The sequence below is a fragment of the Lacerta agilis genome, chromosome 8, assembly GCF_009819535.1.
Source record: "Lacerta agilis isolate rLacAgi1 chromosome 8, rLacAgi1.pri, whole genome shotgun sequence".
Lineage (NCBI taxonomy): Eukaryota > Metazoa > Chordata > Lepidosauria > Squamata > Lacertidae > Lacerta > Lacerta agilis.
The window spans coordinates 2,151,958-2,222,779 of NC_046319.1; the positions used below are offsets into that span (position 1 = coordinate 2,151,958).

Consider the following 70,822-nt stretch of genomic DNA (forward strand, 5'->3'; position numbering starts at 1 on the left):
CCAGGAGGTGATGAGGTCATACAGGACAAAACACTCCTGGGCACACCAGCCACCTGGGCATGCAGGAGCATCCCCCAAACTCTCTTGATAGACAGGGATGGGGAACTTTAAGATGGGGGTCCAATGTGACCCTGCAGTTTTCTCTATCTGGCCCTCAGTACCCTGTGCAGGCCATGTCCTGTACTCCTTTCAAGTGATTTTGCCTCTCTGAAAGGACTTTGAGCACAATGTCTCTTGTTGTCTGGAAAGAGGAAAGTTCTGGCTTCTGCCTGGCTGGAACATAGGCTGTGATACAAAGGAAAGAGCCCCATCCTTTGCTCTGCCCACTTTAGCCCCCCAAAAGTTGCCCACTAGGGAATGCAGCCATCAACTTGAAAAGGGTTCCCTACCCTGTTGTAAATCCTTATTGAGTATCTTTATGAAAAGGTGGTCTATAAAGGATTTAAAAATAAAATTAATGTGGGTTTTTTCAGATACGGTGGCATTCTATATGTTGTAGGGTGCAAAGCAGTGATTGATCCAGTAACATGCCAGTATAAGTTATATAAGCTTGATGACCCCACAACGCGGTGTGCCTATTAATTTCCAGAGGGTCCTGGCAGTGTCCTCCCCAGGAGTTCACTCTCTTTTGAGGTGGCCTCTGGACAGACCCACTTAGGGGACTGTTTTAAGATTCACCATCTGTGTGTCTCACCTGCCGAACAGCGAAGCAAGGGACCGGCTTGAATTTCACATTAACTCAATGCTTGCTAAATTGCTAAAACAACAGCAGCATTCTCACTCCCAGTAGAGAATATAAGTGATCTTAAGTTGTGGGGACGGGGGACGGCTTTCAGCCCAAGAGCCACAACCCCCCCCCTCCCCAGGGCCAGAGGGACAAAGCTGGTGCAGCAATAGATGTGAACTTGACTTTTGTACCACAGGCTACATTCCAGCCCCACAAATCCAGGGTGTGTCCCCCATCTTCCCCACATGTCTCTCCATCCAAACAACCAAAAGGCATGAACACAGTTCAGAATCACATTCTTGTAGATCAAAGCATTTGAGGAGGGGCCAGAGAGGGTGTGGCCTGAGAAGGAGACAGGATTAGAGGAGATCCTGACATGGGGACAGATAGTGAGGCCTCCAGGGTTGCCTGGATCCCCCAGGCCAGCAGACCCACCACCACCACCTAAGGAACACTGACGCCATTGGTTACCAGATGTAAAAGATAAAAATACTTTATCACAGAAGAACATCTTGGAAACATTTTCAGCTACAGTAGTCTGACTAGGACAAAGTGGCAGGCACATGTTAGGACACCTACAGCAAAATCCTTTGCATGTTTACTTGGAAGTAAGTCCCCCTCTGTTCCTTGCGGTGGAAGTGAAGAGAGTTTTGACCTGATTTCACAGCTCTCTGTGCAGAAAAGCACACTCCTCTGTGGCCCACGCTCACGCCTGATGCCCCCCCCCCGGTTTCTTTACTACCTGAATAAAACAACTTGATTTGTAATTCAAGGCAGCCTTCTGCAACCTCCAATCTGTGTTGTGTGCTACAACTCCCAACAGCCCTAGTCAGAATGGCCATGCTGGCTGGGGCTGATGGGAGTTGTAGTTAGCAATAAATCTGGAGGAGGGGAAGTCAGATAAAAGCCAACCTTTCTCTGTTGTTTCAGCTGTAGCAGGAGAATGAAAGCACATTCAATGCACACAGCTGCCCCCCCCCAAGAATCCTGGAAACTGTAGTTTCCCCCCTCCCAGAGCTATACAGTAGAACATTGGAAAAGAAGCAAAGAAAATAAAGGGACTGTCTGGGTGCTGTTATGTTTCTCATTTCTATAGTGAACGAATAAAAGCTAATCTTCACACGGCTCTCCATTGATATCCTTTCTTTAAAATGTTACTGTCATTTGATGGTTTCATCACTGCAGCTATTTCCCGTGCTGTTTATTCCACGAGTAATCAAGAGTCACACCAAACATATTTTAGTTGCACACAATAGATTTGTGGGTTTTAATTCATTACATTTATCTATTAATCCATTTCCTTGTCTTTCAAAATATCCAGATTGCATGCTTCAGGATGAGGAAGCAGTTTGAAACACCTGGAGGGCAATAAAACTGAGATACCTCCTTGAGTAGCTGTCCTAGCCAGGGCAAAACATCGGAGGGGAAATTGTCTCCAGGCAGCACAGCGCTAGAGTGCCCCCATTACAGAGTATTGGACTGGCTGCACATTAGGCTTGCTTTGTTTTTAAGAAAGCACACAAAATCGAAGGACCGGTGGGACTGTGTGCGTGTCAGAAGTTAACATTAGGCTCATTAACACGAACCATTCATGTGGTACTTGTTAGTGGAACGGGAGAGGGGCTGTCACTAGTACAACCGTTTGAGAGCACATTAGAAATAGTGGCATGTGAAGGGCAGAGCAATCCTCTCCTCCCCATCCTAATACCCAACCCAGTGCTTGCAGGGGTTAGGATTCAGTGGGGGTGCTCCTCCCCTTCACTGGGATCCCCTGGGCTTCAAAGAGGTGGAAGAGTGCATGCAACCTCCGGTGGGGTAGGATTGCCACTGGCAACAGCTGCTGCAAATGAGGCAGGGCAGGCAGGCCCAGACCGGTGTGTGTGTGTGTGTGTGTGTGTGTGTGTGTGTGTCATATGGGCCACTTGGCCCAGGCCTCCGATTCCAAAGGGGGCCTTGGTCAGCATATTCACAATCGCTCACCTGAGGTGAAAGTAATGGATCACATCTCAGATAGCTTAGTTTCTTTGTTTTCAGTAAAATGGAGGAAAAAACTGATACAAAAATGCACTCCAATGAGAGAAGTTTCAATATATTAAAACAAATTAAGTCTTTCTTTTGATCAACAGTGGAGATCCCCAGGATAAAAGGGGGTGGGCACATTATCTACCTGGCCCGGGCCTCTGCCTGGCTCAGCAAGGGCCTGAGGGCAGATGATGGATAAGCAGCATACAAATTGTGTCCATTTCCTGGGCAGGAGCCCAATCCAGACTGGATTAACCAAGGAACTGGTGCAGTGAAAACACCTCATTCTCATTCTCTCTCTCTCTCTCTCTCTCTCTCTCTCTCTCACACACACACACACACACACACACACACACACCTTCTGCTGTAGATTTAGTGGAGAATCCTCCACTGTTTGCCTTCCTGGTTATTCCTGGTTAGACAGGAAATGCATTGTCAATGCAAACGCACATGTCTGCAAGGTGCTACAGAAGAGCTGTATTGAAAAAAACTGAGAGGCAGTTTCTAAAACGGGGGTTGGGATTATGAAAGACCATAATCTGTGTTGTGTGCGGTAGCAGCCAAAGCAGCCTTCCAAACACTGCCCTGGGACAACTGGAATTCTACCCTGAGGAAAGTCTTGCCAAACAAAGTGAATTTGCACAACCCCCTTTCTAAAATCTTGCTTTCCAAAGACACCTTGTTGCTGGCAGATCCTTGACTAGAACAGATGGACTGGGAGTCAAAGAGCACAGGGAATGTTTCTGAAGCCCATTTTGGCAAGACCAAATATAGTTGCATCATCAGAGCAACCTTTACAGCATTTCCATGGAGAACAGATTAATGATTTGGACATCTGACCTTACTGAAACACAAAAGCATTAGTTGACTTTCTAGTTTTGCTGTGCAGATGGAAAGTCTTCATGGTGAGAAATGGCTCCTAAAGGAATGGAGAGTTCTATGGTAATGTAATGGCAGCAAGGAATCTACTATCCGCCATATTTAAAAAAGGAGGAGAAGCTGAATGAAGGAAAATGCCCTTTTAAGCAGAGGTTGGGTGGCCATCTGTCATGGATGCTTTAGTTGAGATTTGTGTGATATCATTCTTATTAGTGGATGCAGAGGCCAATAAAGAAGATGGCCTACAGAGGGAAAATGTACCCGGCTTCCGCTGCCAACTGATGGTGCCCTTCTTCCAACCCCTTCAGTTACCTGAAAGAGAGAGAGAGAAGCCATTCCTGCATGCATAGAATAGTCTTAGCAGGGGCGATAGCCAGTTTCCTGAGAATGGAAATCAGTTTCTTATTACGGCTTCACCATTGTCGCTTAAGCTTTTGAAGGCTTCAAATAATAAGAATTTGCAAGATCATAACAGGTGACTTCTCATCCTCTTAGAAAAGCAGAAGTTTCAGAAATAAGAAGCGGTTGAGATACTGTGCAATGACATGCACAAGACACGCGCTGACTGAGGTTGCTCATGCATGCCATGCAGGCCCATGGGTGGGGTCCATGTGGGGTCCATCGCTCACTGATAGAGCACCTCCTTTGGGGGGAAGGGCTGTCAGTTTCATTTCCCCCCAGGTTCTCATTTTCCCAAGCCTCAATTTCGTCTCCCACATGTTAGGGAGTTTGCTGGTTGCTTAATGGCCTAGGTAGGCTGGTCAGTTTACTGAGGACAGTCCTCTATTCTGCCCACAAGGCTCTATGCACCCTTGCAAGGGGCAGATTTAAGATCCTGTGAGGCTTTTTTACAAGCACCAGTCATCTTGAATACTGTAATAGATCTGTGGTGCTAAATGTTTAGGTGCAGTAGTACCTCGGTTTTTGAACGTAATCTGTTCCAAAAGACCATTTGAGTTCTGAAACGTTCAAAAACCCAAAACTCAATAGCTGACAGCTAGGCCTCAGGATCTTGCACCCAGCAGAAGCCGTACGGTATGTTCCACTTCTGAGGCGTGTTCAAAAACCGAAGCATTTCTTTCTGGGTTTACAGCGTTCAAAAACCAAAATGTTCGTCAATGGAGAAGTTTGAGAACTGAGGTACCTCTGTATAGTAAATATTAGGATTTAATTAGAACTTCTTTGTTATAACTGGAATATGTTATAAGGCAGCCTCAATGTGTCTTAGAAAGGAGGCTATGCAAGGGGTTTGAAGTGTTTAATTAGTGTTTATGTGTAAAGACTGTGTGTCAGACTTTGAGATCCATGGATATTGGGATGTGTGTACCTACTTCTGAGTATCAGGAATTAGCATGTGAAGAGTTAATTAATCTATGTAAATGTCCTAAGTGTGTACCAGTCTGTAATCCTACTCAATCAACAAGTGTTGATGAACTCAGGGGAACTCCTTTGTTACTTGACACCTGCGAGGATTAATCATTAGTACTGAAATCTTGGCCCTGTTGCCATATGTAAGGTGAGCATTCCAGTTCTCATTATATGTGGTACATTTATGGCACCGAAAGTGTGTCCCTGGCTCTTCAGTTTCTCATCTTGTTAAAGACACTGTAGACCTAACCTCTGCATTGTGCAGAGTTGTACCAAATATTCTGGAAGAACAAGAACCAGGGATTTTCCTTGTAGACCAATGTTTAACTCATAACTGCCCAGAAAATTTCCTGGAGAGTGCGTTGCTCAAGGTGGTTGATGTCTAGTCAAAGTCATAATTCATGTGTGCTCCTATTGAAAAAAAAAAGTAAGCCATTTACAAGGGGTATTCATTCTCTTTGGAAGAATCCCAAACTGAACTGAGCCAGTTGGGAGAGTCAGAAGCTGCCAAAAGTGAAGGGGGTTCCCCTCTGAATCGGTCTGCACTTAATTCCGGAAGGTTTACGTTCCCCAAAATTTAAGATCTATTTGCAGTTTTTTCAGATGAAAGCAACTTTCCCCTCCTATGTGAGGATGGAAAGGATGTGGTGAAGTTTTATGACAGACAACTTTAGCTTCTAATTACAGGGAATGGTTTTACCAAGACTCTCCAATCACAGTGCTTTGGAGAATGATATGGAAGCAACATATCAGAAAAGAGCAACCTTTATGATGCATGCCATTTTCATGCACATTATGCACAAAACTATGGTGTGTGTATGAAGTGAATACTTTTTTATCCTCCCACAATTCAACTTTAAAGGCACTAGGCACAACCATCCTGTCCCATCCTGCCTGGCAGGGTCGTCTTCAGCATATCCGGCGCCGTGGTGCAAAACTCCCTCCGGTGCCCACCTCGTTTCCCAGAGTTTTTTTTTATAGAGAGGATGTCGCTGGAGGAGGCAGGCAGCGGCTGGAGGGCAGATATTCCAGTGGGGAAGAGGCGGAGGCTGGACGTGGCGCCTCCCGGCTCGCTGGCCACTTTGTGCTGAGGTGGCCACAGCAGACGGAGACTCTGGGCATGGCGCTGCTTCAGCGGTAGCCAGACTGGGCACTGGGGGCGGCCGCCGAGACCATATAACACCAGTCCTGAAAGACCTACATTGGCTCCCAGTACGTTTCTGAGTACAATTCAAAGTGTTGGTGCTGACCTTTAAAGCCCTAAACAGCCTCGGTCTTGTATATCTGAAGGAGCGTCTCCACCCCCATCGTTCTGCCTGGACCTTGAGATCCAGCGCCCAGGGCCTTCTGGCAGTTCCCTCACTGCGAGAAGTAAAGGTACAGGGAACCAGGCAGAGGGCCTTCTTGATAGTGGCGCCTGCCCTGTGGAACGCCCTCCCAGCAGATATCAAAGAGATAAACAACTACCCAATGTTTAGAAGACATCTGAAGGCAGCCCTGTTTAGAGAAGTTTTTAATGACTTGTGTTTTAGTGTACTTTTAATCTCTCTTGGAGGCCCAGCCAGATGGGCGGGGTACAAATAATAAATTGTTGCTGTTGTTGTTGTTGATGTTGTTGTTAAAGCGTTTTGCATTACTTTCTACCTCAACAGCACCACCTTCTGAGTCTACAAATGAAATTGAATACACACAAAATACAACATAAAGCAGATTAAATTATATACTTTATTATAATAATTTGATAAATGAAGGACACAACAGCATATTGATAATCCACGTCAATTCCTGAAAATGAAAGAAAAACAGAAGTGTTAGTCAAGATCCTCTGGAAAGGGGATCCCTATCTCAATTTCAACAAGTCACCCGCAACCTTCCCCTCCTTTGTCCACCCCAATTAAGAACGCAGAATGAACACGGACTCTCAACTTAGAGGGTGTTCTCCCCGCTGCATGCAACTTTCCCTTCCTCTTACCTCTACTCTCTGGGTGGGGGTCTTGGCAGCAGCCGCAGCGGTGCAGCGAGATGTTCCTGCAAGAAAGAAGGAATCTTTGTCACAGACCAAACGCCAGGGACAGAGCTTCAGAAAAGCTCTTGCAGGAAGTCCGAGGTGGGCAAAGGGCTCTTGGGCTCTGGGAGAAGAGGAGGCTGGACCAGACGAGCCCTTGGCCTGATCCTGCAGGCCCTCCTTGTGTGTTTCCTTACCTCTGTGGCGAGAGGCCTTCTTCTCGGCCCCATTCCCTCCCGGGATGCGGCGGCTCCCAGCCTGATCCTTTGCCTTGCTGCAAAACAAACAAACGGAGACATCAGCAGGCGCCTGGCTCCCAGCCACGCTATAATAGCCCCAGTCTGGGCCAGGAGGGTGGGGGACCTGGCAAGGGGGCATTTCCTCCTACCTGATGTTATTAGTTGGCACAGCTTCTCCTCCACCTCCATACGGGCATCTCGCCTGTGTCCCGGCCGGCTTGGCGCAGAAGCAGCAGCCAAGGTCTCCGAAACGACTCTCGATGTACCTCTAATCGGGGGAAACCTTGGCTGCTGCTTCTGCGCCAAGTAGGGCTGGGAAGGGGCCATGCCCGTATGGAGATGGGGGAGTGGGGAAACCCTGTGAGGATCAGGAGCTGGGAACCGCCGGGATGGTCTTTCGTTCTTCACCCCGGGAGCCGGAGATGGAGCCTCATCCCTGGAGGCGTGGCCCTGTGGAGGAAGCAGGACATCTTAGGAGAAGGGGCTGGGACGGACCCAAAATGACCGCCCCATTTTTGATTCCACAAGAACCCCTCCCTCCCTCCCTCCCTTCAGTCCCAGTACCTGATGTTCGCCACGTCGCTCCAGGGATTTGGCCAGAACGAAGTACCGGTGAACGTTGGGGAAAGGCTCCCTCTCTGGAAAGAAAAACGGAGGAATCAGCAAGCGCCTGGCTCCCAGCCATGCTAGCACCAGTCTGGCGCACAAGGGAGGGGGGACATGGGAAAGAAGCATTCCTAAAATATAGGACACTCAATTGGCATTGCCACTTACTTGAAGTGGGAGCCTTTCCCCCTTCGTTCTGGCCGGCCTCTCGCCTAAGGAAGAAACAGGCTCAGTTAGTCTGGTTGGCTGGAGGAGCCGATTTTGCGCCCACCCCTCGCCTGCGCCCATGGCGGGGGCCCACCTCACCACTCCCTAGCTACGGTCCTGCCTGTAAAGGGACCCCTGACCATTAGGTCCAGTCGCGGACAACTCTGGGATTGCGGCACTCATCTCGCTTTACTGACCGAGGGAGCCGGCGTACAGCTTCCGGGTTATGTGGCCAGCATGACTAAGCCGCTTCTGGCGAAACCAGAGAAGCGCATGGAAACGTCGTTTACCTTCCTGCCAGATTTATCTACTTGCACTTTGACGTGCTTTCAAACTGCTAGTTTGGCAGGAGCAGGGACCGATCAACGGGAGCTCACCCCGTCGCAGGGATTCAAACCGCCGACCTTCTGATCGGCAAGCCCTAGGCTCTGTGGTTTAACCCACAGTGCCACCCGCGTCCCTCCATAAAAGGATAGGGATATCTAAATCAGGCCTCCCTCCTCCAGCTAGCAAGATCCCTGGAAACACTTCCCCTGCCACAGATGATCACAGCTTACCTCCGCTTGTTGGCTGCACCGCTGGGCTGCTGCTGGGGGATCTTGTTTTGGTTCAAACTACGGCCCTGCGAAGGAAGAAGGACATTTTACTCTCTAGGGGACAGGGGTCCCGTGGGGCATCCTCAATTGTTTCCTTCTGGGGCTTCAATATTATCTCTCCCCCCCCTCCTGTCTGCCTTCCAAGCTTCCTCCCTCTGCTGACATAGGGCCCCCGGGGGGAGAAGCCCCCAAACGTCTGCAGGGACAGCCTGAGCGCTGGCGAGGGTGCCTGGCCAGTTGATCCAGGGAAGGAGGGGGACAGAACAAGCACCCCTGCCAGGCTGCCCATGCCCACGTCACCACTGGCTGCCAATGGTTGCTGCTCCTGCCTGGCCTGACCCCTGGCGTGGAAGGAGGGGGGCGAGGGGCTGGGGCGAGATGGACCTACAACCCCCCCCCCAACCACTCAGGTCAGCACCATGACCTCCCTGCACATGTGGGGGACAGATTCCCCATGGAATTCACCTACCACCACTGTCAGAGGCGCTTCCTGGGGCCTTCGGAAAAATCTCTTATGCTCTAGGAGACAGAAAGGAAAAAAAAAACAGAGGAAGAGGTTAGAAGTGGGAAAACAGAGGAAGAGGTTAGAAGTGGGAGGATTCGGGATCCACCCTGGACCTCAACCTTTCTCTTTTCCCTCCCTGTGTCATACTAAAGATTGTAAGCTCCTCGGGGCAGGAACCTTTTGATCAAGGATCACGTGCAGTGATGGTGAAAAGAAATAGCAAAAAAGAAATCTCACTAGGCTCCTGCCCCGTGCAAGCTGAAGTCCGCTAGAACAGGGGTCCCAAAACTAGGGGCCGGGGGCCGGATGCGGCCCAATCGCCTTCTACACGCGGCCCATGAGCGGCCCGGGAATCAGCATGTTTTTGCATGAATAGAGTGTGTCCTTTTATTTAAAATGCATCTCTGGGTTATTTGTGGGGCATAGGAATTCGTTCATATTTTCCCCCAAAATATACTCCAATCCCCCACAAGGTCTGAGGGCCAGTGGACCGGCCCCCTGCTGAAAAAGTTTGCTGACCCCTGCGCTAGAAGCCTTTCCCTTAAAACCAAAGGCTGTGTACACACCACCCCTTGGGGGCTCCTGCATCATGAAAAGGGGCTAAGTCTGCAGAGCTGCATTGCTGAGAGGCAGGGACCTAGCAAGCTATCTACAGCTTTCAACAAGTCAAGCCAGGGAGCCAAGCCACATGCATCATCATCATAATTAAACTAAAAATAATTGATGATGATGATGCCACTCATCTCCTCTAGGCCTCCTACCTGCAGCATCCATTGTTGATACACTTTCTCTCTCTCTCTCTCTCCCCCTCGTCTCTTTCTCTCCTTTCTCTCTGTCATCTGACAGGCACCCCCCTTGCAGGGCATTATAAGGCTTGCCTGAAAAGCAGCACTTTGTGACATCAGCTGGCAAACAGGGGCCAGGCTGCTGGGTTGTCAGGCAGCTGAATTAAGAAAAATAAAATCAGGGGGGTCAAAGTGTGCTGGGATGAGGCCACCATGGGTCAGGCCAGAGGGTCTCACAGATCCCATAACCCCCAACAAACTACAATTCCCAGGATCCTATAGGGGGAAGACACCTGCTTTTTAGAACAGGGAGGAGAACCTGCAACTCTCTTGCCCCAATTTCCTAGGAACCAGGAACAGGAAGCTCAAGTGCTGCTAACAGGGTGGCTTCACAGAGCAGGGTGGACAAAACATTGCTCCAAAAGTTGGGTCCCTCCCCTGGATGTACATTTCCAAAATATCAGATGAAAAACAAAATAAAACCTACATGAAGCAAGAGTGTTTTGTGTTGTGTAGGCTCCTGTTTGCTATGAGCAAATGGCTTGAGATACCTATTAGGTCCGTCAATTACCATACAGCAACACAAAAAACAGCGGCAATTTGTTGTTGACAAAGGGCAGCTGGACATATAAAGGGCCCCGTTGCCTTCAGTTGCTTAGGGCTTCATCAAACTTAAATCCGGCTCTGGGTCAGACGTTCAGCTTCCAAAGAACGTTTGCAAACCAGAACACTCACTTCTGGGTTTGCGGCGTTTGGGAGCCAAAACATTCGAGTCGCAAGGCGTTCAAGATCCAAGGTACGACTGTATGTTCTTTTAAAGATTTTTTTTTAATGATTTCAGCATTAGTTTTTTCTGCGCTGAATGAAATTGTCTTAAATAGATGCTGTGAGCTATCTTAAGCAGTTGTGGAAAGATTTTCAGTATTTCCAATAAACAAATGGCAGTGAGTTAAGCCATCAGCAGGATCAGTCCTCAGACCAAAAGACCCTGCAACACTCCCAAATGTTTGTCAGGATAATAGTACTTGCTAGGGCTGGGCCTTCAAATCTGCTGCAGTGCTAAACACATTGGCAATGAAATGTATTTTTAATAAATTCTATACAGGAAAACCCCCAATAATGAGCCCACCCATCCCCACCACCTGGAACTAAGGACCTGGGTTTTCAGATCAGAGGATATGACTTCATGTCTGCTTTTCACTTCTGCTCCTTTCCTTTTTTTCTTGTTGAAAACAGCATCTTCAGGTGTTCCAGTTCTTGACTTTGGTCCTACCCTGTCTTTTATCTCCCCCACCCCCCCTTAGCACATACATTCTCAGCGGAGGAACCAGCTTCATGAGTCACGATTATAAGCTGATTTATTACAAAACTGATTAAGAATTTGTTTTTAAAACAAAGATCTCTGCTTGGTGCCCGGCACAGCTATCTGAAATCTGGCAGATTTTATACCCTTAGAATTCCATCCATTTGCAAATTCCATCCATTTCTGCCAAAGCATTTTAAAAAGTCATAGGCTGTTTCCCTTTTCAAACAAACTCTAACTTTAATTAATTTATATAGTTATAAAAATAGTTATATACTGCAGTTTCTTTTTTAAAAACATAAATTAGTTTACAACACACACACACAAGCACACATCCCATCAGTTTTGCCATATACAATATAGTTTTGGTAACAATTTTGTATGTTATTTTTGTAGCTGTGGCAAATAGAAGTGAGTCATCTAAATTTGTGTTTCTACAACACAAAGTTGCATTTGAAAAGGTTAATAAGTTCACATTAAAATGCAAAACAACTCAAATTTCTTCCTCATCCGCCTAAGAGGAGAGGGTTCCGCCTGTGCTCCAGTAATTCACATAGCACCTTGAATTAGCCTCTCAGACTTTTTCTGCTTATATAAATGTGGTGGGTTGTTAACTCCTTGCTGGCATTATCACAGAGAACTGCTTTAAGAGCAGTATTCCTTACTTAGTTTCACTAAGGTCTCCTTTGATGTGGTTTGCATAGAATTTTTGTAAAGGTAATGCAAATTTATTTGGTCTGGCTACAGTGGGCTTCAGAATTGCTTGAACATTGCCAGATACTTCCAGCAAAAGAACATTAGGCGTGTTTTGTTCCAATTAATGAGGCATGAAGATTGATGGGAGAGGTAATTAAGGTACAAGTCTATAAATCCTGAAGATTGCCAATCTACTGCCTGTTGAATGCTGCTTAATCAATTTGCATCCCCAAGGAACACAATCTGAACAGGAAATCTCCTTCCATGGAGAAGGCAAAAGTCCTCAACCTTCCTAGGCTGTGACGTCCATAGACAAAGATCTAAGAAAGGAGGCTTTTACTCATGTTTGCTGGAACGCATCTCAGATCTTCCGCATGATTCCCCGCCTTTGTGGATTCTCAATTGTGCAGAGAGACCTAATGAAATCTTTTGAATTTCTTCTATCTTTTTTTTTCAATAAAAGCCACACAACAAGTTTAATTCTGAAATCACCAACTAACTATTATAGAAGTTATGTTATTTGTATGCATGAGTGTTCAGCAAAAGTTTAAAAGTTACAGCAGAGAACACCTGCTGAATCTCAAGTGGAAGACTGCAGTGAAGGTGGAGTTGTGTGGACAACAGATGGGGATGGATGGTGTCAATTTCAGTTTCTCATTTATCAAAACATATGTTCAGTTTGCCACATCTCCAAATCAGCCTGCAATCCTTAGTGTCCCAGTGAAAATCTGCCACCATTTTAGGGTTCACTCAAGCTAATGTACAAGTTGGTTTGCGATTTTGCATAATAAACATTTTTCCAGGCAATTTTGCCTAACGTGTTCTTTTATTTTATTTTCAGTAAAATAATAATAATAATAATAATAATAATAATAATAATAATAATAATAATAATAATAATAATTTATTTGTACCCCGCCCATCTGGCTGGGTTTCCCCAGGCACTCTGGCGGCTTCCAACAAATATTAAAATATGTTAAAAAATCACAGATTAAAAACTTCCCTAAACAGGGCTGCCTTCAGGTATTTTCTAAATGTCAGGTAGTTGTTTATCTCCTTGACCTCTGATGGGAGGGCGTTCCACAGGGCAGGTGCCACTACCGAGAAGGCCCTCTCCTTGGTTCCCTGTAGCTTTGCTTCTCGCAGTGAAGGAACCGCCAGAAGGCCCTCAGCGCTGGACCTTAGTGTCTGGGCTGAACAATGGGGGTGGAGACCCTCCTTCAGGTATACAGGACATATGTAAGATTATGTACACTTCCCCTAAAATATGAATTTTTGTACACACCATTCAGACTGAAAAAATAAAATAAGCCCAAATTTAGAAGAAACAATTCTGCTTGCTACATTTCCACTTCAGATTGCAAATGTAAATTAGTTAGGTCCATATTAAAACATTACATTTCTTCCCCCTTTCTGTACAGGAAGAAAAGTTTTTTGGGTTGGGTTTTTCTTTGTGGGGGTGGTCACATTGATTCAAATAGAAGGAGGTGTTCTCTTTGATTTTGCCTTTCCTGATTTGGGTATATATAAATGTGATAGATTCCTTGCTTCGATTACCACAGAACACTCCTTTATTCTAGCAGCCATTTCTTAGCAAGAAGACCTTTCTGTCTACAGAGCAAAAAGTCAAGATGGTAAGTGGATTAATGCTTTTGTGCTTCAATAAGGTCAGTGATCCAAACTTTTCATCTGTTGCAAAGGCTTATGTGGCAAATGCAAATTTATTTGGCCTGACTAAAATGGGCTTCAGAATTAGGGTACTTCAAAGGCTCCCTGTCCTCTCTGACTCCTGCCGGTCAATATCAGAATCCTAGTCATTAGTCACACAGTTCAGCTTTCTCCAACTAGATGCCTGCCAGATGTTTTGGATGACACCTCCCATAAGACCTGCACAACTGTATGCCCATCAGCATCATACAACTATGGGGGCTTTGGCTCATGGGAGTTGTACAGTAGTCCAAAGCACCTGAAGGGCACTAGGCTGGAGAAGGCTGCCTTAGCAAACCTGCACCTCATGTGCTTTCATGACGCAACTCACGTGTCTCTCTCAGTCTATACATTTAAAAAAGCACATTCGCTTGAAAATTATATGCAATATATACACCTCCGAAGAGAATATAAAAAATTACTTAGGGAGAAAAAAGGAAAAGCATATCCACCATACTTGGATGGAGTTAGGCCACGCTTCCATGGAAAGGGATTCAACTAGATTCTGGGCCCTGGTGGCAAAGGGACAAGAGAGGCAAACGGCCCCAATGATTAGCAAATTACCTCTGCGCAATGGCATGCCCACCTTTCTTCTCTCTTCAATCTGTCTAACCTAGGAACCTCCTTGAATTCCCATTATAACATAGATACTCCTGTGCTATCTTCCTGCCCTGAATGGGACCCAGTAACTGATGGTGAAATAAATGTCTTGATTAACCCCCTCCCTACCAAAAAAGCTCCTGGAGAATATATATTCCCTGGATAATTATGAAATCAAATCCCAGTTGGTGGTCCCCTGTCCTTGCTTCATTGTTTACCCATATCATGGGGAAATTCCCCAAAGATGGGGAGTAAGTATAATTGTCCCCATTCACAAAAAGGTTCCAATGCTCACCCAAAGAATTTCAGACCAATTATTCTACTGAGTATTATGTCAAAATTATACTCAAAGTATCTATTGGGTAAGCTGGAAGTCATGGGCTGCTGCAAATGCAGTTATTGCTGAAGAACAATCAGGGTTTATGCAGGGTAAATCCACAACAGACCAATGTTTTGTCCTTTGCCATGTGATCCAAAAATACTCACAAAATGGCAGGAAAGAGTTGTATGCAGCTTTTGCGGATCTTATTTCTGCCTTTTTACCTGATAGACAGGGGACGTCTTTGGCAAAAGTTAGCCTCCACTAATATTGGCTGCTCTCTTTAATTCAACAGCTGCATAGCCATACTTCGCTAAGGGTTAGACTTGGAGCAAATGGGTTGCTCTCTGATAATATCTCTTCAGACAGGGGAGTCCAACAGGGATGACTCCTAGCACCCTTTCTTTTCAATTTTTATATAAATGATATTGTTCAAGAACTAAGCGGGCTAGAATATTTTCCTGTTTCTATTCAGAATGTCAAACTCTCAGTTCTTCTGTATGCCAATGATTTTGATTTCTGCTACCTTAATTGGGATGCAGAGATGAGGAAGTTTAATGTCTTTTGAGCAAAAGAGCAGTTAACTGTCAACTACCGGTATTCTAAAACAAAGTGCTGATTTTTGGGAAGAAGAGAAAACCTCACAGGTGGAGTTTATTATAAGTACCTGGGCTTGGGTTTTAATTCAAATATGTCCTGGAAGCAACACCTAAAGGTAAAGGGTAAAGGGACCCCTGACCATTAGGTCCAGTTGTGTCCGACTCTGGGGTTGCGGCGCTCATCTCGCGTTACTGGCCGAGGGAGTCGGTGTACAGCTTCCAGGTCATGTGGCCAGCATGACAAAGGCGCTTCTGGCAGACCAGAGCAGCGCACGGAAACGCCGTTTACCTACTCACAGCTAAATTGAAACCTTCTCACTCTATTCACTCTTTATTACGGTTTTCCAGAGTTCGGGGGGGGGGGGAGCTCAATTGCCCCCACAGTTGAGGTATTTCAAAAGAAGATTGTGCCAGTACAGTGCAGAGATTTTAGAATATAGTAATGTGCTCCCCTTAGAAGTGGTGCAGAACTCTATCCTGAAATCACTGTTGATTGTCCCCAAAGGTACACCTGCCCCCCTTTTAAGAGCTGAAAGAGGGCTAACCTCATTACAAACCAGTGTGCATGTAGCGCTAGCCCTATACTGGCTGAAGCTGGCTAGCATGAGTAATACTAGGCTCCCTAAAAATGCTTCCGAGAGCAATTGCATTTTATACCCTGAAGCTCTTGGGCAAACTCAGTCAGTAAGATTCTCCATTCTTATGGGATTAATGTGTACTACCTACCAAATCTTGCCTCTAACAAACAACTCATCAAAGAAAAAAAAAATTATTTGGACTCTAAATGGCAGGACCTTCATTTACTTTCCCAGATGGCATACTCATCTTGGTATCCAATATATAAAACATATTTGGGCTGGAGCAGTACTTCCTTAATCTCACACTGGCACCACTTAGAAAAGCATTTACAGCTTTGCGTCTTCAGTGTATGCCCTCTGCATATCTAATGGGAAGATTCAATAACACCCTTGCGTACCAAAGACTCTGCATCTGTGAGTCAGGAGACATGGAGGACATTCAACACTATTTGTTACTGTGTCCTTTATAGACAAAAATTCCTTGATTGCATCCTTCCCTCTCTTTCCAACCGACCTCTCCTTGAGCAAATCTCTATTTTGCTGGCTGGCAATAACATATTTATTTCTGCACTGGTTGCAAAATTTGCCTTGGCTGCAAGCAAGTTGAGAGTTAGTCCCCAAGACAAGTATCATAAGGGAGAGTGTGAGATGTGGGGTGCTTAATGTATGCAGGTGTAATTTTTGAATTTTTGTATGTTTGCTTTGCTGTTGTTGTTTAGTTTTAAACCAGTTATTTGTATTCTATGCATTGTGACCAATTGTGACGGCTTATAGTTTTTAGCAATAAATATTTCATTCATTTATTAAAATGTAAAAAACCACAACGTTCTAGTGGAATCAAAGCTTAGTGTAAACTCTCAAAGCAATTGAAAGCCTGTTTTGCTGAATTCATCTCCCTTCCCATTCCTCTTTTTCAGAAAGTTGCTCTCATCCTGATCATGTTGTGCGTCACCTGGCTGGGCAAGTGCCAAGGTCACTGTGTCCGAACCGTAAATAAAGTAGAGGTTAAAGATGGTAAAGTTATTGAAAAGCCTACTGATTTGTGTAATTGATTATTTCATGCTTGGTTTTAAAAAAAAATGATCCTGACTCAGGATTAGGGATGCAAGAGAAATTCTATTCAGTTTGCATTTGAAGGTGAATCTATCAAATTATCAAGTTCTAGAACAACATGAGAAACAAAACAAAGTCTTCCTTTGCAACCTGCAGTTATCTGAACTTTGCAATGCAGTTCTCCAAGCAAATAGTGTTTACAGAAATGCACATGCTGGGTAAAAGTGTGTGTAAGAATGAACATATTAGCAAAAATATATAAAAATAAATGCAATATATTGGGAGAAATCACTTGCAAAAATGGGTACATTAGTCAAAACAGCATACAAAATGTGCTTATTATATTTGCACAAACAATTTTCAAGAAAGAGCAGGGCCTGTACACTCAAGCAATGTTTCCATCCCTACTTGCTGGGACAAGGCACCAGATGGCCAAATTCATGGAGATCCAGGCTTGGGCTGAGTCAGGTTGAGAAAGCCCTAAATTGCCCTGGGTTGAATCAGGCCTCCAGAGCAATGCAAAGTTGTCAGGAGACAGGATGTCCAGAAGGAAGACTGCAGAGGTCAGCTTCACCAACAGCTAAACATTAACTCCCCACCCAAATTGATTCAGGGCTGGTTCATGGGTGGGAGGGTTGACCCCTAGATTGTCCTGGATCAGGTGGAGGGTGTTTTGCCAAATTCAAGCATTCTTTTGGATTCAATGGCAACAGCAACAGTAGTGGAGAGGAGTTCGCTGCCTTTATAGCGTCAGGCTCGAATACAGCATAAAAAGCAGTGCCACATTCTTTAAGCAGAATAGCATAGCATAAGCAAGATAAAATACTTTCCCCTTCAGTTAGCAGGAGCACCAGAACAGTGGCGGGGCGCGCGTCCTGGGGGCATGGCATGCTGCCTGCGGGGGCGTGGCGGCCCGCGCAGGTATGGGAGGCACAGCGGTGGAGGAAGCCTCCTCACTGCCCGGGGCGGAGGCACCCCCTGGGGGGTGGGGTCATGACATGTGTCGTGACGTCATGGTGCACGTCAGATGCACTGCGCATGCCCGGAAACTCCGGGCATGCGTAGTACATCCGGACCCAAAAAAGCCACTGAAGGGGGGGGAAGGAGAGCAAAGCAGGGGCTTGAAAGCGCCTGCTTCACTCTCCCTCCCCCCCTTTCAGCTTTCTCCGCTGCTCAGCTGGCCTTTGGAAAGTCAGCTGAGCGGCGGAGAAAGGGCTGAAGGGGGGGAAGGAGAGTGAAGCGGGCAAAGCGCCTGCTTTGCTTTGCTTTCCCCACCCCCTTTCAGCGGCTTTTTTCGCTGCTGGGCTCCCTGGGCGGAGCCCGACATGGAGGCAAGAGGCGGGGCAGCTGGCCCTGGGGGGGGGTGACACTTGCTGGCCCGTCCCTTGCCTCCATGCCGCATCTCCAAAGGCCAGCTGAGTGGTGGGAAAAGCCGCTGAAAGGTTTTTTCCGCCGCTCAGCTCCCTGGGCGGAGCCGGCGCGGCATGGAGGCAAGTGGCAGGCCAGCAAGTGTCACACACACCCAGGGCGGTACCCGGGGTTGACTGGCCCCCGCCCCCTTGCTCCGCCCCTGGGGAGGCAGCTGCAATGGCACCCCACCGGGATCACGCTGCCGGGGGTGGTGCGCTCCCCCCCCACACTCCTCTTCCTCCGCCAGTGCACCAGAGAACAATAACAGAGAGATTTTAGCTGGCCAGTACACAGCACGGAACAGATCAGCGCCTAGGTCAAAGCTCCAAGGTCAGACCAGCCTATCAGGAAGATTTACATCCCTGAGAAGCTACATGGTGGCTGGACTGATATCCAAAGGTCCTCCCACACCCTACCAGCACTTATCCCTGAAGCACATTAGCAAATCAGGGCAATAAGGCAATCCTTGAGAGTCCTAAAGGGTGTAACCTTTTAGGATGGGCCAATAAGGAAGCAGGAAGACTTGTATAAACCAAGAAACCTATCTCCTTGGTATACAAAATTCTTCCGCGATAGGTTTTCCCTATGGAGGGGAGTGTGTGCACAGCCTTACTATGTACCAGGAACTGTTCTTATTTCCTGATCCATGCCCTTGATCAGTTACCATCCATATCTTGGTCCTTTGGTTTTCCTTCTGGGCATACCTTCTCAAACTGTGTTTTGCAGGATTGCCAGAGTTGTCCTCCTTCGGTATCCAGTCCCCCTCTCCAGGTTCCCTAAAAATTAAAGATTTGAGTGGGCAACGGAGTGTATCTTCTCTTTCCCACAGGAGTGGGGAATCTGTGGGCCATCACTCTCACCATCACGATGGCGGGGTGGAGTCTAAAATGCAAGTTGGAGTCTAAAAACATCTGGAAAGTTGCAGCTTGTCCACCCCTGGCCTAATATACAACTTGGTGAATGCACATACATGCACCCAAAGGCACCACAACCTGTCATTTCATCAACCACTGCAGCTGCAGAGGTGCATTTTGAAACCATTGGCCGTGGTCATGGGCCCTGGAACCACTGCCCTCTCTCCCAGATGCCTTGTAATTTCCAGGTCCCCAGTTTTATTTTTTAAAAAGTAAGAAAAGTGGGAGAAGAGTGCATTTCTAGCATTTGTATAATTTGAACTTTCAGGCAAGGTGCTATTCTTCTCAATCTTGGGAGATAAACTAGTCTGCGCCCCCTTTCCTAAAGACACCCATGCGCGTGATTTCCCATCCTTTGCCCTCCTAATGCTTTGGACTATAGCACCAGCAGTCTAAATGGGACAAATGGGGGCTGCAGTCCGAAACACTAGGCACAGCTTCTAAAAACAGGCACCATAAGGACATCACGGTAGCTCTGCTGGATCTACGCCAATGGCCCATGTAGTCCAGCCCCTTATTCTCATAGTGGCCAGTCAGATGCCCCAGTGGGAAGCCCACAAGTGGAGAACTAAAGCAACCGGGGCTCAGAAACAGGCTGTCTCCAACAGTGGGAAGTCCTAAGCCCAGGAGCCAGACTGGAGAAATAAGCTGTGGATGCTGATAGAGGCTGGGCAACCATGAGAGTGCGGTGCGAAGTGGTGATAATTTCCCCAGGTTATCTTCTGATTTGAACAACTGCTTTTTGTTGCATTTTGGAAGTGTGGGCACTGATGTCAATGAAACTGACCATGTTCTCCCTGCCATCTCTAGGAAGTATCGTTCCTCCAGATGGATGCGAATCTCCTTTGGATGGGGCAAAACATGGAATGGGGTCTGAGTGGAATGGAGCTAACGGCATGAAGTGCACATGCAGTAGAAGCGGAGCAGAATGCTGTTCCACCAGGTAGGAAAAAGTAAAACATTGGCACTGGGCCTATTCATCCAGTGGTCAGTTATGCATCACACACACACACACACACACACACACACACACACACACACACCCCAAAAAGAGGACACAGATTTACATGTGCTACTTTATATTTATAGGTACAAATTTAGAAACAATTAGAAATAAAAGGCATCATCATCATCATCATCCTCCCCAAGGAGCCCTTGGCAGCATACAGAAGTAGAATTTAATAGAGAAACAATGCAAACATTTTAAAACAGATTAAAACCTTCTAAAAAGATCTAAAATAAATTGCAGCTTTTAAAAAACATCGTAAAAACAACTTTAAACATTATTTCATCCAAAGCTCTTAGGACTGCCTGGAATAGTATTTTGAAGCTACCAAATCGCTCTCCCTTCTGACAATTCTTAATCTTTAAACCAATGCAGCTTTTTCAACAGAGGACACCTTCAAAGAGAGGACTGTCCTCTGTACAGTGGGACCCGTAGAGGCTGGTGCCCACGGAGACGGGCAGGGCAGGCGTCAGGGAGGCCAACGGGAGGCGGCCCCAGAGCAAATGGCTGGCAGAACTGGAGCTGATGGTAGAGCCAACTAATTGCAGTTTTATTCCCCTACTCTTCCCTGCTAAGTTATAGAAAGGCAGCACTGGGGGCTTATCCACGTGTACCTTTTGCCCTGCTCTTTCCAGGCATGCTCCATGGTTGAAAGCACCACTTTTTTTTTTGCCTTGGAGCTTCCCCTCTTTAAAGCTCAAGCGCAAGCAAATGGTGATTCGGGTTTTTGTGGGGGAAGCTCCAGAGCAAAAGAAAGGGGCACTTGGAGACAGAGCTTTAAAGCAGGGGTCGGCAAGGTTTACCGCCTGGGCCGGTTCACTCCAGCGGAGATCCCTCCGTGGGCTGGATTGCGTGAGCAAGCGCACCCGCAATTTCCAGCCTCTGCGCAGATGTGATTTCTGGCATCTGCGCATGCACAGACGTGATTTCCAGTGCCGCGGAACTGAGTTCCTGCACCGCGCTGTGCCGGTTTAGCACAGCACGCAGGGACTCGCCAAGCGGGCGGCTCGTGGGCTGGTTAAATGACCCCCCTGGCCCACTTGTGGACCATGGGTCTTAGGTTGCCGACCCCTGCTTTAAAGTATGGACTGTGCCTAGGAAGTGCAGAGGAAAGTAAGTGTGGAGAAGCCCTGAGACGAAGGAGAAGAGTGACAGGCAGTGCCATTGCCTGGAGTGGGTGTCAGCAAGGAGGTCGGCAGGTGGGCGCTGCCTGAGGGCCTCCTGAACTTGCTTTAATGGACTGCCCACCACTGAGCAGGACACACAGAGTAGTAGCCCCTCTTGTTGGTGTTAAGATTGCAATCCTGTATAGTGGTGCGCTTATTGAATTGACTCCCATGATCTATCAAGCAGAACCAGGGGCGAAGGACATGCAGTTAGAAGGAAATGGCAGGGTGTCCCTCAGCACACCGTGAGCAGAGGGATTTCTTTTCAGGACCAGAACTGAGCAGAGCTCACACATCCCTTCCACACAGAAGTCCACTCCTGGTTAGCCTTCTCCATTTCAGCCACATGATTTAGGACCTTGGCTTTCTTGTTGCTGTTGGTATGCAGCTGGGAGGCAGAAGCAGCTGTGTTTGAAGAACTGATGCAAATCACACGGGGAATCAATCTGCCAGTAGACCCCTGGCCATACACCAGGGGAAGCCACGCTGCTGAACTCCACGTTCAGCTCTAACTTTCACCAGTCCTGACCAGCAAGGCTACTGGTCAGGGGTGATGATAGCCCTGTTGGCTACTCCCGGTATGGCTCCCACTTAGGGCCATTTAAATGAAAAATCCTGACTTTCTTTGCTTGGTGCACTTTCTACTTCTGTCCTGGAACCCTCTCCAGGAAACCAGGTTTCTTTGTGCACTCTTGGGTTGTGCATAGTCAGATTTTTCTGAGTATTATCTGCCTCTGGGGGGTCAGAGTAGCTGTTGCTAAAAGGTAAAATTAATACTCTAAGCTTCCAGGACTCATTGCTCCAAATGTGTTATGGAGAGGGCTTTCTAAAGCAGTGTTTTTCAACCACTGTTCCGCGGCACACTAGTGTGCCACGAGATGTTGCCTGGTGTGCCGTGGAAAAATTACTTTATATATAGTCAATATAGGCACAGAGTTAAATTTTTTAACATTTTCTAATGGTGGTGTGCCTCGTGATTTTTTTCATGAAACAAGTGTGCCTTTGCCCAAAAAAGGTTGAAAAACACTGTTCTAAAGGCTTCTGGCCTTCTTGCTCCAAACTTATCACCTCTGCATTCTCTAGAACGGCCTTTCAAATTTTTAAGAGGGAAGGTTTTGCAATTATGCAGGAAGATGTGACACAATCAGAACATGAGTGTTTTATTGCAGAACAGGGTCATCTGGAAAATGAGGGGGAAATCCCAGGTCCCAGGCAGGCAATAACTGGGAGTGTGCAGTTCAATGGTTGAAAACTCTAATGAAAAACTGACTATTGCCAGGGAGGGGGCATGGAAAGAAAGGGAGGAGGTGGGAGGAGACGGCCCCTGCCGGCAGATCTGCAGAAACTTCAAAGAAAGCTATTCACAAGCCCTTCCAAAATCAGTTTATCAAGTGGGCCAAATCTCTCTTCAGGTTTTCTGGCAAGATGAGATTTTCTCAAGAAACTTATGGCACAGCTACAGAACAGCATGAAAAGATCTAGCACCCAGAATAATTAGTTCGTACACAATACGAGTTGAGTGAATGTGTACTTATGAGTAGACAGGCAGAGACTGCACTGAAAGATGTTAGCGATACCTAACTGGTGTGTCATTTTAGAGCTTCTTTAAAGGCTGTTGCAATTTTAGACAAATCTTGTTTGATACTTAATGTTTCTTCTTTTATTAGCATACCCACGGGAAAATGATGGTGCTTCACAGATGAATTTTGAAGCTATAAAAATGAAAGGGGACCCATCACAACTGTGTTTTGAAGCTATACAAACCTATTCCGTTCCCTTCATGTTAGAAAACCTGAATAAACCAGTCAATGTCTTCACCTCTGCCTCTTTTCTTCCATGAGTGTCAGAAGGATGAGTGTATCTTTATTGAATGAAACGGTTGGGGCCTCGTCAGGTGGAGGGTCTATCCTAGGGCAGGAGGCCTGGGTCAATTTTGCATGTGTCCATTCCTACAATCTTTCTAGTTCCAGATTTAACTGTGGATTCTGTTTTCTAAATCTCTTAGAAAATCCATACTTAAATAATATTTAAATGTGTGTTTTTCCACAAAATACATGTTTAAATGTTGTATCTCAGCTCCTAAACACCTTTTATCAAAGATTAACAAATCTAAAAATGCATTTTACATAGGTTTTTGAGCCAAGAACTGAATCTCAGGTTTGGCGAGAGGAACAAAATTTGAAGTGTAATTAAGATCCATGTATTAGTTTGGGGGGGGGGGAGAAAATAAAAAATAAGAAATTCCTTCAAGTAGCACCTTAGAGACCAACTAAGTTTGTTCTTGGTATGAGCTTTCGTGTTCATGCACACTTCTTCAGATACCAAACAAACTTAGGTGCTACTTGAAGGAATTTCTTATTTCTTATTTTGTTTTGACTATGGCAGACCAGCACGGCTACCTACCTGTAACTTAGTTTGGGAAGTAAGCCAAGTATTCTGTCCTGTGGGGTGTTGCTTTGCAGGGGCTTTCCTTGCAGCAAAGGCACTGGCAAAGCAGACAATGCCCTGTAGCTTTCTCTTTCCTTTTTCCCAACTGACATTCCTTTCCACCCTTCTTCCTACCCTGAACTTCTTCCCATTCACCTCTCCTTCTCGTCTCATGCTCTGCTCCCTGGCAGCCTAAGATCACTCTGGGCAGCCTGGGGTGACCCCCCTAGATTGGTCTGTTTCCACGGTCAGACTCTGGTAATCTTTGGTAATATGGCGCCAAGTGAGCCCAAAACGTGGCACCCCAAATGGATCTTCTCAAATTTGCACCCCCTTGGCTCAGTGCCCTGTATAGGGGAACAGCTCGCACTTCGCTAAATCTGGCACTGGTTCTTGAATCAGGATTTGGTGGAGCTGGACAGACAGCCACAATCCCTTCCTTGACCAATTCACTTTATTTCAGTTTGGTTCCTCTGCCAAGGGATATTGAGGTCTCCCAAATCTTGGCCGGTGAGGGAATTAAGACTCCACCAGCCTCAGAATCCAGTCCTTCCCTGGAGCTTCTTGCCTTCCAAAAGTGGGTGACATTTAATCTACAGGTTCAGAATCACTGGGAGGTGGGTACCACATTTATGAGCGTCTTTGTCCTATGCACAAACTCAAATGCATGCAATTACTCATGCATTATAAGCAACCACTCAGCGACAATGCACAACGTAACATACACACCAAGTATCTGTTATTTTTGTAAGCCACTTAAGAGACTGTTTTAGTATTAAGCTGTATATAAAGATATGAAATAAAGAAAGGATAAATAAATAATATAAGGAAAATGCAATTGCATACCCTGCCACTGTCTTCTCTTTAGCCTTTCCTCACAGGACTAGTTTCTATATTGCTGCTGACTATATATCCCCCACCCCACCCCCCACGATATCATGAGGAAAGGTGGTCAGATATACTCATTCAAAGAACAGAAAAGAAGGAGACATCCACCATTTCTTACCAATAAATCGTTCGCAAAATCACACAGATCAACTTTTCAGATTACATGCCTTTTGTTTATGGGTCAGAAGATGTGTAACAGGTGATTTTGGGACCACAGGGGATAAAGTATGTCACATCACTAGGTTTTCTAGGGCAACCTGGCAGCGGTACCTGTCTGTCCTGTGACTCTAGTTCCAAATTCCTACAGTAAACACTCCTAGATGCCTATCAAGCAGCTGACCTAAGGTCAGCTGGAGAAAACACCAGGCTAACATGCTGGAGGTAAACAAGTCTCTGCTTGTTTGACAGGCTTTTTCATTTAATAAATTTATAAAGAGCACAAAGGGTACAATTTTGAACCAATAACACAGTAAAACAAAACTTAACAATACATAATTCCAGGGTGGCAGTAAAGTTGGTAAAATTTATAAAAGCAATGAAAACACTATAAAAACATACTGGAATGCCTGGGCAAATAAAATAAAAGCAAGTCTTTGCCATCAAAAAGATACAAAGGTTGGTGTCAACAGAAGACATCCTATATGAGAAGAGCTATGGCTGAGAAGCATACAAGGTTGCTATTTAACAGAGATCCCCATATTTATTTTATTTTATTCCACTTGTATCCCACCATTTTCTCCAAGGAGCTCAAGGTGGCAGGCATGGCTCTCCTCTTCTTCATTTACTCCCCACAACAACCCTAAGAGGTAGGATGGACTGAGGGGCAGAGAGATGGGCCCAAGGTCCTAGTCTGGCACTCTAACCCAGGGGTAGGCAAACCAAGGCCCGGGGGCCGGATCCAGCCCAATCGCCTTCTAAATCCGGCCCGCGGATGGTTGTGTTTTTACATGAGTAGAATGTGTGCTTTTATTTAAAATGCATCTCTGGGTTATTTGTGGGGCATAGGAGTTGATTCATTCCCCCCCAAAAAATATAGTCCAGCCCCCCACAAGGTCTGAGGGACAGCACACCGGCCCCCTGCTGAAAAGGTTTGCTGACCCCTGCTCTAACCACTACACCACACTGGCTCTGATGGGACATGCACTGCTATGGTGCTCAGGTCCTCCTTGCGGGCATGTCATAAGCATCTGGTTGGCTTATGTGGGAAAAAGTGAGCTCTACAATTCTATTAAACAGGCAAATCCCATGCTAGGGATGATTAGGGAAGGCACTGGAAATTAAGCTGTCGATATCATGAAGCTGTTATGCAAATGTATGATGCAATGGCATTTGGAGTACTGTGCACAGTTATGGTCACCTCACCTCCAAAAGGATGTTGTAGAGTTGGAAGAGGGTGACCAAAATAATGAAGCAGATTGAGCAACTCCTCTGCGAGGAAAGGTGGGTGGGTGGGTGTTTAGAGAACAGGTGGGCCAGAGGCAGTGGCGGAGCTTCAAGCTCCAGTGGGGGTGGGGGTGTGTGGAGAGTAGGCAGGGGCATGGCTGGTGCGTGTCCTGGGGGCGTGGTGCCCAGCATGGGGGGCAACTGCGATGGCACCCCGCCGGGATTGTGCCCCCGGGGGCTTCCCCCGCACCCCTGTTCCTCCGCCAGTGGCCAGAGGTAGCATCAGGGAGGTCTATGCATTTATGCAGAGCATGGAGAAACCTCATAACAATAAAAGTATTGGGCAGCCATTGAAGCTGAACGTTGGAAGATTCAGGAAACATAAAATGAAGCATTTGTTCTTACAGCACATGGATTAATTATGGAACTTTCTCCCCCAGAAGGCAGTGGTGGTCACCAGCTTGGGTGGCTCTTTGGGCCAGTTGGACCAATTCATGGAGGGAAGGGCTATGGGTGGCTCTGGTGTCAGAGGCACTGTGTTTCTGGATGCCCATTTCTGGAAGCCACAGGAGGGGGCGCTGTTGTGCCCAGGTGCTGCTTGTGGGTTTCCCATCAGCCTCTTGTGGTTTTTTAAAAAAATCATTTTTCATATTTTTCTACATTACAAACATCCATTGAAACAAAATAACACTGATACAAACTTGGGGTTCTCTGAACCCCCGGACTCCACACCCCATTTCACCCTGGTTTTCAAAATGTACATTTTTTTATATTTACCACATTCGATTACATTTATCTAACTTTAATTTAATCCTCTTTTTTTTTAGTCTTTTGGTTTTAGCAAATTACAAGTGTTATAAAAATCCTGCTAACGTCTTTAAGTGTTTACAGTGTTCTTTAATATAGTCTATATATTTCTTCTGTTCTGTATTAAATTTGTTGTCCTTTGGTGTCTGATTCTTCCAGTCGTCTTCGCCATTTCAGCCTATTCCATCGTCTTCATAATCCACTCTTCCTTAGTTGGTGTTTTCTCTTCCTTCCTTCCCTGGATGTAAAGCATTCTCGCAGTTACCGTCATATACAGTCTTTTCATAAGGAGTAAAGAGTAAAGACTGTTAGGTCCAGTCACGGATGACTCTGGGGTTGCTGCGCTCATCTTGCTTTATTGGCAGAGGGAGCCGGCGTGCAGCTTCCTGGTCATGTGGCCAGCATGACTAAGCAGTGCACGGAAACGCCGATTACCTTTCCCGGAGCGGAGCGGTCCCTATTTATCTACTTGCACTTTGACATGCTTTCAAACTGCTAGGTTGGCAGGAGCAGGGACCAAGCAACGGAAGCTCACCCCATCACGGGGATTCGAACCGCCGACCTTTTGATCGGCAAGCCCTAGGCTCAGTGGTTTAGACCACAGTGCCAACCGCTGTGGCTTAAACCAAATTATCCTTTGGTAATTCTTCTCCTATTATACCTATTAAAAAGGCTTCTGGTTTTTTTTTTTAACAAAAGTTATCTTAAACATTTTTTAAATCCATTATATATCATTTCCCAGAGTGCGTTTGCCTTTTTGCACGTCAACCACATGTGGTAGAACGTGCCTTCTTTCTCTTTACACTTCCAGCATATGTTAGTATTATTTTTATACATTTTTGCTAGTCTTACTGGAGTCAAATACCATCTATACATCATTTTCATATATGTACAGCATGCTGTAAATTTCAAGTCCTCCTTCCACAGTCTTTCCCAGTCTGCATGTTGTATATTATACCCCACATCTTTTGCCCAGTGGATCATTAATGATTTTACCTCTTCATGTTTAGTTTCCCATTCCAGCAATAATTTATACATTCCCATCAGCCTCTTGTTGGCCACTGTGAGAAATGGCAAGAGGCAGGTGTATGGAATCATGTCTGGTATGGTGAAAATGGGTAGACAAAAGTTTTTCTCCCCGTCTCTCTCACAGAGATGAACTCGTGGTCATCCAATGAAGCTGAAGACTCAGGGAAGATAAAATGACACATGCTGCCCATGACAAATTCATGGAGGATAAGGGAACTAACTCGGATGGTTGCATTCTACCTCCACTATCATGAGCTGTAGGCTTCTCAATAGGCATTGTGTTGGCGGCTGTGAGAACAGGATGCTGGACCGGGGGGGGGGGGCGCATTGGCCAGAATCATCAGGCTCTTCACACAATGCATAAAGTGATGGGAGCTGCTCCCACAAGATGTAATGATGGCCACCAATTCACTAAATTTAGGTAAGTGTGGATTTTGAAGGTAGCTGTATTTCAGTTCTCTTACTGTTTTGGAAAGTGCAAATCTGATAGATTTTAGTTTAAATGTGAACTGAATCAAATTTCTCCCCAACCCCTAGGAGAAAGTGGTAGCCATTTTCACCCAAGAGTGGCCTCTGGAAACGGCAGGCGCTGAGGGTGGGTGGTGGTTCCTATTGATGAGTGCTATTTTTCCCATTACAATGCAGGGGAAAGAATGGGGGGGACAGGACCATGGTACACCATCAAACAACATCATCTCATTGGGAGGGTGTTCCACAAAGCATCAACAATTCCCGCTTTGAAACTGCCTGGCTTCAAATCCTGACCTGGCATAAATTCACTAGTCATCTTCCTCTCAGCCCAAATTCTCCGTGACTCTGCCCCGACCCAATTCAGCTAAAAGAACTGCTATTTGCAGTGCTCAAAGTAAGCGGTTGGGCCAATTCTGTCAGCCTGAAAAGGCCGACTGCTTACCTCCATTTCATCATGCCCTGCTTATCCCCACCCTATCCAAACTCAACAACCCTCGTTGTCAGGTAAGTTATTGTCCCCAAGCCACCTCCCCCTCAAATGACACCCCATTTCGGGCCCCTCTCCTCAGTGGGCAGCCCTCTCTTTCCACAGCCTGTTGTTGTGAATATCTGGTGCTAAACTTCATGCAGGCTTCACTTTGCCAATGATGTTTTACAAGCTCTTCCTGTTCTGGTTTCTGCATGTTCTTACCAAGAAGCAGATCTGAAGACGATTCAGCTGATAATACTCTGCCACCTACTCTAGAGTTCTCTGGGCAAAGAGAAAAAGGCCCGGCTGAGACAGAAGCAAATGTTTTCTTCGAAACAAACATGATGTGGGCACAATAGTACATCATGAACACCAGGTCAAGAGAGACTTTCCCCTGAGCTTTGCCTCTCCTCCTTCTCCTTCGTATAAATGTAGGCAGTGGGTGTTCCCTGCAGGCTAAGCGAGGGACGCTCTCTTGCTCTCCATTGCTAGCAGGACCAGGCCCTGCAAGGAGACTTTGCCAGCAGCATATGGAAAGACCAAGATGGTAAGCAGCACAATGCTTTTGCACTAAACTATATCCAATGGTTTGTTGAATTTGAACTACGTAAAACTGTGCAAAAGCTACCATAAAGTGGATTTATTTCAAGGCAGGGGAGCTGCAAAGGCATTCAGATTTTTGATACAGTACATCAAAGACTGGAGACATAATTTTTTTTAAAAAAAAAAAAATACTTGTAAATTGCTCTGATACTTTTGTATGAATAGCAGTATATAACCATTATATTCAAAAACATACAATGAAAACATTAACATATTAAAATAAGAAAAATTATTATGGAAAGGTGTATTTTTAATAAGCCTGATGGAGTAGAAATTTTTCAGCATCTGAAGGTTGAAACAGTAGACACCTGCTGAATGTCTGTTGGCAGAGTATACCCCACAATACTGGACTTAGGACACTAAATGCTCTGTTTTTTGCTGTTGTCAAATGAGCCTCATCAACCTGAAAAATGGCTGATGATGCTTCTGCAGATGATCTCAGGGATTGAGCTAGGATAGAAGGGGTCCCTGAGTTACCCTGGACCTAAATTGTTCAGAGCATTGTAAATTAAGTGGAAGGGCAGCCAGTGCAGATGTTTTAACAATGGTGTCCCATGTTCTCGGCCAGTGGCCCCATCTGCATTTAGCTCATTATGATGCTTAGTCCTTCTAATACATGTCTGCTTCTGCCTATTCTGTTTTCTGTCTGATTATTACTTCTTACTAAGTCTCTCCAATAATCATGGGCGCAGCCAGGATGCTGGACCAGGTGGGCCATTGGCCTCACCCAGCAGGCTCTTCTGATGCTCTGGTGTTCTTAAGAGAGCTTCAGTGTTTATCTGATCTGGAGGGAAGGAAATAGTGTTGCCTTTGCTGCAGTACTTCCCCTGATTACAAAAGTAGGTACATAAACTGAAGTTATTTCTGACATTGCTCATTCAATGATTGGACCTTCCTTATGTTTTCATTTTTTAAAAAAAAAAACCTTGGGCATGTAAATGATCACGTGGTCTTCTTGATAGATCCAGAATTTTATGTAGACTTCTCTAGATTGATTTTTTTATAAAAAAACAACAACAACAACTTTTGCTTCTGTTTCAGAATGTGATCTTCCACCTGTCTATTTTGTTCATCTTTCTGGACTTGTGCCATGAACATTGCATCCATAATTCCTTTACCGCTGACAATAAAGATGGTAATATTTTTAACCACTCTGTTAGTTTGGGCAGAAGGATTGTTCCATAAAGAACAAGGTGGTCCTGGTACAGGTAGACCCACACCATATGTATAAAACACATTCAGGGACTTAGCCTCCCCCAAGGAATAATGGGAACTGTAGCTTGTTAAGGTTACTAGGACTTACAGTTCCCATGGTTGGGGTGTTATTAGCTTTCAATATAGGGTGTGGCTCTATTTGTACCTCGACCACTTGAAGTATCTGCTTTTAATGCAGATCTCACCCAGTTAGGGTTTCAGCTGAGCAAGGTGAATTTATGAATTCAGTTTCCAGCAAGGGTAGCGTGGCATTTCAGTGAGGTGAGGCAAGCAAAACAAGGTCATCTTCCAGCAAGGCAAAGCTGAAATTAAGTTCCAGCCAAGTGGAGTGGGAAGCCTTCTAGATCTCTTCATATGGAGCTGTGGCAGCAAGCAGACACAGACTGAGGCTTAAACACAGAGCTGCACCTCCAGCCGTCAAAGTCTCTCCAGTGAACGGGGCCTCGCCTGCTCCAGCCGTGGTTGACAGGCTCTTCTGGAGCTTCTGGGCTGGAGTCCTTAGCATCCATGGCTAGGCATGCAACTCCCTTAAACTGGGGAAGTGCCAGCAAAATGGGCTCCTCGTGTGCTGGAGCTCCCGGGACAGTGGAGGCGTTTTGGACCAATTCAAAGGGCAGCTGCTGCCTCACCCCCTCTGGCACTTCCTCTGCATTTTGTTCGTGCGTGGAAAATGCCACGTGAAAAACTCCCTTTCTGATATAACTACTCAGAGACTCCTTAGCATCTCTGTAATCCCAGAGAAAGCAAAATATATCTCAGCCTGGCCCCGAATATGGTAACCAGATATATCCACAGAAAAGTCAAAGAATAGGCTCTGCCCGCTCATTTTTGAGCAGGGCACACAAGGGGGGGGGGACTGCACTGCTAGGGAAAAGTGCAGCCGGCTTTTACCCTCCCCCTTGCCACTTCATGCTTGGATTTCATGGGTGACTCCTGACCACGACCGCAACCAACAGAGGAGCTGGTGTCACTCAGCGGCCGCACGGGACACCCCACCCACCCGGCCACACTGGACCGCAATTGCCACTCCTGGTGAATCAGGTAAGTGGTCCTTTCCAGCCTTGTATGCTAGGAAAAGAGCTCTGAGCAGCAGTTGTAGCTTATTTGTTTGCAGGGAGATTAGACAATGCTGGCTATTTAATGACCATTCATTCTTATTTGTTTGTGGGAGATTAGATGATGTTGCATCAAAGCAAGTGTTACTATCCCACACCACCCAGTACATTTCCCCATCACTTACCTTCTCTTACAGGTGGGTAGCTGTGTTGGTCTGCCATAGTCGAAACAAAATCGAAAATTCTTTCCAGTAGCATGTACACGAAAGCTCATACCAAGAACAAACTCAGTTGGTCTCTAAGGTGCTACTGGAAAGAATTTTCGATTTTGTTTACCTTCTCTTAGATAGTAGTCTTTTGAGGAGGTAGGCTTGTTGTGGAAAACCTCCAAATCAACTTTAATTGTGCAACCTGATCTTGCCGGCATGTGACTGAATCCCACCTTAATGTAGTGACAGTTGGAAGCTCCCTCTGACATTACGGATTTATCCAAATTATGCCAACAAGATTATATCAATTGTATCAATTTTGAGGAGTCTCTGCTAGAGAAATAATGGTGGTTTGTCTGCTATACCTCTGTATATCAGGTTACTATCAAATGTAGCAACTCCAACTTGATTGTAGAGATCATTGTGATGAATGGCAGTTTCCCCAGATATACCTATGGTTTCACTGACATTTGGAGGCTTGACACTAATACAGAGGAAATTGGTTCCAGGTGAATGTACTGATTCTTATGGTGCAAGCAAGCATCCATCTGGGTCAGCGTGGAATACATCTGAGTGCATGAGTTGCGAGTGTAATAATGGCACCATGAGCTGCTGTTCCAGGTAGGCATAAGCCTCCAAATTATTGATCTCTCAGCAAGTGGGTTTCCAAAAAAAATAATAATAACCCCAATTGCCATGTGGCAGAGATTTGGAAGGAGGGTACCACACAACCCATTCCTCTCCAGTTGTGACCTTCCTAACACACCACCCCCTCCACCATGCCGCAACCAGCCTTGGGAATAAGGCTTCCGTTGTTACCAGTGTAAGTTTTTCCTCTTAGGGTAAAGAGGGCTAATTGCTGGAGCAAGCAGGGTTGAGATGGAATAATGGTGTGACTCCATAGGCAGGCAGCCTTTTGTGTTTTCGAAGACAGAGCTGCATTCCATACTGGGATATTAACTTGAAATAAACATTCTAAAGTCAAGTTGTATTTAAGTCGGCTTCTTTCAAGTCACCATCTATCAAATGGGGTTGATTTAGGGAGGCACTTAACCAAGTTTATTTTTCTGCTTCATCTTTATTGGTGATGTTTCTGCCGAATGTAGCAAATTCAATTAGAGCTCAATCAAACCTCAAGGACATTGTACTACAGAATGGGGGGTGGGGGTGGGAATCGCATCACATGCCAGCATAATAATGAGTTTAGGAGTGCTGGTGAATTTAGCTATAACATCTCATTTATTTTGTTTAAGAAACTATATTGCCGCTCTTCCCCTGCTATCATGACACTCAGGGAAGCATCCCATTTAAAAACAATCGTAAAATAATAAAAGTTTAAATTAACCCCAGATTCATTAAATTAACATTAAACAAAAATGTTTATATTCTATATTGGGTGGGGTGTCATTTTACAAGAACCTTAAACGTAAGATAATTTTTATTAAATCTTGGCTCCTAGGAAGAATGAGAGCTCAAAAGACTGTGGGAAGTAAAGACGGAACTTATGTTTACACATGTTTTTGTTTTTTTAGGTATGGTGCCATTGCTCACTTAGAAGGATGCACATCATATCTTGATAAAGAAACGTGTACATACAAGTCTCATAAAATTAACGACCCCTCAAAACCATGTGATGTACCTTAAAAACCCAACCTGTCTTCTTCTCATGTTTATATCAGGACATGAATAAACTGGGCGATTGGACAGCTCTCAGTCTCTGACTTCTTCCTTTCAGCAGCCAACAAACTAATGTCTTTATTTTCACTGTGTGGAGTGGGGAGAGGTCTCAGGGCCAGGCCAGGCCATTTTGCAATCTGAGGTGGGACCGTAAACATGCACTGCAGACCACTGCCCCAGCAACTAATCTTGCTGTAGCCAATTGCACAAGCTTTAAATGGCTGGGGAGCCAGAAGGTTATCTGCCCACCACCACTGTGGGCCAACTTTGAAAGAGGGGACACAACTCTCCTGTTAATCACCTGATATCATTGTGACCACAAATATCACCACCACAAATGGAATAGGAATATTTAAGCATGGGAACCATTAGCAAATAATTATGCACAAGTTGTGCCGTAAACAGACTGCTTGCGAGTTTAAGCTTCTTCTATAATTAGGGATATCTTTGTGCATTAAGCCAGGGCAGTCGTGACAGGAAGGCAAGTGTGACAGGAAGATTCAAGGAAAATCAAAATAGCATTTAAACATTTCAGTGTAGTATAGCATAGTATCACAATTTCCCCCCGGATATACAACCAGAAGCAGTATCCATGCCTCTCTTCAAGCAGGAAGAATTCTGGCCTCTAGGGAAAGGTCAGTTCACCCCCCGCCCCATTATGTATCATGTCCCCAAAGGCCTTGGTCTTCCTACAGATCCACCGCATGTGATAAAATGACCCCTCACAGTTCTTGGGTTGCCAACATTTGTTTGATACATTCTTATACATTTGAGCTAGTTCTTTGTAGATAGAAACCATCTGTACATCTTATTTGCTCACTAAGTTTCATATTTTCTCCTGTCTGTCCTGAATCTTCCAACATTCAGCTTCATTGGATGCCCGCCAGTTCTAGTGTTATATATATATATATATATATATATATATATATATATATATATATATATAAATGTTCCCATTGGGTGAGCGCCGGACAGAACCTTGCTCCGTAACCGTTGGACCAAATTGCATCAAATTAGGACACAGCATTCCATGACCATCAAGGAAGGATCTGGCAAAATTAAATTTCAAAAAAACCACACCTGTCATACCTAAAATAAAGGATAGATGCAAAAAAAAAATGGTGCACCTATTAGATGTCACCAGCACCAGCACTGACATCACAACCAGCAACCAATAGAAAGGCGCCACCCAACTCCCGAGGCGACAACTTACAGCCTCTGCCTCCAACGGCTGCCCACCATTTGCAGCCTAACTTTCAGCCGCCGCCTCAAGGGGCCCGTCAACGCATAACAAGCAGGCAGCTGTTCGCAGAGAAACGGAGTGGGGCGATAGAGCTGCTACTACACGACCAAACCTCAAGAGACAGGAGAGAAGCCGGGCTTTGAGGCCAGGTTGCTATGGTAACGCGGGGCAAAAATGGAGGCCACCAACCCCGGAAGAAGCCGTGTGCGCGTGTGTGTGCGCCTTCCCAGGCCATGGCTATTGACAGCCGCTTTCCAGAACGCGAGCTCCATTTGCAGTTATACAGCAGTAAGCAACAGAGTTTCGGGGTGACCAGGGAAAGTGCGGGGGAGAGGAAGGTAGCAGGCAGAAACGGGGGGGGGGAGACGGAGAGGAGGCAGGCAGAAATTCAACAGGAGTAGCTGTGTGGAGGCAGTCAGAAACGGAGGGAAATACGGAGAGGAGGCAGGCGGAAATTCAACAGGAGAAGCTGTGGGCATGGACAGTTTGCATATATATATATATATATATATATATATATATATATATATATATATATATCTCTTCCTTTTCCATTTCACAAAAAAACCACCGCAACGCGTGGCCGGGCCAGCTAATGAGAGATAACAACTTTTTCTCTCTCCACTTTCTCTGTGCCTAATTTTATATGCCTGTTTTCATGTCACCTCTTGCTTGCCTTTTCTGTAGGGTAAAAAATCCCAAATGCTGCAATCTTTCCTTGGGGGAGTTGCTCCATCCCCTCGTTCATTTTGCCGTCCTTTTTTGACAGTATCCTTCTTGAGGTGATGCTCTAGAGACAAATATCTAGAGCCATATCTCTTGCAGAACTCAACACTACCCTGGTCTAATAACATTTAACCTGATTTTCCTGTTCCCGGTTCTGGTTCTGAACTGCACTTATCAAGGAATATCTCCGGAAGATGTAGAATTCTACCAGCTGTTGTTGTAACCATTTATGTCACCAGAAGCTAACATTTTCTTCTGATGCAAGCATTTCCTTGCCCAATCCGGACATCCATCCCTCTCCTCTTGCCCCTCCTCCTCCCCATTTGTATAAAAGGGGGTATGGGATTCTCCGCAGACCTACCTGAGGGACACCAGAGCTCTTTCCTGCACGCCCCAATAAGAATTTGCCAGCAACCAAGATGGTAAGTGGAATGCTACATGAGGTTTAAATGATGGAAAGGGAGATTTGTGGTGTGCAAAGGCAGTCAGAATTATGAGGATAACGTACCTCAGTTGCTGAGGCATTTTCAGACTCCAGGCTGATCTGAGGGCTTATCCTCACTTACTTTTCCTCTGCTGTTTCCAGGCACAGTCTGTGCTTTATAGCTCTTGAGCTCATATTTGGGGATCAAATCCAAAGCCGGGATGGCTTTTGTAATGAAAATCAGGGCATTTGGAGGTTATGCCTAATGTGCTCACAACATTATTTAGTTATCTTTAGCTGGGGTACTAGTGAAACTTTTCTTATATAAATTCCAGCTGCTCAGCTTAATTTCTTAGGACTCATTACAATGACCTGCAGTGGGAACTCTCACAGCAGCAACTCCAGGGTACAAACCACATCGCCTGAGCTTCCCTCTGGCTGTTTTTTTCCTGCGTTTGTCAGGAAATTGGCTGGGGAAATTGGCCAAAGGCTTTTTCTTGGCCAACCTGAGCATCACCCTGTGCTTTAATGTAAATAATAATTTATCTCTGAACACTCCTCTCTTTGCTGTGGCTCAGAATCCAAAACTGATGGACTTTGAAAACAAGTATATAAACAAAATTGATGTTTCTGAGGCATTGAATGCTTTGGATTTTGAGGGGCAGGGCAGTTTACTTTATATAAAAATCCCACTAAGTATAAAATGGCCCAACTCAGCTACTCAAGTGTATAAGCTTAATGTAGAGGGAATTTTTCAAAGGCCTTGGGTTGAATCCAGTGCAAATCATACCCAGAGTAGATCCATTGAAATTGATGGACAAGACTAATTTAGGCAGATTAATTTCAGTGGCTCTGCTCTGACTCAAATTTAGTGCCATACAAACCATTTTAAACAGAAAGAGAGGCTCTAAATATAAATATGTGATAACACCATCTTGAATCATTTGTTTGTGTGTGTCTCTCTTTTGCAGAAAATCCTCTTGAGCCTGACTGCCTTCTCTTTCACACTTGCCTTGTGTCAGGGAGCCTGTATGTTTAGCCCGCACAAAGATGGTAGGTAAACAACAACAACAACAACAATAATGTAATGTTGTCAAGCAGTCTATTCATTTAGCCAAATAATTATTTAATGTTTGGGAAATGTGTTCCTGACTAGAGATGAGGGGGAAATGCACCCCATTCATTTTTTAGCATACACCTACCAAATGTGCTCCAATGCAGCTACTCTTCCAAATTTACACTTCTCCGGATGTTGTGATGCTGCTCAGTCTAAAATGACCTCACGCTGCTCCCGTCTCATCTTCTCCTTGATGAGTCCCTGGTTAAGCTCTTGTTTTTATTACGTATTTTGTGTATTTTAGATTGTATTTTTATGTTGTGAACTGCCCTGAGGATGCCATATAAACAGTAGTAATAATAATAACTGATAGAAATTGAAAGGGACAGATTCCCCCACGCACAGGGCACCCCTATTCACTCCCCACCCTGTTTTAAGCTTGGAACCACCGTCTGCAGACGCCATCAGGAGACTTCATGGCCGCAGTATAAGCAAGACAGGTGCCCGTGGTCAGCAACCAGGACCCCCAAGAATAAAGGTGGCAAAGCTCCCCTCTGCACTTCTCTCCATGCCAGGATACGCTCCACCTATTACATATTCGCGTATCAGGCTGCTGTCAGTAGCATAGGAGGAGCTGGACAAGTGGGAAATTTGCAGTCACTGTACTTCTCTTGCGCAGTCTTTGCATTGTGCTGAAAGAGCAGCTTCTTACTGCATGAGCTGTTTGGAGACTGGTGTTAAATGTATAGGATTTCTCTCCCTAGGTCAACTGCCCACCGAGTGTACTGATCCCTATGATGGGAGCAAGCATCCATTGGGTTCCAAGTGGAATACAGCGCAGTGCATGGAATGCACATGTAGTCAAAGAGGGATGGAGTGCTGTACCAGGTAGGCCAAAGCCCCAGAATGGCACTCTTTCAAATTATTTTGACCTGTGCTCTCCGGAAGACCTTCTGCTCAATAAACATTCATGGAAGGAATTAGCTGAAGATGGGTGTCCCAAATAATCTATACATTTGAAGATAGGTTGCATAAAATTGTTGCCTACATTTCCTTGAACCAAACAGGGAATTGATTGATTCATTAAGATATTTATAGACTTTATAGAAAGCAGAGTCATGAAATTTGATCTGGTAAGAAGCACTGAGCATGTCCAGAGTGCCTTTCCAGATCCTCTCATTTGTAGACCACCTAGGAGTTGGTGCTGGGGAGAAGGACCCCAATGCACCCAATGGAACAGGATCCCTCCTCTTCCTTGCACCTTCCTGTCTCCTTCTGTCTCCCTCCTGGCTGGCCTCTTGGTTTCACACCAACATTTTGCTACACCCTTTTTTGTGCATGGGTGCTGCTCCCATGCAAACATATGGGGGGGGGAAGGGTCATCGTACAGCAACATGCAATGGCATATTGTGCAAGGCATGTCCTTTGTGCATTCAGCTGAGATTTCCCAGGTGAATTTGGCCTCAGGGCAAATGTTTTCTAAGGGCTTGTTTTTTCGTGGATCGAGCAAACATCTTGCAAAACTGCTTTTCTGCCGGGTAGTTCCAATCATTCTTGGCATGTCCTAAGCGAGCAGGAGAAAGGAGCACTCCCCTATAAGATCTTCATCTTAGTTTACACATTAGTTACACCTTAGTTAGGGACCCAGGTGGTGCTGTGGGTTAAACTACAGAGTCTAGGGCTTGCCGGTCAGAAGGTCGGTGGTTCAAATCCCCGCGATGGGGTGAGCTCCCGTTGCTCGGTCCCAGCTCCTGCCCACCTAGCAGTTCGAAAGCATGTCAAAGTGCAAGTAGATAAATAGGGACCGCTCCGGTGGGAAGGTAAACAGCATTTCTGTGCGCTGCTCTGGTTCGCCAAAAGCGGCTTTGTCATGCTGGCCACATGACCCAGAAGCTGTCTGCGGACAAACGCCGGCTCCCTAGGCCTATAGAGCGAGATGAGCACCGCAACCGCAGAGTCAGACACGACTGGACGTAAGGATCAGAGGTCCCTTTACCTTTACACCGTAGTTTACACATTTTTCTTCTTTTTAGGTACGGTGGTACTGTCAATGTTCCGGGATGTAAAGCAGTGGTAAATCCAAACACATGTAAATATGAGTTCTATAAACTGGATGATCCCTCCAAACCCTGTTTCTGAGCCTTACAAATCCCACCCAAATTCCTTTCATGTAAGAGAATCTGAATAAATCAGTCATATGTGCATTTCTCTGTGTATCTGTTGTCTTTGCTTGATATCACTACTTGCTGAATTTGGTACGTATCATAATGATAGTGATAGACAAGCCTATCTCAGCTATCAGCAGCTATTTAGATTCTAATGGATTCTTGAATATTGTTTTATTTGATATAAGTTGTTTATTTTAAAGTTACTGAGACTTTTTTTGTATTGGATCAGATTGTTATTATTAATGTTTGACATTTTATTATGATTTTATGTGTGTCGGGAGTCGCCCAGAGTGGCTGGGGCAACTCAGTCAGATGGGTGGGGAATAATAATAATAATAATAATAATAATAATAATAATAATAATAATAGGCAACATTAATGTAGTGGCTAAATGGCCCATCACAAAGCCACCTGTGGCTACCATCCTCATTAAGTCTACTCAGAAGTAAGTCCCATTGAATTCATTTGTGCAAACTCCCAGGTAAGTGCAGGTGTGGATTTATCGTTCTTTGAGGCCCTCTTCCTTCACTTAAACAAATATGATTATGTTGACATTGGGGGGGGGTGAGTCAACAACAATAATATTTCTGGGTTTGTACTGTGATTCCCCTCCCCAAACAACTTGGGAACAATTTCTGTTGAGGGCCAGGCAGGAGGAAAAGGTGGTGATATGCTTCTGAAATACATCCCCCCCCCAAAAAAATTGGGAACTATAGGGGGAAATACGATGACAATGCTGCTGCTGCTGCTGCTGATGATGATGTTGAGGATGCTTTTGTACTGCCTCCCAAGACAACTTGAGAATTATCTGGGCAAAGTTTATAAGAATGCCTCCACACTGGGAACCCCCTTCCCCGCAAAACGGAGGGGGGGACTTGGAAGATTCAGGAAAAAGATCAAGACGATTTACATTTTATACTGATTATAAAAATGCATCTGCAGTGCCTCCAACAACAACAGCTTGGGGGAAAATTAGGTAAAAGTAGATCATGGGGCCGATGATGCCTCTGAACTGGGTGGCCTCCCGCAACAGCTTTGCAACAATCTCGGCTATGAGGCAGGCAGCAGTAAGAAAAAAAGCATTGCCATCTCCTCCCCCCTCTCTCATATTCCACTGAGGCACCTCTCAAGTAGCTGCCTGCTTCAGTATGTGGATGATACCCAGCTGTACCTCTCTTTCAAATCAGAACCAGTGAAGGCAGTGAAGGTCCTGTGTGAGTGCCTGGAGGCGGTTGGAAGATGGATGGCAGCTAACAGATTGAGGTTGAATCCTGACAAGACCAATGTACTGTTTTGGGAGGACAGGAGGCGGGCAGGTATAGAATCATAGAATCCTGGAGTTGGAAGAGACCACCAGGGCCATCCAGTCCAATCCCCTGCCAAGCAGGAAACACCATCAAAGCATTCCTGATGGCCCTGTGGAACGCCCTCCTACCAGATGTCCAAGAGAAAAACAACTACCAGACTTTTAGAAGACATCCAAAGGCAGTCCTGTTTAGGGAAGCTTTTAATGTTTAATAGACTATTGTATTTTAATATTCTGTTGGAAGCCGCCCAGAGTGGCTGGGGAAACTCAACCAGATGGGCGGGGTATAAATTATTATTATTATTATTATTATTATTATTATTATTAGTCAGCAGGCAAGAAAAGAAACACAGCAGCCATGGGTTGATCCCCCTATTTCTTCCTCCAACCCACCCCTGCATATTCAAAAGGTCCCTCAAGGAGCAACACAAGCAACAGGCAATTCCTGCACTGCTCCGCATAAAAAAGTAGCTGCCTGCCTGCAGCTCAATGTGGCTGGCAGGCAGCAAAGCAAAACTAGCAAGTGGGTGGATTCTGCCCCTTTTCCTCCAGCACTACATACACACACCCTGACATGTGTGCTCCCTCCTTTTCAAAAAGACTCCCCCCCCCCGACAAGAAAATGTATCCCTCCACATTTTCCATATGCCCTTTCACGGGTGGCAAAGTAAAGAGAAGGCCGGCAGGTGTGACACTTTTGAGCTCTCATGCTTTTTCGAAGACCCTTTCATGGGCAGCCAAAGCAGAGGTGCTGAAACAAGCACTTCCCCCACCCCTAGCAGCATCCCGAAACCCAAAGTCCCTCTCCGGTTTTGTCCCACAACATCTGCCAAGGCAAGGCTTCCCTCCAAAAAGGAGTGGAGGAAGTAATGTAGCAAAAATTAATTTTTGAGGCTGAAGGAAATCTCCACGCAGTGGTGAGAAAACAAAGGGTGTTTAATGCTAGCAATAAAGGCTCAGTGGGATCACTCTCCAAAAGCTGAGCAAAGCCCAAAAGGGTGGGGCCTGCTTAATATACATAGCTGTTATCTGTTGAAGCAATACATATGCATAAACTTCCTCCAATCTAAAGTTACAAGACAATACTAATGATACCATGTATGGTCTTTCCTTCATTACATATTCATTAGGCAAGGAAACAAAGAACTCTCTCTAAGCAGCCGTCCTGTCCGCTGCATGTGGTCTCTTTGCATTCCTTTCTACCTGAGGGGGTTAGCATGTTTGAGCACAGCAGGTCTCATTGTCAAATGGAGACACTTATGAACGCTGTTTACAAACTTGGGACTAAAGCTGCTCCTAGCACAAGATGAGGCACAAGGCCTCTAGCCTGGCTAGTTAGCTGAGCTTATAGGTCTATATGTGCATCAGTAACAGCACAGCCAACTGTAGCAGGAAGTGAGAGCTCTGTGCTGCAGAACCAGAAGAAGCATGAGACTCACCCCTCTCTTTGCATTGGGTTATCAGCCATCAGCTTAGATGGTGGCCTGTACATTATTTGTCAAAACTTTGTTTCTAGAAGGACTAGAGACTACCTTTTGTTAAAAAGAAAGCTCATCATACAGGGCCCATGCTAGCATAAGTTCAGGCAGGGCCAGCGCGTCCATTTAGGCGAACTAGGCAGTTGCCTAGGGTGCCAAAATGGAGGGGGTGCTGGCCAGCCTGCCCACCGCCGCCGCCCAATGCCGCTCTGCCAGCAGCAGAGTGGCAGGGGAGGGGGGAGCAGCCCGAAATTGGGCTTCTCCGCAGGGCCGGTGCTAGGGATTGGCGGGGGGTGCCAGAAGGTGATCTCGCCTAGGGCGCATAAAACCCTAGCACCGGCCCTGGGTTCAGGTGCAATTACTCTGACTGCACCATTAGAAATCGGGCCCTGATAGGATGTTGCGGGCTCCTATTGCTGGGTGTCCAAACAACTCACTTACCTGACTTGGCTGAAACCCCTGACAGACAGGAGTGGCCAGGCTGGCTCATTTAACAGACTTTGCAGAGAATTGTCTGTTTGTTTTTAATGAAACCTAGATTTTAGAAGTAGGCTTCTGAAAACCTTTACAAATCAAGTTAACTATCATAACATTTCTGAGTGCAGAATTCATTTTTTATTGGGGGGAGGGGTCACAAACACCCCCAACACAGATTCTGACTATTTCAGAGTGGTAATTCTGTGCCATTTAAAAAAAAATGCTCAGTCTCTTGGTATTAGCCTCAATGCAAGTTTGCAGGTGCTTGGGCCAATGTCCATCCCTCCACGATTCCAACCATACAAGGGGTACAGAGGACAGGGGCCTAGCCAGGATTTATTTTAAGGGGCAGGTTTTTCGTTGGGGGTGGGGCAAAACCGAGTTATCTGTGATGCAATTGGTTAGTTAGGTTTGGGGGGCAGCTGCTCCCCCAGCATCTCCCTGGCTGTGCCCATGGCAGTGGAGACAGTCTTGCTGTCCCTGGTCCTACAAGTGCAACCCCTATAACTGGCCCCATTGCTCCCCGTGCATTAGGGTTGGGCTCCTTTGCAATGGGGAGCCTTTCCTCCTTATGTGGGGCGATCCCCACATGATTTTGAAGCCTGAGCAACATTTGTTTGATACATTCTTGTACATTTGAGCTAGTTCTTTGTAGATAGAAACCATCTGTACATCTGAGTTGCTCACTAAGTTTCATGTTTTGTTGAACTTTTTAAGCTTACATGCATTTTCCTGAAAGCTCAATAGATCTCTGCATAGAACGCATTCAGGGTGCATTTTTATGCACACAGGCCTCTGTTGGTGATAGCCATGGTGTGTTTGTGTTTGTGTGTGTGTGTGTGTGTGTGTTCCAGAAGCTTTTTATTTCTCCTCCTCATCTCCAGCAGACTCCTCCTTAGATAATGGTTAAGAACATCATCTTTAAGCACATTGACTTTGTCAAACCACAGGTATGAATGCCACCCTTAAAGGTAAAGGTAAAGGGACCCCTGACCATTAGGTCCAGTCGTGTCTGACTCTGGGGTTGTGACGCTCATCTCACTTTAATGGCCGAGGGAGCCAGCTTACAGCTTCCGGGTCATGTGGCCAGCAAGACTAAGCCGCTTCGGGCGAACCAGAGCAGCGCACGGAAACGCCGTTTACCTTCCCACCGGAGTGGTACCTATTTATCTACTTTGACGTGCTTTCGAACTGCTAGGTGGGCAGGATCAGGGACCAAGCAACGGGAGCTCACCCTGTCGTGGGGATTTGAACCACCGACCTTCTGATCAGCAAGCTCTAGGCTCTGTGGTTTAGACCACAGCGCCACCAGGGTCCCACACTTATCTTCTGTCAAATCCTTCCAAATCCAGTAACCTGGTATTCCTTAAAGTTACCCACTTTTTAACAGTGTGTGTGTCTGCGGTGTGTGCCTGTGGTGTGTGCCTCTCCCACTCCAGAGGACCCTTTCCCCCAGATTGACTTCTGACTTCATGAGCAGGTTTGCACTAAACTGTGGAATAAACGGATTGGATTTCTCTCCGTAGCTGAATTCTATGCCCCGATAGATATGCTATTTTCACTAATATATTCGTTTTTAAGCACATTTTTACCCAATACATGTACCGGTATTTTGGTAAACAATGGTTAGTCCTCTCCTCTTCCATGAATGTGTCCCTGCCTCCCCGGGGAGCAGGTTCCCTAGTTTAACTAGATCCTGTGTGACAAAGTCTTTTCTCCTGTCTGTCCTGAATCTTCCAACATTCAGCTTCATTGGATGCCCGCAAGTTCTAGTGTTATCCATAGGCCTATATATTTAAAAATGTTCCCATTGGGTGAGCGCCGGACAGAACCTTGCTCCATAACCGCTGGACCAAATTGCACCAAATTAGGACACAGCTTACCATGACCACCAAGGAAGGATCTGGCAAAATTAAATTTCAAAAAAACCACACCTGTCATACCTAAAATAAAGGATAGATGCAAAAAAATAAAAATAAAAATTAGATGTCACCAGGAACAGCACTGACATCACAACCAGCAACCAATAGAAAGTCGCCACCCAACTCCCGAGGCGACAACTTACAGCCACCTCCTCCAACGGCTGTCCGCCATTTGCGGCCTAATTTCAGCCGCCGCCTCAAGGCGCCCGACAACGCATGACAAGCAGGCAGCTCTTCGCAGAGAGGCGGAGTGGGGGGCGGGGGGGCGATAGAGCTGCTACTACACGACCAAACCTCAAGAGAGACAGGAGAGAAGCCGGGCTGTGAGGCCAGGTTGCTATGGTAACGCGGGGCAAAAATGGAGGCCACCAACCTCCGAAGGAGCCGTCTGCGTGTGCGTGCGCGCCTTCCCAGGCCACGGCAATCGACAGCCGCTTTCCAGAACGCAAGCTCCATTTGCGATTATACAGCAGTAAGCAACAGAGTTTTGGGGTGACCAGGGAAAGTGCGGGAGAGGGGAAGGTAGCAGGAAGAAACGGGGGGGAAGACGGAGAGGAGGCAGGCAGAAATTCAATGGGAGAAGCTGTGTGGAGGCAGAAATGGGAAAAGACGGAGAGGAGGCAGGCGGAAATTCAATGGGAGAAGCTTGTGGAGGCAGTCAGAAACGGGGGGAAAGACGGAGAGGAGGCAGGCGGAAATTCAACGGGAGAAGCTGTGTGGAGGGAGGAAGAAACGGGGGAAAGACGGAGAGGAGGCAGGCGGAAATTCAACAGGAGAAGCTGTGTGGAGGGATGAAGAAACGGGGGGGAAGACGGAGAGGAGGCAGGCGGAAATTCAACGGGAGAAGCTGTGTGGAGGCAGTCAGAAATGGAGGGAAATACGGAGAGGAGGCAGGCGGAAATTCAACAGGAGAAGCTGTGTGGAGGGATGAAGAAACGGGGGGAAAGACGGAGAGGAGGCAGGCGGAAATTCAACAGGAGAAGCTGTGTGGAGGCAGTCAGAAATGGAGGGAAATACGGAGAGGAGGCAGGCAGAAATTCAACGGGAGAAGCTGTGTGGAGGCAGTCAGAAATGGAGGGAAATACGGAGAGGAGGCAGGCGGAAATTCAATGGGAGCATGGACATATATATCTTCCTTTTCCATTTCACAAGAAAAGCCACCGCAACGTGTGGCCGGGCCAGCTAATGAGAGATAACAACTTTTCTCTCTCCACTTTCTCTGTGCCTAATTTTATATGCCTGTTTCATGTCACCTCTTGCTTGCCTGATTTTCCTGTTCCCGGTTCTGGTTCTGGTTCTGAACTGCACTTATCAAGGAATATCTCCGGAAGATGTAGAATTCTACCAGCTGTTGTTGTAACCATTTATGTCACCAGAAGCTAACATTTTCTTCTGATGCAAGCATTTCCTGGCCCAATCCGGACATCCACCCCTCTCCTCTTGCCCCTCCTCCTCCCCATTTGTATAAAAGGGGGTATGGGATTCTCCGCAGACCTACCTGAGGGACACCAGAGCTCTTTCCTGCACGCCCCAATAAGAATTTGCCAGCAACCAAGATGGTAAGTGGAATGCTTTGGTGACGGTTGACACACAACTTTTTCTTTCATCTACATGAGGTTTAAATGATGGAAAGGGAGATTTGTGGTGTGCAAAGGCAGTCAGAATTATGAGGCTAACGTACCTCAGTTGCTGAGGCATTTTCAGACTCCAGGCTGATCTGAGGCTTATCCTCACTTACTTTTCCTCTGCTTTTTCCAGGCACAGTCTGTGCTTTATAGCTTTTGAGCTCATATTTGGGGATCAAATCCAAAGCCGGGGTGGCTTTTGTAATGAAAATCCGGGCATTTGGAGGTTATGCCTTCTCTCTATCCAGACCAGTGCTCACAACATTATTTAGTTATCTTTAGCTGGGGTACTAGTGAAACGTTTCTTATATAAATTCCAGCGCACCCCAGCTGCTCAGCTTAATTTCTTAGCACTCATTACAATGACCTGCAGTGGGCACTCTCACAGCAACAACTCCAGGGTACAAACCACATCCCCTGAGCTTCCCTCTGGCTGTTTTTTTCCTGCGTTTGTCAGGAAATTGGCTGGGGAAATTGGCCAAAGGCTTTTTCTTGGCCAACCTGAGCATCACCCTGTGCTTGAATGTAAATAATCATTTATCTCTGAACACTCCTCTCTTTGCTGTGGCTCAGAATCCAAAACTGATGGACTTTGAAAACAAGTATATAAACAAAATTGATGTTTCTGAGGCATTGAATGCTATGGGTTGGGGGGGGGGCAGGGCAGTTTACTTTATTTAAAAATCCCACTAAGTATAAAATGGCCCATCTCAGCTATTCAAGTGTATAGGCTTCATGTAGAGGGGATTTTTCAAAGGCCTTGGGTTGAATCCAGTGCAAATCATACCCAGAGTAGATCCATTGAAATTGATGGACAGGACTAATTTAGGCGGATTAATTTCAGTGGCTCTGCTCTGACTCAAATTTAGTCCCATACTAAGAGAGGCTCTAAATATAAATGTGTGATAACACCATCTTGAATGATTTGTTTGTGTGTGTGTGTCTCTTTTGCAGAAAATCCTCTTGAGACTCACTGCCTTGTCTTTCACACTTGCCTTGTGTCAGGGATACTGCGTGTATAGCCAGCATGAAGCACAGATTAAAGATGGTAGGTAAACAACAACAACAATGTAATGTAGTCAAGCAGCCTATTCATTTAGCCAAATAAATATTTAATGTTTGGGAAATGTGTTTCTGACTAGAGATGAGGGGGAAATGCACCCCATTCATTTTTTAGCATACACCTACCAAATGTGCTCCAATGCAGCTACTCTTCCAAATTTACACTTCTCCGAATGTTGTGATGCTGCTCAGAGTCTCAAATGACCTAAGGCTGCTCCCGTCTCATCTTCTCCTTGATGAGTCCCTGGTTAAGCTCTTGTTTTTATTATGTATTTGGTGTTTTTTAGATTGTACAGTATTTCTATGTTGTGAACTGCCCTGAGGATGCCATATAAATAGTTGTGGATGTTTCTGGTTAACACAGGGTTAATAGTTTTGTTTTCTACCGGGAAGAAGCAGCCATGGGTTTGCACTCTCAGCGTCTGTATTTTTTCTTGCTTCTGAAATAAACTGCTAGTTGTTAGAAGCAGCTGTGTCCAGCAGATTAATTACATATATACATGTGTGTATATGTATGTATATATGTCCAGCAGATTAATTGAGACTGCACCTTCTCACTTCAGACATAAACCACTCTGCGCGTTCACTCTGCTAATAGCCGGTCGGAGCAAAGACTGGGAAGCGCGCCGGGCTGGAAAATTTATGACTTTTGTCTGCAGTCTCATCGGGGGTGAAGAAGTTATGACCCCTGCCGCTTTTAAAACTTTCATAATAGTAATAATAATAACTGATAGAAATTGAAAGGGACAGATTCCCCCACGCACAGGGCACCCCTATTCACTCCCCACCCTGTTTTAAGCTTGGAACCACCGTCTGCAGACGCCATCAGGAGACTTCATGGCCGCAGTATAAGCAAGACAGGTGCCCGGGGTCAGCAACCAGGACCCCCAAGAATAAAGGGGGCAAAGCTTCCCACTGCACTTCTCTCCATGTCAGGATACGCTCCACCTATTACATGTTCGCGTATCAGGCTGCTGCCAGAAGCATAGGAGGAGCTGGACAAGTGGGAAATTTGCAGTCACTGTACTTCTCTTGCGCAGTCTTTGCATTGTGCTGAAAGAGCAGCTTCTGACTGCATGAGCTGTTTGGGGACTGGTGTTAAATGTATAGGATTTCTCTCCCTAGGTAAACCGGTGCTGCCCACCGAGTGTACTGATCTCTATGATGGGAGCAAGCATCCATTGGGCTCCAAGTGGAATACAGCGCAGTGCATGAAATGCACATGTGATGAAAGTGGAATGGAGTGCTGTGCCAGGTAGGCCAAAGCCCCAGAATGGCATTGGGTCTATTAATCTCTTTCAAATTGTTTTGCCCTGTGCTCTCCGGAAGACCTTCTGTTCAATAAACATTCATGGACGGAATTAGCTGAAGATGGGTGTCCCAATAAATCTATACATTTGAAGATAGGCTGCATAAAATTGTTGCCTACATTTCCTTGAGCCAAACAGGGAATTGATTGATTAATTAAGATATTTATAGACTTTATAGAAAGCAGAGTCATGAAATTTGATCTGGTAAGAAGCACTGAGCATGTCCAGAGTGCCTTTCCAATCATCCCATGACCAGGCACTCGCTGTGTGGAGGCTTGGACCTCAGGATCTCCCTGAGTCCCAGATCCTCTCATCCGGAGACCACCTAGGAGTTGGTGCTGGGGAGAGGGACCCCAATGCACCCAATGGAACAGGATCCCTCCTCTTTCCTGCACCTTCCTGTCTCCTTCTGTCTCCCTCCTGCCTGGCCTCTTGGTTTCGCACCAACATTTCGCTACACCCTTTTTTCTGCACGGGTTGCAAGACATGTCCTTTGTGCATTCAGCTTAGATTCCCCAGGTGAATTTGGCCTCAGGGCAAATGTTTTCTAAGGGTCTGGGTTTCCCTGGATCGAGCAAACATCTTGCAAAACTGCTTTTCTGCCGGGTGATTCCAATCATTCTTGGCAAGTCCTAAGCGAGCAGGAGAAAGTTGCACTCCCCTATAAGATCTTCATCTTAGTTTACACATTATTTACACATTTTTCTTCTTTTTAGGTACGGTGGAGTTGCCGAAGTTGAGGGATGTAAAGCAGTGGTAAATCCAAACACATGTGAATATGAATTCTATAAACTGGATGATCCCTCCAAACCCTGTTTCTGAGCTTTACAAATCCCACCCAAATTCCTTTCATGTAAGAGAATCTGAATAAATCAGTCATATGTGCATTTCTGTGTGTATCTGTTGTCTTTGCTTGTTATCACTACTTGCTGAATTTGGTACGTATCATAATGATAGTGATAGACAAGCCTATCTCAGCTCTCAGCAGCTATTTAGATTCTAATGGATTATTGAATATTGCTTTTTTGATATAAGTGCAGGTGTGGATTTATCGTTCTTTGAGGCCTTCTTCCTTCACTTAAACAAATATGATTATGTCGACATTGGGGGGGTGTGAGTCAACAACAATAATATTTCTGGGTTTGCACTGTGATTCCCCTCCCCAAACAACTTGGGAACAATTCCTGTTGAGGGCCAGGCAGGAGGAAAAGGTGGTGATATGCTTCTGAAATACACCCCCCCCCAAATGGGAACTATAGGGGGAAATACGATGACAATGCTGCTGCTGCTGCTGATGATGATGATGATGTTGATGATACTTTTGTACTGCCTCCCAAAACAACTTGAGAATTATCTTGGGAAAGTTTATAAGAATGCCTCCAACAACAACAGCTTGGGGAAAATTAGGTAAAAGTAGATCATGGGGCTGATGATGCCTCTGAACTGGGTGGCCTCCCGCAACAGCTTTGCAACAATCTCTGCTGTACGGCAGGCAGCAGAAACAAGAAAAGTTTGCCATATCCTCCCCTCTCTCTCATATGCCACTGAGGCACCTCTCAAGTAGCTGCCTGCTTCATATGTCAGCAGGAAAGAAAAGAAACATGGCAGCCCCCTATTTCTTCCTCCAACCCACCCCTGCATTTTCAAAAAGGCCCTCAAGGAGCAACAGAAGCAACAGGCAATTCCTGCACTGCTCCGCATCCCAACACACACTAACTGGTGGGTGGTGCGGTCGCAACTGTTGAACTCACACATGTATTGACAAGTTTTAGTGATGTCACGACATGAATAATGTTTCTCAAAATTGAAAGATTGTTGGTGTATCAATGTGCCCCTTGCACCAATGTGCCCCGTCTCACCCTATACACACACTTTCAAACAAAAAAACAAAAAAACACTCCTCCGTGGCCAGAGCAGCCCCTGACATGTCTGCTCCCTCCATTTCAAAAAGACCCCCACTTCATAACTTTCTTCCTAGAAGAGTCAGAGACTCACCTTTTAAAATTTATTTATTTATTTATTTATATTACATTTGTATACTGCCCTCCACCCAAAGATCTCAGGGTGGTTGACAGCAAAAAAATACAAAATAAATACACAAAATACATACTAAAAACAGGAAGAGAAAAGAAAGAAGAACACCTCTCCCACCCACTGGACCTCTTGGGGAGGAGACACATGAAGAAGGTCCTCAGAAGATGATTGCAAGGTCCTGCTTTGGGGAATCAGATCCCTCCCACGGTGGCAGCCAAGAGGCAGAGAAACGATGAAAGTTCTTACCAAGCAATATGTTCAATAATTCACAAAGAGTGACAGAGGAATGCTGCCTCCCCAAATAATGGCATTGCTCCAAGTCAAGTCCCATCCCCTCCAAGTCTCCCCTATTCCACGTCACTCCTGCATCGGCTAGTTTCAGCTTTCTGCCTCTGAGCTCTCTGTTCTACTACCCTCAATGCCCACCTGGCCCTGGAAGGGGGGCTGGTCAGGAATCCTTTCCAAGGACACTGAGTCTGTCAGCTGTCTCTCCCCTGGTGCTGCTGCTTCTTCCTGCTCTTCTTCTCCCAATATTTCCCAGCTTCTGCCCTCTGCAGCCTCTCAACTATGCCCTTCTGCAAACCACTGTTCTAAATCTATACTGCCCTCCTGTTCTCAGGAAGGTTCAGGAGAAGGAGGGGGGTCCCCACCATTCCTCCTCAGTCCAGCCCCTGACCCAGTAGAAGAGAGTCAGTCCTTGGTATTGTGATCCTGAGCCATTTAAGGCTGGCAGGCAGCAACACAAGCAACAGGCAATTCCTGCACTCCTCTCTATCCGAACAAACACTTTAAAAAGGGAGGAAAGTAGCTGCCTGCCACTGCTGCATGTGGCTGGCAGCAAAACTGAACAATTAGAACAGCGAGTGGGTGGATTCCGCATTTCTTCCTCCAGCACGACATAGAGTAGAGTTTGGATTTGGATTTGATATCCCGCTTCATCACTACCCAAAGGAGTCTCAAAGCGGCTAACATTCTCCTTTCCCTTCCTCCCTCACAACAAACACTCTGTGAGGTGAGTGGGGCTGAATGACTTCAAAGAAGTGTGACTAGCCCAAGGTCACCCAGCAGCTGCATGTGGAGGAGCGGGGACGCGAATCCGGTTCCCCAGATTACGAGTCTACCGCTCTTCACCACTACACCACACTGGCTCTCATATATATCCCTTTCCAAAAACTCCTCTATGGCTAGAGCAGCTGCCTGGCCAGGAGGGGGCAAACAAGCCCTGCCACTCCTCCCTGCTTTTCAAAAGCCCCTGCCTACAAGAAAATGTCTCCTGCCACTTCCATGGGCAGCAAAGGCAAATGGGAATGATACCTTTTAGGTCTCCCACTTTTTCAGAAAGTTCTTCCACAGGCAGCCCAAGCAGGGGAAGGGAAATGGCCTCAACACTTTTGGATGATGCAAAAGGATGCCCAGGCTTCCAACAGAGTTGCTCCTCCTGCAAACCGTAGGAAGGGAAAGCAAAGAGGCTGTGATCCTACTTATGCTAATGGTAAGACATGCTGGACAATTTCTCCTTTCCCTGGAGAAATTCAATGAAATCCCACTTTCTCTGCCCACAAATAGGCTGGAGGAGTGTTAAAGACTGTTGCTCAAAGCTGTGTTTCAAATATTCCTCAAGAGGCTTCTGTTTGCCATTCTTCAAAATGAACACAAACTGAAGTCTGAAGCAAATATTTTCTTCTCGTTAACTTTTTTTTTTTTTGGACACATTAGTACACCAGAATTGCAACATGATGGAGGCAGTCTCCTCAGCTTCATCTCTGGCCCCATATTTGCATACATTTGGGAGGCAGATTCCCTGGAGTCACTTGAAAGGAACAGCCTCCGGAGAAGCAGCTGTGTCTTGCCTGGAAGAATTTCTTCATCGAAAAGCCAGGATGGTAAGTAGGATTGTATAATAATAATAATAATAATAATAATAATAATAATAATAATAATAATAATATGCCATCCATCTGGGTTGTCCCAGCCACTCTGAGCTGCTTACAACAAATTGTGGTGTTATGTGCAACAGTTTCTTGCAATTGGATCTTGTAAAATGCTGGAAGGGATGCAGATGGAAGGCAGATTTACACGGATCAGCAGCGAAAGGAGAAGGTGCTTGAACATTTCTCTGTCCTCTTTGACCTTTGGACCATCTATCTGCTGTGCTTGCTGACCTTTCATGGTTTCCTGATGGTTTCTTTGGAACTTTGCAGAGGATTGCAGTTTTTTTTTTTTAATGAAACCTAGATTTTAGAAGTAGGCTTCTGAAAACCTTTACAAATCAAGTTAACTAGCATAACATTTCTGAGTGCAGAATTCATTTTTTCTTGGGGGGAGGTGTCACAAACACCCCCAACACAGATTCTGACTATTTTAGAGTGGTAATTCTGTGCCATGTTTTAAAAATGCTCAGTCTCTCGGTGTTAGCCTCAATGCAAGTTTGCAGGTGCTTGGGCCAATGTCCATCCCTCCACGATTCCAACCATACAAGGGGTACAGAGGACAGGGGCCTAGCCAGGATTTATTTTAAGGGGCAGGTTTTTCGTTGGGGGTGGGGCAAAACCGAGTTATCTGTGATGCAATTGGTTAGTTAGGTTTGGGGGGCAGTTGCTCCCCCAGCATCTCCCTGGCTGTGCCCATGACAGTGGAGACAGTCTAGCTGTCCCTGGTCCTACAAGTGCAACCCCTATAACTGGCCCCATTGCTCCCCATGCATTGGGGTTGGGCTCCTTTGCAATGGGGAGCCTTTTCTCCTTATGTGGGGTGATCCCCACGTGATTTTGAAGCCTGAGCTTCCATAATCCCACATCATTGCGAGAATCAACACAGATTGGGAAGGATGATTTGAGAATCCTTGCTACTGTACTTACATACATAAATACAGCTGAGGCTTTCTTTGCAGTTTTGCTTCCTAATATCCCCAGCAGGAAGAATTCTGGCCTCTTGGGAAAGGTCAGTTCATCCCCCCCCCCCCCATTATGTATCATGTCCCCAAAGGCCTTGGTCTTCCTGCAGATCCACCGCATGTGATAAAATGACCCCTCACAGTTCTTGCGTTTCCAACATTTGTTCGATACATTCTTATACATTTGAGCTAGTTCTTTGTAGATAGAAACCATCTGTACATCTTAGTTGCTCACTAAGTTTCATGTTTTGTTGGACTTTTTAAGCTTACATGCATTTTCCTGAAAGCTCAATAGATCTCTGCATAGAACCCATTCAGGCTGCATGTTTATGCACAGAGGACTCTGTTGGTGATAGTCATGGTGTGTGTGTGTGTCTGTGTGTGTGTGTGTTCCAGAAGCTTTTTATTTCTCCTCCTCATCTCCAGCAGACTCCTCCTTAGATAATGGTTAAGAACATCATCTTTAAGCACTTTGACTTTGTCAAACCACAGGTATGAATGCCACTCTTAAAGGTAAAGGTAAAGGGACCCCTGACCATTAGGTCCAGTCGTGTCCGACTCTGGGGTTGTGGCGCTCATCTCACTTTAATGGCCAACAGAGCCGGCGTACAGCTTCCGGGTCATGTGGCCAGCAAGACTAGGCCGCTTCTGGCGAACCAGAGCAGCGCACAGAAACGCTGTTTACCTTGCCGCAGGAGCGGTACCCATTTACCTATTTATACAGTTTATTTGCTATAAACTGTATAACTAATGGCTTCACGAAAGGGTATAATGCATATAAGCACTTATAAGTATTATAAGATTTATTTCTAACATAGGATTTCTTAACATTCCAGCTGACGAAGAATTAGCGAAACAGGGCCTTGTCCTGGAATTTATTTCAACTGGAATTTGTTTCAATACTACAATAATAAAAGTGTTTGAAGACTTTAACACTGATTTCCCGCCTGGCCAGAGTTCTTGGATTCTTTATTTTTGACTTATGTTTGAAGCATGGCAACATCTTTTCTTGCCAGAAGCCGGGCCCTGACCATAAGGTTGCTAAAGTGACCCAATTTTTTCAGAAAAATGCAACAACTTGTTTTTCTTACTAAAAGGTCCCTAGCCTCGTGATTTCTAAAGAAACAAGACTCTACAGAATGTTTAGCCACAGCTATTTTGAAATAGCAATAGCAACCTACGCCCTAGCTTCTATAGTCCTATAGCCTTGTGACCTTAATAAATAATTTTAAAAGCATTTTTTATTTTGTGAAAGCAATCTGAAAAGACAACCTATATATATTTTTCACAGCCAGGGAGGAATTTTTCCTGCGGATCAATTGGCCGGTCCACTGGCTCTTGCTTGTCTCATAGCAAACGTCACAACTTTGGCAGATGACTGACTGCAGAGGCAGAACAGTGACTGGTCGTCAATGGAAGTCCTCTCCTCCTCCATGAATGTGTCCAGTCCTCTGGTGGCCATCCCTGCCTCCCCGGGGGAGGGGAGCAAGTTCCCTAGTTTAACTAGATCCTGTGTGACTATATTTCATTCACATGAATGGCCGTGATGTAACACAACAACAGATCTCATTGGTCCATGTCATCACTCCCTCATGCTTTATGCTCATTCATGCTTCTCTTCCCCCCTGAAAATTGTGTTCTTATATTCCACCCCAAATCTCATCAATTTTCTCCCATGATTCTCCAGGTTAATAGGGCTGGAAATTTTTCTTTTATCAAATAACATAGAAATGATTGCTAGACATGTGTTTTTAAAAAAGGTAAAGGAACCCTGACAGTTAAGTCCATTTGCAAAAGACTCTGGGGTTGCGACGCTCATATCACTTTACAGGCCAAGGGAGCTGATGTTTGTCCGCAGACAGTTTTTCCGGGTCATGTGGCCAGCATGACTAAGCCGCTTCTGGCAAACCAGAGCAGCACACGGAAGCGCCGTTTACCTTCCCGCCAGAGCAGTACCTATTTATCTACTTGCATTTTGATGTGCTTTCGAACTGCCAGGTGGGCAGGATCTGGGACCCAACAACGGGAGCTCACCCTGTCACGGGGATTCGAACCGCGACCTTCTGCTCAGTGGTTTAGACCCATAGACATGTGTTATATTCCATTGATTTTTTTGGAAGTGGCTTTTACATCAAACATGCTGTGGAAATTAACATTTTGGGGGATGTTGGGGGGAAATGAAATAAACTGCTATGGACTTCCGGTTGATTGCGGAGCCGCCATCAGTCGCAGGTCCGTTCAGCAGAGCGGACGTGAGCGCATCAGAGACGGGGGAAGCCGCTCCAGCGCAGCGGACCCCCTGAAGAACCCCAAATCGAGCGTTTTGGGGGCATGGTAGTCCGGCGGGTGCCGAAAGTGGGCTCCTCCCTCCCCGGTAAGGCTCTGTTTTGAGCCCCTGAGAGCAAGGGAGTTGGGGCCCTGGCACATCGGACCCAACGCTTTCTCTGACGGCGCGAAGCTGTTTTTCCCTCAGCATTTGTCAGGGTAGATACCAGAACATTCCCAGAAACAAGAGATACTGCAGGTGTTCCCTGAATGTCCCGGATACAGTAGAGCATATTCTCTTTCATTGCCCACTGTACAGTAGGCTGCGTGAAAATATACTGTCCCCCCTCCTGAGTGGTTTGAAACCACAGCACGGTGGAAGCGCTGGATTCTGTCTGTCTGACATTGACCAAAGGGTGACTGCGGGGGGAAGCCAAGTATTTGGCAGCAGTGCCCCAAGGAGTAGCTTAACAGGAAGAAATCCCAGATTACACACATATATATATATATATACACACAATCGGCATTTGTACCCAACTGCCGTCTTTTTGCATATATCTTAAGGTCTTTGTATGTGACTCTCTTTCTCGCGGTTTTACTTGTAAAATGCCTAATAAAGGTTTGATAAGTGTGTGGATAAATTTAAGGATTACATTGGCTTTAAAGTTAGAAGTAATTGGCTAAGGGTGGAGATTTAAATACGGAAGTCGGTCTCCCCCATTGAGAGAATTCAGAAGCTGGAGAGATGATTAGGAAGTTTTAATTTCCCAAAGATTAGACTTGTAAAAACTGGCTGCGGACTGGGGGAAATCCCCCTGTGAACTGGAGTCGGGAGCCTGGAGGGATCAGCGAGTTATTTGGAAGTTTTAAAATAAAGGAATTTGGTTATCTCTTATCGAAGTTTTGGACTGCCTACAGTAATGAGAATATATCTACGATATCGGAATAACAGGACTGGCCAATGTTTATTGCATAAAGGGATATATGAAAGAAAAAAGAATTGAAATATTAACTGCGCAACAGTTTGGTTATGATTGTTGCTTTTGAAAGTAAAGTGAGATAGACGGCGCCATTTCCTGTCCTGCAACCCTGGCTGTGCCCTTGAAATTCGAGGCGAGAAAGGTGCCTACAGACATAACAACTGGTTCTGTTGACTTTCAAAAGGGATTTTTGGAACCGTTATGGGAAATTAGAAATGAGATACAACAGAAGACAATGCTAATAGAAAGAATAAAACAGAACTGTTTGGACATTGTAACAAGAATGGATACATTAGAGTATGAAAAGAAGAATGTGGAACATTCAGTTGGCCTGGAGATGGAGGATTTTAAAGAACTACGGACTGTTCCCTCAGTGAGAGGGAGGGAACATGACTTGTGTTTAGGACGGAAGGACTTGAAAAAAGAACTAAGGAATAACGCTCTCAGAGAGAGAGAGAGAGAGAGAGAGAGAGAGAGATTTATATAAGGAGTAAGTTCCAGGGGAAGTGAAGGTGGTTAAAGGTTTGGAAAGTGAAAATGTTGGCGGCAGGCACTTTGATGCAGTTGGAGAGGTGGGGGGGAGGCAGCGGGAGGGAAGGAGGGAGCTGTGGATGCCAGGATGGGTTAGAGGGGGTGTGGGATAAGCAGCAATAAGGGTTATGATATTTTAAATTGGTTAAAAAGGACTGAAACAGGATGGCTGTATGGAATTTGCTGAAATGTCTGGGGGTCCCTGAGTCCAGGGGAGGGGGATTAGAATTAGAAGATATTGTTAGAAGAAAATGTAATGGTTAAATTTACGGATGTTTTTGGGAAGTAATCTAGGCTAAGGGGTGTACTATAAGATAAAGGGATGAAAATATATAAGGTTTGGAATACGATTTAAGATATAAAATGAAAATTGCTCAAGATGGATTAAAAGAGGGACCCAATGAGGGGGGAACTGAGGAAGTCTATATAAACAATGTCAATTAAGGTATGTTATTGAAAATAAGTGTTAATTGTTTCAAAATGTGGAAAATCAATTAAATTTTTAATAATAATAAAAAAGAAATGAACTGCTATGTGAATGCAACTACAAAGAGACTGAAATGTCTTTCATAGTGCTTTAAATGTATGGTTTTTCTTACGTTTTCGTTTTTTAAGATGAAGGAAACAGAATTGAAGGGCAGAGACTTCCCTGGGTGATTCCCCCCCCCCACACACACCTTTTGTCCTTCTTTTTCAGAAAGTCCTGCTGAGCGTCATCGTCATCTGTTTCTCACTGGCCTTGTGCAATGGAATGTGCTCAATAGGTAATGTTGCCAAAGCCTATTCACCGTTATTTCATGCTACAAACATGTTTCTGGTTGTGGCAGACTGAGGTTGTGGGTATAGCCATACTATAGACTTAGTTCATGATTGTACCAGCTAAATGGCTTCCAGTGCAGAATCCTGGGAACCGTAGATCCCAAGTACCTTCCCGTCAGAACAATATTTTGTTGAATTTGTCTAAGGAGGGGGATCCTGTTAAACCAGAATAAAGACCATAGTGTCGATTGAGTCTATCCTATCATAAGGGGATGGAGAGCAGGCAGGCGCGGGGCTGGCGCATGTCCTGGGGGCAGGCATGCCACCTGCAGGTGTGGGGCGCCCAGCGGAGGCGGGAGGGCAGCTGCGATGGCACGCCCCCCGCACTCCTCTTCCTCCGCCAGTGGCTGTGCTGTGCTCCCTTGAACAAGGACTCCTGTTCAGGAAGGCACTTCAGCGACATCCTTCAGTTTCTGCACATGGACGTATGGGAATACAGGAAGCTGTTTTATACAGAGTCAGACCCAACTCAGTATTGTGGCTCTTAATGACAGTTCTCAGGCCAGCTTAAAAATGTGGAGGATTCGACCGCATGTAAGTCAGGTGCTCTGCCTTTGACCTAGGACTCCATCACTTATTTATCGCTTAGTACTTTAAATAGTCTTTAAGTAGTTTACAAAATACCAAATTCTCAGTGCCAGATTACCAAATAGGCAGCGGAGACACTGGCCTATGAGCCCCATGCCTTTAAGGGGTCCCGTGACAACAGATCAAAATAGTATTGATTTGAAAGACATTTACACTCAAGCTTTCTTAGTTCGGTGAGGTGCAAGCCACCCTCTTTGCCGACTGTCACAGGATTTTCTACGCACACACCCAGTCTGTAGGGCACACCCATTGGGGGAGTGGGGGAGTTTGTGAATGGACTTTGCTATGGTTTACTCAGTCACCGTATTTGGGCCAGGGAGGAATGTTCTCTTGCAAGCAAACTGACTGTCTTGCAGGTTTTTGCTTGCCTCATAGCAACTGTCACAAATTGGGTGGATAAAGCATTGGACTGGATCCTTAGTTGCAGGGCTCCCCCATTAGAGGGGTCCAGGAGGGGTGACTCTGTCCAGGAGTCCACTGGGGGACCAATAGGCCAATACACCTCTCCCCAAAGCAGCCTGTGCAGGGTCATAGCACCCAATCCACGTGGGGGGGGGGTGACTCCCCAGCACAGGGTTGACCTCACTGGGTTCCTATCAAGTAACATGTGGGTTGTCTGATGCTGGACGCATGCCCAATGCCTTAGCCAAACCTACAGTTACGTGCAATCAATAAAGTTGTGGCCTAATTCAACCTAATACCAGTTTCCTGTGTCCATTATTTTGGCTCTCCCTCAACCAGCTGCAGATATCATGCGCTTGTCATGTGGATATGATGCAAACCAAATCTGACAGATGCACCCATCCCTATCAGTCATTATATTGCAGATTCATAAGTGCATGTTGTGGCAGTGTCCAAGATAAACCCCTGATTTCAGGGGCTGGACTTTGCTGATATTTGGTGTTTTGGGCACAAATGCAGATAAAACTAAAAGGGTATTTTCTTCTTCTTCTTCATAGACCCAAATGTGACTCCATCTGGATGTGTTGATGAGTTTGATGGGAAGAAACATCCATTTTGGACTACATGGAATACGGCTGAGTGCATGGAGTGTCACTGCCATCCAAGGGGGATGCGCTGCTGTGCCAGGTACAGAGTTATTTACCTCTGTGAAAGTGTTGTCCCCAAAATAGCAGCAGCAGCAGCAGCTGACTCTTTACCTGCAGAGCAGGGAAAGGGATGAGAGCAGATAGAGTCTAGAGGCAGCTGGAGGCTCTCACTTGTGTTGTAATGCCACACCGTTCCTCAAATGGCTGGTGCAAATTAAGATAAGTTCACTTGCCTTAATTAGTCAGGAATAATCAGATGCATCAGCATAAAATGGAGGACACCTGGCTTGCCAGTAGTGCATAGGAAATGGATCTAGGGGTCTTAGTAGACCACAAGTTTATCAGGAGTCAACAGTGTGATGCAGCAGCAAAAAGGCTAATGCTATTCTAGGCTGCATCAACAGAAGTAGAGTGTCCTGATCAAAGGAAGTAATAGTACCACTCAATTCTGCCTTGGTTAGACCACACCTGGAATACTGTGTCCAGTTCTGGGCACCACATTTCAAGAAGGATATTGACAAGTTGGAAGGTGTGCAGAGGAGGGCAACCAAGATGATCAAGGGTCTGGAAACCAAGCCCTATGAGGAAGACTGGTGTATGTTTAAACTGCCAAAGTGGAGACTGAGAGGAGATATGATAGCCATCTTCAAATATCTAAAGGACTGTCACACGGAAGATGGAATAAGCTTGTTTTCTGGAGGGTAGGACTCATTCCAATGGAGTCAAGTTACAAGAAATGAGATTCTGACTGAACATCAGGAAGAATTTTCTGCCAGTAAGAGCTGTTTGACAGTGGAAAAATCTCCCTCAGGAGGTAGTGGACTCTCCTTGGAGGTTTTAAAGCAGAAGTTGGGTGGCCATCTGCAATGGATGCTTTAGCTGAGATTCCTGCATTGCAGGGGGTTTGACTAGATGACCCTTGGAGTCCCTTTCAGTTTTACAATTCTATGATTCTATGTGTGCTTTTTTCCAGATATGGTGGCATTGTACACATTGAGGGATGCACAGCAGTTGTTGATCCCCAAACATGCGAATACAGATACCATAAGCAAGATGACCCCTCCAAGCCATGTCCTATGCCTTAACAAACCTGCTTTTTGCTCCTGTCATACATGAGGACTGGAATACTACTCAGGAGTTACACACCCCTCTGTCTCTGATCTTTAAAATAAAATAATAAAAAATTAAATCCATAGCTAATGAAAGGACATCTTTATTTCCACTGAGTGAAACGGAGAGAGGCCTCTGCTGACTGGGGGTTCTTTTGCAGTAACCAACCCTGACCCCACTTTAACCAAGGTCAGGTGTGGGGCCTTCAGCCTGGGGGGCGGGGCTGCCAAATGTCTTCCTCCTCACTGTCTAGCCCCGTCAAGAGCAGGCAACCTCCCAGCCATCCAGTCTAGGCAACCACCCATTAACAGTGCCTCAGATCTGAATTGATTAATAGTTTTCATCACAGTTAGTTGAGGTTTCTTTTGTGCCGAGATAAGTTGGGTGATGGCAGCATCTGACCAGCTTCAGAAATTTTTGATTATTAAGATGAACACCAAATCAAAAACTTCTAGTTAATTACTAATCTGGCTGGAGGCAATTAGGAGCTTCACAAAAGCTTCCTTCCCACATATGCCACTAGAGGACGGCTTGGCCTTGGACACCGGAAGCTGCCTCAGATGGTCCATCCACTGGTCCTTGTAACCAGGACATTTTTCCAGCCAGAACTTAATTCTGGCACCTCTCAGGTGGGCGCCACTATAAGAGAACAAGGGAGGTGTGAATAGTGAGCTTGGGCACCTCTTTTTCTAGCAAAGTAGCACTGCATATAACTCAGTATTATCTACAGCTGGGGTGGTGAGCCTATGGCCCTCCAAATGTGGTCAGGCTCCAGCCCCCATCAGCCCCATTCAGCATGGCCAATGTTCAGAGCAGGAATAGCTCGCCAGACGGGGTGGATCCACTACTATAGATTTTATTGGTATCCTATTCCAAAATGTGGACTTGCTGGCCCAAAAGAAACCACCGTTGAGACTGACTCACCTCTCAGCCTGCGCCTCCAATGTTTTAACAAGAAAAGTGAAAGACTTTCTCCCCAACTGGCCTTCTTGTGCAACCTCCCTGAGAACTTGTTTCCTCAACAAGCAAATAAAATTTAGCTCGCTTTTCCTCTTCTCAACCCTATCTATGAAGTCCCTTCTCTGTTGTATTCTGCAGCCCCACTTTGCACCCCTTTTCACCTTTGCCCTTCCCTTTTTTTTTTTTATAAGAATTTATTGACATTTTTCTTATTACAACAAAAACCCACACCCACACCAACATTAAAAAAGAAAATACAAATCACTTACTCACTAAGACAAACACAAACATTGCCAAGTTTTCTCCTTCTTCCTTAAGCTTCTTCTCAGAAAAAAAAAAATTTCTATTTCCATATCTTGACACGACTTCCCCTGCCTTTTCACCATTGGTTTTACATCCAATCTATTTTTCTTAACCCCTTCTTTTAAAAATTAAATACTTTTATATATAAAATGCAAAAATCATCTTACTTAACATGATCTACTATTCATCTTAAACTAGTCTTCTTGGTATTGCCCCCATATGATCATACCTCCTCCTAAATCCTCATCCATTATTCTTATCTTATTCTTAAACATTACTTATTCTTCTGTCCTGTTGCTAATCACATAAAACTTCAGATATCTCATTTAAAAAGCAAAAAATCTAATCAAGCTGCCGATCTTCACATTCCAATTTCAGATTACCATATCCAACCGTTTTAAATTTAATTTGTTACTTCACCCCACACCCCTTCTGTCCATTGTTTTCCTCCTAGTAATGCCAGAGCCCAGTTTCCAATTGTCTATTCTTTCCAAAAAGTCACAGAGGCAGACACAATTCAGCGCGCTCCTTGCGGCGAACTTCAGAGTATCCATCTCACAAACTCCCGGCTGTTCCATTCCTCCAGACCATTCTTCTTGAAAATAGCTCAATTCTTTGTCCCATGCCCTCGAGCTCACACCTCGGGGGCTGGATATTGCAGAACTTATTACCGTCTTGGGTCTGCCACCCCCAAAGACGGAATCTTTTTTCTTTTGGAGCAGCCCTGTCTCTTCTTTCCATCTTCCTATCCACCCTCTCAGTTCGCAGCAGACGCATTCTTCCAAAGTGTCAAAATATTCAGTAGCCTCCTCTGCGGGAAATTCCTTTCTTATCAGGCCCCCACACAAGGCTTTTACTTTCCAGTAGAGAATCTCCAACCTCAGTTCCAGGAGTCTTTGTTCGTCCGTCAAAGTGGAATTCAAAACAAGCCTCCAAACAAAGCCCAACACGGTAGAAGGAGGGGTAGGAGTGGGTGTCATATTGCAGTTTCTGTCTTTATGTCCGGTTAGAACTTTTCGTCGCCATTTTCCATGAAATCAGTATGTAAGGACCGAGATTTTCAAATCGAGATATCTTTCACCCCTTTACTCCCCGAAGGGAAATTGTAACAGTCTCACTCTCCACAATTCCGATACTTTATATCCAATTAGTAGCAACAGTCATTCAAGCTGGTTAGCTTCTTCCGCCCAAAGGGAAAAGAACAGGCTGCCTTTCTTCTTCCCCCGGATCGTTCCATACAGTAAAGTATTTAGTCCAATCTCGTACTTACGACCTCCGGGTTCTTCAGAACCTATCATCACAGGTAGAACCACAACGCTCATCTCGGGATTTGTCGCCGCATTTGCATCCCGGTTGGGGCATATCCCCTATGGCCCGGCTCCGTGGTCCCTTCACCCCCACCCCCCCTTTACAGGGGGAGCGGGGGAAGGGTTCGGAGCACAACGGGCACCGCCGGGGAGCCCAGGGCGCGGGACGCTCTTCCCGCGCCCCAACCGGAGCCCCGCTTTGCGGTTGCGGGGCTCCTAACCCCCGGGATGGATCGGGCGCCTCGCAGCCGAAGCAGCCCCGACCACCCGCTATGGCGTCGCCAGCCGGAAGCCCACCTTTGCCCTTCCCAGCAGGTCTTGCCCCTATGGAGCAGTTGACAGCACTGAAGGTCCCCCCCTTCCACCCTTCCTAAAGCTCCTCCTCTCCTGGATGTTTCCCAAGCCGTCTCAAGCTGCGCCTGCGCACCTCTGGCCTCTGTTCTGCTCTCCTCATTCTTCTGCACATTCCTGGAGACCAGAGGGGAGGGGAGATTGTCACAGCAGGAGAGGGAGACTCCCTGGCTTCTTCAACAGCCTCTTGACCTCCCTCCTCTGCTTCAGCTTCAGCTTCAGAGTCTGAACTTCTTCTCCCCATCACCGGCTCTCCCTGCTCACCACCAATCCTCTGGCTCTGAGCCTTCCTCGTGTGGTTTCCCTTGGGGGTTCCCCGGCTGGTGCCTCCCACCACTCCTCATCGCACATCCAGTCCCTGGCCCTGGGGAGTTAGCAAAAGACAATGCCAGAGCTGGGAAAGGGGAGTTTCAGAGCTGGAGTGGGATTGATATCAGCAGCAGAAGAAAAACAGTTGTGTTCTTGCAAGCAGTTTGCAAGCTGGAGAAGGCGGTAGGGGTGGGAGAAGAATGGGAGCTGGGAGTTTGGATCCAAGGAGGAAGCCATGGGGAAAGTAGGGCCTTCTTGGAATGTCATCCTCGAAACCCCTCCATCGTAGGTTGTACATGTATGTAAATAAACCATATATCATCAAGACATCACAGCCTCTCCTGTCTCTTTCACAAAAGTAATCAGGAGCCCTGGGTAAGCACCTGGAACTCCTGAAATTTCACATTGCTGTGGAGATGGGGGGGGGGGTACGTAACAATATTCCACCCTATTTCCTTCCCTCATCCTCCCCCCTCCTTTTTGGAACCCCCTTTGCACCCCTCTCTAGTCCCCCTCCTTTTTCTCAACTCCTTGCATTCCACGTCAGTTCAACACGGTCATGTCACCCACCGTCTCGGATTTTGATGAAACTTGGTGTCCACCCTTCCCTTATGGTAGAAAGAAACCCCCTTAAATTTTTCCCTCTAGCTCAAACGGTTTTCATTTTATAGCACTTCAAAGTTTCGTGAAATCTGCCTTTCTGTCCCTCTTGAGATCCTTGGCCTTGTGAATTTTATTTTTTTTCTCTCCATAACCAATGATCAAATCTCTTGGAAATTTTACACAAAGCTCAATAACATGATGAGGATTTCAGGAAAAAATACACCAGCACTCAAAAGATTTAATATATGCCTTAAAAAATTATGAATGTAGTTTTTTTGGTGGGAAAACTAGGTTTAGAAAACCTCAAGTTTCAGCATGTGGGCATGATGGAATCAAAAGTTTTTGATGGTGAAAATTATTGCAAAGACATGCTCTTTCTCGACAAAGAATTAATTTTACAGGTTTTTTATGTCTTATGACAAAATTTTACCTTTTTTGGACATTGTGGGGGGGAAATGGCTACTGGGTACAACTTACCTACAATCCATACCTGTGATAGAAAAAAATTAATGAAACAAAGTCATTCATCTTAAAATTTAAACTAATATTAGTTATTATAGGTTTGTTTTTCCCCAAAAAACTTCAGACTTGTTTTTAGTTTTGGGGTATTTAAAATTGAAGACTGGAATAAATTTACGCAATATTTAAAGGATCATTGTAATCAATTAACAACACTAGCAGGATTGTAAAAAGTCTTGTAATTTTTACAGTTAGTTCCTTTTTAATTTTATTTAAAGAGAAATTTAAAAAGAAAATGTAGATTTAAAAAAATGTATAAATGTGAGGATATATGAGGAATTTTAAAAGCCATGGTTGGGATGGAGGGAAGTCCCTAACCTCAAATGAGCAAAAAATTAATAGAAGGAATAATTTGATTGTATTTGAATATATAATATGGAAATACAATACAATATTTTTTTAAAAAAAAATAAAATTATGAAAATTGGCTATATCGTGAAATCAATTAAAAGAATTGGTCGGAAACTTTAAATGCTGAGAAGTAAAGTAATAAGACCTAGCAAGAAACAGATTAAAAGAAGTTAAAATTATGCATTATATTCAATTATGCAACATTACATGATCCCCAATTTGTTTTTCAAAATATTATTGCATACAAAGACATGTCTATCTTTAGGGGAGGGGAAGAATGATGTTTGCGTGCCATCTTTAAATAATCGATGCATGGAGACTTTTTAACATTTATCTATATATATAAAAACGTTCTCATTGCGTGTGCCTCCAGCTGCACCTTGCCCTGTAACCGCTGGACCAAATCACATCAAATTTAGGACAAAGCGTAACATGACCATGGGGGAAGGATATAGCATAATAACATACCTGTCATGCCTAAAATATAGAATAAAGGCCAAAAACATGGCGCGCCTATTATACCTCACCAGCAAAAGGAATGAAGACTCCAACAGCATCCAATAGAAAGGCGGATTGCCTGCTGACGTCATCAGACCTGGCCAGAGCAACAATGCCTTTGCCCTCACCTAAAATGGCCGCCGCAGCTTCGCATGTGCCGAGAAAAAAAAAACACGGAGCAGGAGGCATGCCTGAGAGGTCGCACTGAGTAAGACCAGCTCTGAGGGGATTGTGTCGCTGGGGTGCGTGATTTTGGGACTGGGTAATTTTGAGACTGGGGTAGGGGAGAATGCTCTTTAAGGCTCCAGTGCCCTATCCTGAAATGACCGCCGCAGCTTCGCATGTAAAATGCATCTCTGGGTTATTTGTGGGGCATAGGAATTAGTTCATTTCCCCCCCAAAAATATAGTCTGGCCTACCACATGGTCTGAGGGAAAGTGGACCGGCCCACGGCTGAAAAAGGTTGCTGACTCCTGCTGTAAAGGGACAGGGAAGAATGAAAACAGGAGCTTCAAGAATAATCTCGGGGTCAGGAGAATTTTTAAAAGGGGGGGGGGAAACCCACAGCAATGCGAAAGAGGGGGGGGGAGAGACAGAGAGGTGCCAGGCAAGAGTTCAACGGGAGAAGCTGTGGGGAAGAAGGCAAAAACGGGGGAAAGACAAACATGAGGCAGGCAGAAGTTCAACGGGAAAAGCTGTGGGGAGGCAAGCGAAAGCGGGGGGAGGGAGACAGAGAGGTGCCAGGCAAGAGTTCAATGGGAGAAGCTGTGGGGAGGCAAGCGAAAATGGGAAATACGGAGAGGAGGCAGACGGGAGTTCAACAGGATAAGCTGTGAGGAGGCATGCGCTTTCTCTTTTACATGTTCCTTTGCCATTTCACAAAATGAGCCACAGCACCGCGTGGCTGGGTCAGCTAGTGTTAAATATATTGAGGTGTCATTCACAATGAGGCAGTTTTATGACAGCTGATACGTTAATAACAATAAGGACAACAATTAAACTCAAGTAAAAAATGACCACAACAGATTAGGCTATCATGCCAGTTGATTACCTTCCAAGTTCCATGTTCCTCCGTTTCTTGGCTGTAGTCTCAGTCTCACCTGTAAGTGGGCCATGGAATGTGCCCAATGGCACTTGCTCCTTTCCTGCCCTGGAGACAGTTTGGAAAACGTTTCACAGAAGATATTGAAGTTTCAGCATTAATGGTTTGTTGGTTTGCTTGCTTGCAGAAGCAACTAAATAGAAATGAAGAGCAGAAAAGGTTTATGGAGGATTGGATAATTTATATAGATTACATGGGAAATTATTATAAACAGACAATTAATTTAGCAGGAGTGTAAGTAAGAACAAGAGATAAGGAGAGTAAAAGAGAAAGGGTTGGGAAACTAAGAAGATGCAGAAACGGATGGATTGTGTAACAAGAACCATGGAAGGAGAGGAAGGGAAGTCCACTAATGCTTGTATCTTGGAAAGTAAATGAATACGTAATAATTTTGAATTGTATTGGAAATGCAAATACTGTAAATAAAGAAGAAGAAGGAGACTAAATAATATTGATAAGGATAATAATCAGCATTTTCCATGGTCTGCCAGCCAGGTGGGGGCTAAGGCATAGCACTCCTCCAACGGGGAGCCCTCGGGGTACCCCTATTTGATGGAGGTCATAGGGCCCCCTACTGATGGTTTACCCTTAGGTGGTTTTTACCCTTAGGTGGTTTACCTTTAGCAAGCTGGAGTGATGTAATTCATTTTCACTCAATGCCTTTGCCAAACCATTCACACCTGCAACCAATAGAGTTGTGGCCTATTTGAACCCATAAAACCCATATGCTGTTGTCTTGTCTGGTTATTCCCCCGTTAGGGAACTGCAGCGTCACGGGGTCTTGGCACGCAAGGGGCTGATGTCAGTGTCCCCCACTTTCAGATCACCCTCTTCCCCAGTTGAGAAAACAAGGTCCAGAGTGTGCCTGAGATTATCTTTCCTACGTGGAGTAACCTGTTTTGCACTATTTGCTTTGGACTGATGAAGCACTTTGCGAAACCGGACATGTATCCGGAAAGCAGGTCTTCATCCCCATCCCCACCTTGATTCGCCTTTTCCATTTACACGGCTTGGAGTTTCCAACTTGAGACCCTTTGAGAAACAGTCCATCTAGTTCTTTTGCAAATATATTTTTGATTTTCAAAAATAAACAAAACTTAACACACATATGCCAAAAACAATTTTTACAGTATTAGAAGAACTCTGCCGAGTTTTGACTTCCCTCCTCTACTTTAGTTTTCTTAATTTACATCATTCGTCCGCTTTCCCTTAAATCTCAGATTCTATTTTCCCTGTTACCATACCTCCATCTTGATCATACTTTTCTGCTAGGTTGCAAGTGTTCTGTCATACCTGTTAGTGATTTACATAATTATAGACTTCTAAATATTTCAGAAATTTACTCCAATCATTTTGAACCTGTTGATCTCTCTGGTCTCTTATCCTTGCAGTCAGTCTCGCTAGTTCCGAATATTCCATTGATTTTGTTCTCCAATACATTCCCAAAAAAACCAGAGGCGTTCCTACTTGGTTTCGTTGGTGTGGAGATTAAAGGGAAAGATCAGAGATTCTTTTTATACGCCACCACAGCAGCCAGAATGTGACTGGCTCAGAATTGTAAATTGAAAATTATACCAACGGTAGAGGATTGGAGAAACAGTCCATCTAGTTTGACACCAACAACGGTTTTTGAACTCTCTCCGTTCTCCTATGTGCCACCCTCACCATTGTGGCGGCATGGGGTCATTATCCTGTATTTGGACTCACGCCACTTGTTATATTATTCATCAATCCAATTTGTTCAGATATCGCTGTATTTTTACCCTTTGTTTTCAGTATTTGCACTTGGCACTTTAGCATGTTTGTGAATCTAATGGTTATCCGCTCATTTCTATTCTAGTAAATTTGGTTTTATAGTTCTAGCCAGTTTGTGGTGTTGTTGTTTTGTTTTGTTGTATTATTTTCACCACAATTGATACTTGTGTATATTCTTTATTATTATTTATATCCAGAGTGTGACCTGCCACAAGCGTTGGGCCAATGACGTGTTGGGACAACCCCGTGGCCATCACGGCAGCCATGAAGTCCTGAACCTCCCTACAGCCAGTCACCTCAGCATGGATGCAGAAGTCCAGCCAAACTAGGAGTCTGGGAGTCCTCAACACCGCCTTCAAGACCAGCTCAGGCGAGGAGACTGCTGGCCAGCAAGGCGGGTAGTAAACCAGCAGAATCTCTAATCTGTCTCAACTCTTAACTTGTTTTCGACAGTTTTAAATATTTTATTTTTAAGGTGTTACAATTTGCCCTTGGACCTTGTGGTGAGGAGCAGGTAAGAAATTGAAATAAGAATAGCAACAATGACTTAGAGGTTTCCTCACAATTAGGTGGCCTGTAAATTTTCTCAAATAAAATAAAAACAAACAAAACATGGTGACTCGCTCTGTGGGCAAAGGCTGAGGAGAGTTGGCCAGGAGTTGTGGTCCAAAAATTTGGAGGACACCTGATTGGGAAATGTTGACAGAAACTTGGCTTTGTGACTTCCCAGGAACTCCTGCCAGGAAACAATGTCCTTGTTAGGTAAGGACAGACTGCAGGAATTGCAGAATAAACCAGCAAATTATTAGTCAAGATTCTGGTAACACGTCTTATTATCATCAGAGAGTGCTGTAAAGGGACTTTATTTTATTTTATTTTATTTTATTTATCAACACAAATCTCTGAAGCTGATAAGACTCTGCCAGTACCCAACATATCTCAGTAAAAAAACAAACCTCACGTAATTGGGATGAAAATGTCTTCTTCTGAACAAACCATGTGTGGGAAGGTGGCTGGGTGGGTGTTTTCAGTGTGGCACATGAGCCCACCCAGGCAAGCAGGTCAGGGAAGGTCGTCCCCTTCGGTTGTCCCCTCCTCCCGCTCACTTGACTATATTTTGCTACTACACTGGGGCGGAGCAAGAGGGCGGGGGGCAGTCCGCCCTGGGTACTGCCCTGGGGGGTGACACTCTGGGGGCAGGCCCCACCCCTGCGATCGACATGGTTGGCGCGGAAACTTTTAAAAGCCTTAAATGTTTTTTTTTTTTTATAAGAATTTATTGGCATTTTTCTATAACAACATATACCCACACCCACACCTACAATTAAACAAATGCAAAACAAATAAAACAAATACAAACAATGTCAAGTTTTCTTATTGGATCTTTCTAAAAAAAAAATTTTCTATTTCCATATCTTGACCATTGACTTCCCCTGCCTTTTCACCTTCGAGTTTATATCCTTAATCTACTTTATAACCGTTTCTCCTGAGAAAAAAAAAGAAAATTAAATTCAATTGTATAATTACATTCGATTTATATCTTCTACATTTTACTAAGAATACATCGTCATAATAATACCTTGTCGTAATTCTTCTTCATTTATTCTTATCGATTTCTTATCTTAATCTACATCTCAATCTTGATCCATAAACTTAATCCACTTAAATTCACTTTACTTATACTCCACCTCACAAATCTTCACAAATCATTCGCATCAAATCTATTTCTTCTATCTTTAAGACCACTGCTAATAACATAAAAACTTGAAATATCTCCTTTCATGTTCGAATAAAAAATATATAAAAAAAATATTGTTGACAGTATTCGCCCTCCGATTTCAATTTACCATATCAGGCTACTTTAAATTTTACTTAATGCTTCACCCCACACCCCCTCTGTCCATTATTCTTCTCCTGGTGGCATCAGCACTGAACTTCCATGTAGCTTCCCTCTCCAAACGTCCACAGATCCAGGCACAGTCCAAACCTCTCCTTGCCACGAGTTCAGGGGTGTCCATCTCATCATCTCTCAGCTTCTTCGGTTCTTTGTAGCATTCCTTTTCTTCTTGTAAATACCTTAATTCTCTGTCCCTGGCCCCCGAGCTCACACCTCGGGGACTGGATATAAAAAATCTTGACGTCGCCTTGGGGCTGCCACCCCCAGAAAGCGAATT

General features: G+C 45.3%; 3 protein-coding genes and 3 long non-coding RNA genes across 7 annotated transcripts in view; 5 read left to right on the top strand and 1 right to left on the bottom strand.

Annotated features, from left to right (window-relative positions):
- LOC117052239 (small serum protein 5-like) overlaps positions 1–691 on the top strand; it is a 9,150-nt gene extending 8,459 nt beyond the window's left edge. Inside the window, exon 4 of the mRNA XM_033159031.1 lies at positions 474–691. Within this exon, the coding sequence (XP_033014922.1) occupies positions 474–582 (109 nt within the window). The 3' untranslated portion in view covers positions 583–691. The remainder of the gene's footprint in view (positions 1–473) is intronic.
- Positions 692–6,702: 6,011 nt separating this feature from the next.
- On the bottom strand, positions 6,703–7,299 carry LOC117052249. The gene is made up of 3 exons (XR_004427238.1): positions 7,199–7,299; positions 6,969–7,024; positions 6,703–6,781 (listed from the first exon to the last, which is right to left on the bottom strand). It is a non-coding gene; the product is annotated as an uncharacterized LOC117052249 (long non-coding RNA).
- Positions 7,300–29,256: 21,957 nt separating this feature from the next.
- LOC117052248 lies at positions 29,257–32,464 on the top strand. Of its 2 annotated transcripts, none has more exons than XR_004427236.1 (3): positions 29,257–29,311; positions 30,409–30,502; positions 32,356–32,464. It is a non-coding gene; the product is annotated as an uncharacterized LOC117052248 (long non-coding RNA). The 2 variants fall into 2 exon arrangements; XR_004427237.1 differs by having other exon boundaries at positions 32,293–32,356.
- A 5,278-nt stretch (positions 32,465–37,742) lies between these two features.
- On the top strand, positions 37,743–39,181 carry LOC117052247. Its single transcript, XR_004427235.1, has 2 exons — positions 37,743–37,861; positions 39,007–39,181. It is a non-coding gene; the product is annotated as an uncharacterized LOC117052247 (long non-coding RNA).
- A 4,123-nt stretch (positions 39,182–43,304) lies between these two features.
- On the top strand, positions 43,305–49,208 carry LOC117050833 (small serum protein 5-like). Its single transcript, XM_033156715.1, has 4 exons — positions 43,305–43,352; positions 46,904–46,997; positions 48,137–48,266; positions 49,038–49,208. Exons 1-4 carry the CDS (start codon positions 43,305–43,307, stop codon positions 49,141–49,143), a joined length of 378 nt encoding a protein of 125 aa, XP_033012606.1. The 3' UTR covers positions 49,144–49,208.
- Positions 49,209–52,180: 2,972 nt separating this feature from the next.
- LOC117050834 (small serum protein 2-like) lies at positions 52,181–60,565 on the top strand. The gene is made up of 4 exons (XM_033156717.1): positions 52,181–52,238; positions 57,722–57,788; positions 59,391–59,520; positions 60,454–60,565. Exons 1-4 carry the CDS (start codon positions 52,236–52,238, stop codon positions 60,563–60,565), a joined length of 312 nt encoding a protein of 103 aa, XP_033012608.1. The 5' UTR covers positions 52,181–52,235.
- The last annotated feature ends 10,257 nt before the right edge of the window (positions 60,566–70,822 follow it).

What these genes read in the sequence shown, in the direction of transcription:
- LOC117050833 (XM_033156715.1), top strand. Translation starts at nt 43,305, where the DNA reads ATGGTTAAGAACATCATCTTTAAGCACATTGACTTTGTCAAACCACAG. An exon ending in TGAAGCACAGATTAAAGATG is followed by an intron (nt 46,998 to 48,136) that starts GTAGGTAAACAA and finishes TTCTCTCCCTAG; the next exon opens with GTAAACCGGTGCTGCCCACC. An exon ending in GGAATGGAGTGCTGTGCCAG is followed by an intron (nt 48,267 to 49,037) that starts GTAGGCCAAAGC and finishes TCTTCTTTTTAG; the next exon opens with GTACGGTGGAGTTGCCGAAG.
- LOC117050834 (XM_033156717.1), top strand. An exon ending in CAATGGAATGTGCTCAATAG is followed by an intron (nt 57,789 to 59,390) that starts GTAATGTTGCCA and finishes TCTTCTTCATAG; the next exon opens with ACCCAAATGTGACTCCATCT. An exon ending in GGGATGCGCTGCTGTGCCAG is followed by an intron (nt 59,521 to 60,453) that starts GTACAGAGTTAT and finishes GCTTTTTTCCAG; the next exon opens with ATATGGTGGCATTGTACACA.